The following is a 72,089-nucleotide window of genomic DNA, read 5'->3' as shown; positions in this document are numbered from 1 at the left end:
AAATATCGATGAAGTGTCGATGAGGAATGTGGAATTCGAGGGAAAAGCCTCCCTTACAATGGTATGAAAATACTACTCTTCAACCTTTGTACTACTTTATTTCTTGTTTTCCTTACACTAATATACATAAATATGCATTGTTTCTTGTTTCCTCGCTTTAGGAGAAAATTGTCAACAAGGAGGCTCATGTAGTGCTCTCTAAAAAAAGTAAGAAACGGAAGAAGGTAAGGGGTGGAAGATGTCTCTTTGTACACAATTTAAGAGTAGGCTTTATTTTACATACCTTGGCTCCTTATGTCAACTCTTGTTTGTTTGAACTTGAAGGGGATGGCTTGCAATGTAAATGCATCTTATGTTGATATTAGCTCTCCGAGTGAGAGTAAGTCTTCAAATGTAATAATAACAATATCCACTAGTGAGATTAAGACGCATAATGTCTTGGGCAAGGTAAAAGATCTAAGTGCGGTCTATGAAAGGTATACTTTATTTAACTCTATGGCTTGAATATTGAATTATCTTAACATATGCATGGTTTCAATCTACGCAAGAATTGATTTTTTGGTTATGTAGACTTCAACACGGAGAGACTATTCACTTACACTCTACACGTTGGGGATTCATTGCCGAGGTAGATGTGCAACTAGCCAAGTCAATCATGCATGTGGAAGCGTCTACTCGTGTGCTTAACCTATTTGCCATGTCGGTAAATTTTTTAATTCTGAAATATAGCTTTTGGATTTGCAGCTCAAAGATGCTTAAAGCATGTTGATTTTGTAGGTGGATGGAAAAAACCCTACCTGTAGATGCTCTGGAGAAGGTTTCATTCGTGGATAGTTTGTGGTATGAATATGTGGCTTCACGGCGTCCAACGAGAAATACTTCATTGCAAAATTTCTTTGGACATATTGATATGAGCAAGCATGTAACTCAAATTTAGGAATTTTGGGAAATATGCACAATTTTGGGACAATTCTTTGTTAGATCCAATATAATGTTTACTGTGCGATATGCAAGATTTATTATTGGATGTTCTCAACAAGCATTCTTTGTTGTTAGATCCAATACAATGTTTACTGTACGATCTGCAAGATTCATTATTGGATGTTCTCAACAAGCATTTGAATAATGCGATATGATTTATATACTATTGTACATTTGTAACAAGTGTATATGATGTTGGTGGTGGGATGTAAATTTGCCTGCACACCAGGAATTAAGCTTGTTTATATCACATAGCCTCCAGTTGACCATCAAATACAGAAATTTTAACAAAGAAAGGATATTCAATGTAACTTTAAGTTGTAAGAAAGTCTAGGTGATAGAATTAAAAAGATCACCATCTGTATTGAATCAAAATTCTTGAACAATGGGTGCACCATAAATCTAAAAGCTTAAGAAAGCCTTACAATTCGAATAATGATCGAACTATGAGTTTGGTAGCTTCATACAACATTGCTAAAAGATTACGAAGCTAGTTGCCCATATGCTAACAAATTATTCTTGCTCAACTGCACTGACATGTTGATTCAATTGATTCTGTTTGGCCTTCAGTATTATAGCCTTTGGAATCTTGATTTTCTCTGGAAGTTGTCCACCCTTGGGCTTCCATGCCCAAATGATGCAGCTAGTATCTTCCCAGCGCTGAGGATCATTTCTGTTCTCTCGCCAATACTTGTTCCAGCAATCCTTATAAACCTCCACATCACTTGCATTCTTCTTCTTTGAAATTGGTGCCCAATATTGTATCTGAACTTGTAGGTAGTTTATTGAGTTGTTGTTTTGATCAACATCACTTGTTGTCACTCCCAACCATATTGGGTAATTTGCATCACAAGGTTGTACAAGCGCAAAATCTCCTTTAGACACATCAAGAGTCGGGTTGAACTCTTCAGCAGGTTTGTTGCGCATTGGACCACAATAATGGTCCTCATTTACATCAAACCCTTCATCTACATTATCCTCCACTTGAAGGTTAAGAGGCTCAGCTTTTTTGCATACACTCCTTGGCCAAAAGTCATAAAATCCAATGTCTTCCCTTGCACTAGGGGTTTGTATGTTTAGCATAAGATTCTCCCAATAGGCAAGGACCGGATTGATCCACTTAGCATAATCACTTTGGTCTCCTTTCTCTTGCAAGTGCTCTTTCCACCAATTGACATGTTTTTTTAAGCCCTCCACAACCTTCTCATTTTCCTTAACATACTCAAAGGGTGGCAATACTTTTGGAAAACCTTCAGGAAGCTTGGGTCCTCCCTGGTCATTTCTCTTCCATAACTCTATACCGCTTTCTGGTAACCAATCAACATTTTTGGGGTGTACTTTGTATTGCATCAAAGGTATTCCATCACTCATATAAAACCTGAATTGCAATGGCTTTGAATGTCCAATCAAGCTATCGGCTCCATCATGTAAGCATCCCTTGACAAAGCCTTTGAAGTCTGCCACCTTTTGTAGGAGAAAGGGTGCTGGATGCATGCTAACACACTCATTAAAGATCTTCATCAAATGTGGAAATGTGAAAATGGTTTGTTTCCTTAACTTCTCAGAGAAGCGACTGAACAATGCATCAATATCTTCATGAGTATGACCAACCATAAGAAAACCAAGCTGTACCATGTCAAACACTCCTCGTGCAACCAATAGGGATAGATAGGCAAATACATAACGGTTCTTATTTTCAGAACCACAATTGTCAAGTTGCAACAACAACGTCCTTGGCAATCTCTTAAAAAATGTCCTTGAATTTGATGGCATTAAACTTGACGCATTTCCATTGCCCCTATCTTGCACATGTGTGTTAGTATGAAAGACTGACTGCATATGTGAAGAACAATTTCCCTCTATATCCACATTTGTTTCTGTCTCTGCATCTGCATCCTCAATGCTCTGCTTGCAATATGCATTTCTCTCCTTCAGTACTTCCATATGCTGATACAGGGCCATAGTAGACAAAACACAATCAAAAAGATCTGTTCGTGGTTCAGCATCTGAGTTTTGTGAGCTCAAGTCACCATACATGTGTTGCTCTCCTCTTTCTAAGTTTCTTAAACATTTTGAGAGAGATGAAATTGTGAAGTTGGGATCACTTGGCCATAACCCCAAGGCAAAGTGACCATAAGCTGTTTGTCCATGTCCATGAGTGAGCATTCCTGTTAAGGATACTGGAAGCCTCTCAACCCCATTGAGAGATTTAGGAACTGGTTTAATTTTTGGTATGGCAGTCTTGCTCTGGTCCATCTTATCATGTATAATACACAAATACCTGTTTGGGTTCATTTTGGAAGAGCTCCTCCAAGCATAGTATAGATTTCTACAACTCATTTGTTTCAACATGTGTGCCCTTCTTTGTGCCATGTATCTGGCACGCTCCTCTTGATTTTTTGTTGATTCCAACTTGACCTTGATTGCCGTACAAATGTCGCATTTTGAGAAGGTGCTGGTTTTTGATAAACTAACTGTCTTGAACTCTGTGTTCCACAATCTTGAGAATGATGGTTGTGACAGTGGTGGCCGGTATTCGAACGAGACAAGTGTGTCATTCACTTCACGCAATATGTCCACCTGTTTGTACATTGTTGGTAGAACACGTTGGGTCTCGCGAGCTCCATGCATAGTTGTCCTTGACCTATGTGGCATTTGATCGGCATTATTATCTATGAAGCCCTGTATGATTGATTTTGCCATCTCAACATGTGTCATGCCCTTCCGTATTATCCCACTGTTGCCATGACTGACATTACATGCACCATTCAAGAACCCTTTCTGAGCCTATAGAACGTTGACTTACCGATGCCATGCATTACATACCATGCTTTACTACAAACCTTCTTCCCATAAAAAATGTGAACTCAAAGCACTCGTCATCTTGACCTTGTCTATAGGCCATGCCCATGCAATCTAGTACAAATGTGTATCGTGTACTATAGCTCTGTCCCCAAAAGTGTACCCTAGCTTGCATGATTTTGGATCTATCTCCAATTTGACAACATCGGTTCTCACAACAATCAATGGTTGTGACGTTGTGAATGTTTGCAACATCACATTTTTTGCCAGCTCCATGGGTTTTATCGTAATTTTTCATTACTCTTACCCTATGGACATAGCTCCTTTTCTTATTTGTCCCTTCAATGATATCATAGTCAGTGATCATGGCATCATGGTGTTTGTCATCAGAACTATCGCCATCATTCCCCTCTACATCATCATCCTCTTTTTCATCACTTGAAGTGTTTAGACTGTCAATATTTTTTTGCATGAAGTGATCTTGAATACCCTCATCAATAGAAGAAGATTCTGTGTCCTTCACTAATGGTTCACCATTCTCAAATGTGAGTTGCCTGATCGGCCAACTAACCAAATTCAAACCTGAAACACAAGTTGAACTTGGATGCAAAGATCCTTCTATAATGACACCCAAGCTACTCTCCCCTAGTTCTCTACAATTTATAGCCTCATATGGGTGGACCAGCAATACTACTCCATTGCCAAGTTTTGTAGATCTGTTGTCATCCCAGAGGATGACACTTTTCTCTTTCCAGCTCTCCCTATCTATAAAGTGATCTTCTTGATCAACAAGAAGTTTCGCAAAATTATCCTCTTTGGTATTAGTAATGTCTCTGTCCATAACAAGGTTGACCAATGGCCATTTGATGATGCTTCCAACTGCTTGAGACATTGTTCGTGCATCCATTGTGGCAAATGGAATGAGAAATGTGTCATTAAAGCTTTGTTGAACATGTATTGCTGCACATGTCTCACCAATGAATTGAAAACCACATGTTTGAGATGCATCAATGGAATGAATAACCCCGCGTGCCTTCCTTGCAGAACCATCAATGAGAAACACTGAAGCACCTTGTTTTAGACCCTCCAATCCCTGAAAAAATCAAAATCTCAACAAGAAAGACTGAAGCGATGTTTTTGCGGTAGTACACAAAACTATAAATGTAATTCAATCTCAACATGAGTTCAGGCTCCAACCAAAGTTTGAATCTCACCTATCAATGCTAATTTGCTAAGAGGCTAGGCTCCATCTAAAGCTTGAGCCTTTGCCTGCATATACTTTGTAGGAGGCTCCATGAGGCTCACCATCATATGTTAGTTTGCTACTAGGAGGCTCCAGTTAAAGTTATCATCCTCACTTGCATCATATATTAGTTTGCATATGTTAGCTAGAATGGTAGGCTCCTCCAACAAAAGTTAAAGCCTCACCTGCGGATGCTAGTTCGCTTCTAGGAAGCTGCAAGTAAAGTTTGAACCTGACCCACAGATGCTAGTTTGCTTGGAGGCTCCAACCAAAGTTTGAGCCTCACCTTCATATGCTAGTTTGCTATTAAGAGGTCCCAATTGAAGTGATAATCCTTACCTCATGTATATGCTAGTTTCCCAAGAGGTAGGCTTCATCACCCTCTGCATCTGGCCACACCGTTTCATTTTGGGATATTGAGTCAAGATATGGTATCAATTAGCCATCAATGTTTCATAGCTACAAAAGGCAAAGGTGAGTGGTTACAACAGCAGCAAAGGCAAAGAGAAAGCAATAGAGAGAAACGATATGCTAGTGAAGAGAATGTGACATGGAAATGAGCAAATGGACATTGGATTTGAGACTCTTCTCCTTCGTGAAACTCAAACTCAAGTTTGAGCCATTGTGCATTATATAGATTTTAGTTGAATTTTTAATCGCATAGTTCATAAGTATATTTGGGTGTATGGGGAAAGAGGGAAGAAAACAAGAAATCTCAAGCTCAAGGCTCGAACTTGAGTTTGAGCCTTGTCTATTACACAAGTAAGTAGGAATAGAGAGGGAAGCTAGGATAATCCAATAGAACAAGTGGGGTGTGGGTGAAGATGGGTATATAACCAAAAGTGAAAGTAACTATAATCAAAAGACCTGGGACCTGGGACCTGGGCCTGGGCTTGGGCTTGGGCTTGGGCTTGGGGAATGAGCCATTGTGCATTATATAGATTTTAGTTGAATTTTTAATCGCATAGTTTATAAGTATATTTGGGTGTATGAGAAAAATAGGAAAGAAAACAAGAAATCTCAAGTTCAAGGTCAAGCTCAAGGCTCGAACTTGAGTTTGAGCCTTGTCTATTACACAAGTGGGGAAACTAGCCTAATCCCATAGAACAAGTGGGGTGTGGATGAAGATGAGTATATAAGTATATTGGGTGTATGGGAAAAATAGGAAAGAAAACAAGAAATCTCAAGCTCAAGGCTCGAACTTGAGTTTGAGCCTTGTCTATTACACAAGTGGGGAAACTAGCCTAATCCCATAGAACAAGTGGGGTGTGGATGAAGATGAGTATATAAGTATATTGGGTGTATGGGAAAAATAGGGAAGAAAACAAGAAATCTCAAGCTCAAGGCTCGAACTTGAGTTCGAGCCTTGTCTATTACACAAGTGGGGAAACTAGCCTAATCCCATAGAACAAGTGGGGTGTGGATGAAGATGAGTATATAAGTATATTGGGTGTATGAGAAAAATAGGGAAAAAAACAAGAAATCTCAAGCTCAAGGCTCGAACTTGAGTTCGAGCCTTGTCTATTACACAAGTGGGGAAACTAGCCTAATCCCATAGAACAAGTGGGGTGTGGATGAAGATGAGTATATAAGTATATTGGGTGTATGGGAAAAATAGGGAAGAAAACAAGAAATCTCAAGCTCAAGGCTCGAACTTGAGTTCGAGCCTTGTCTATTACACAAGTAGCCTAATCCCATAGAACTAGTGGGGTGTGGATGAAGATGAGTATATAAGTTTATTGGGTGTATGGGAAAAATAGGGAAGAAAACAAGAAATCTCAAGCTCAAGGCTCGAACTTGAGTTCGAGCCTTGTCTATTACACAAGTGGGGAAACTAGCCTAATCCCATAGAACAAGTGGGGTGTGGATGAAGATGAGTATATAACCAAAAGTGAAAGTAACTATTATCAAAAGACCTGGGGCCTGGGCCTGGGCCTGGGCCTGGGCTTGGGCTTGGGCTTGGGCTTGGGCTTGGGGAATGAAACCGAAACCCAGCTTTCTGCCGGACCGACCCGGCGCTCCTCCGTCTTCCTCTCGCAAATCGATTCTCCTCGCATCCGGAACGGAGCCGAGTCCGCGCAAATCGAATTCGAAGAATCCTCCTCGGCGGTGAGCAGCTCCCCCCCTCTCGGCGCGCGCAGAACCCCCCCTTCCTCGGCGCAGCTCCCTCTCTCCCCCCTTCCTCCGTCGGTGCGCGTAGAACCCCCCCCCTCCGCTCTGCAGCCGCCCTCTCTCCCCGCGCAGAACCCCCCCTTCCTCGGCGCAGCTCCCCCCCTTCGCTCTGCAGCCGCCCTCTCTCCCCGCGCAGAACCCCCCCCTCTCCCGGCGGCGAGCATCCCCCTCCCTTCCTCCGCTGTGCAGCCACCCCTCTCCCGGCGGCGAGCAGAACCCCCCCTTCCTCCTCCGTCGGCGCGGCCGAAAATTCAAATTCAAAAATCCCCCCCCCAAAATTCAAATTCAAAAATCCCCCCCCCCAAAATTCAAATTCAAAAATTCCCCCCCAACGGAAATCCGCCCGCACCCCGAAATTCCCTGCCGACCCCTAAAAAATTTTTTCGCCTTTGGCCTTCTCTCTCTCGAAAAAAAATCGCCTTCCGACCTCGCCAAAAAAACCTGCGCACTCGCCTTCCCCTTCCCTCGCAAACAACCAGAATCGTCCGACCTCGCCAAAAAAAACCTGCGCACCCGCCTTCGCCTTCCCTCGCAAAAAAAAACCGGCCGACCTCCCGTTTCACCCATACAAAAACTACGCGCCTTAGAGCAGATATCTCGCAGCAAAAACTCTCCGCTCCCTGCGTTTCCAGCGCGCCCTTTGTTTCAGGCGCACCTTGGAGCAGATCCAGCCCTGCGTTTCAAGCGCACTTTCATTCAGATCAAGCCCTGCGTTTCAAGCGCACCCTGGAGCATATCTCCCTACAGCCCTGCGTTTCTAGCGGTTTCTTTTCCTCGGATACCTCAAGCATCCGTCAAGATCAAGACTGTGCAACATCGGAGACTTCAGAAAGTAAGTCCTTCTTTAAATGATTGTCTACACTAATATAAACGCTTACTTGATTGCACGCTAAGTGTGTCATTTGTCGATCGCGTTGCTCGTCGTAGATTGTTTGCACCACTTGCTGCTCTCTTTTGTATCTTCACATACGTCGAGAACCTGTAAAATTGATCCAAGATAGACTCCACAACTTGGATATAGACTCCACCTTAAGGCTCGAACTTGAGTTGGAGCCTTGGCTCTCGATGCTAGTGTACACCGGCCTTAAGGCTCGAACTTGAGTTGGAGCCTTTGTTCTCCAATCTACACCGGGCCTTAAGGCTCGAACTTGAGTTGGAGCCTTTGTTCTTCAATCTAGTGTACACCGCGGCCTTAAGGCTCGATGTACACTAGATTGGAGAACAAAGGCTCCAACTCAAGTTCGAGCCTTAAGGTTGGCGAGAGCCAAGGCTCCAACTCAAGTTCGAGCCTTAAGGTTGGCGAGAGCCAAGGCTCCAACTCAAGTTCGAGAGCCAAGGCTCCAACTCAAGTTCGAGCCTTAAGGTTGGCGAGAGCCAAGGCTCCAACTCAAGTTCGAGAGCCAAGGCTCGAACTTGAGTTGGAGCCTTTGTTCTCCAATCTAGTGTACACCGGGCCTTAACGCTCGAACTTGAGTTGGAGCCTTTGTTCTTCAATCTAGTGTACACCGGCCTTAAGGCTCGATGTACACTAGATTGGAGAACAAAGGCTCCAACTCAAGTTCGAGCCTTAAGGTTGGCGAGAGCCAAGGCTCCAACTCAAGTTCGAGCCTTAAGGTTGGCGAGAGCCAAGGCTCCAACTCAAGTTCGAGAGCCAAGGCTCCAACTCAAGTTCGAGCCTTAAGGTTGGCGAGAGCCAAGGCTCCAACTCAAGTTCGAGAGCCAAGGCTCCAACTCAAGTTCGAGCCTTAAGGCCGGTGTATACTAGCATCGAGAGCCAAGGCTCCAACTCAAGTTCGAGCCTTAAGGCCGGTGTACACTAGCATCGAGAGCCAAGGCTCTAACTCAAGTTCGAGCCTTAAGGCCGTAGATTGGAGAACAAAGGCTCCAACTCAAGTTCGAGCCTTAAGGCCGGTGTACACTAGCATCGAGAGCCAAGGCTCCAACTCAAGTTCGAGCCTTAAGGTTGGCGAGAGCCAAGGCTCCAACTCAAGTTCGAGAGCCTTAAGGCTCGAACTTGAGTTGGAGCCTTGGCTCTCGATGCTAGTGTACACCGGCCTTAAGGCTCAAACTTGAGTTGGAGCCTTGGCTCTCGATGCTAGTGTACACCGGCCTTAAGGCTCGAACTTGAGTTGGAGCCTTTGTTCTTCAATCTAGTGTACACCGGCCTTAAGGCTCGAACTTGAGTTGGAGCCTTTGTTCTCCAATCTAGTGTACACCGGCCTTAAGGCTCGAACTTGAGTTGGAGCCTTTGTTCTTCAATCTAGTGTACACCGGCCTTAAGGCTTGATGTACACTAGATTAGAGAACAAAGGCTCCAACTCAAGTTCGAGCCTTAAGGTTGGCGAGAGCCAAGGCTCCAACTCAAGTTCGAGCCTTAAGGTTGGCGAGAGCCAAGGCTCCAACTCAAGTTCGAGAGCCAAGGCTCCAACTCAAGTTCGAGCCTTAAGGTTGGCGAGAGCCAAGGCTCCAACTCAAGTTCGAGCCTTAAGGCCGGTGTACACTAGCATCGAGAGCCAAGGCTCCAACTCAAGTTCGAGAGCCAAGGCTCCAACTCAAGTTCGAGCCTTAAGGTTGGCGAGAGCCAAGGCTCCAACTCAAGTTCGAGAGCCAAGGCTCCAACTCAAGTTCGAGCCTTAAGGCCGGTGTACACTAGCATCGAGAGCCAAGGCTCCAACTCAAGTTCGAGCCTTAAGGCCGGTGTACACTAGCATCGAGAGCCAAGGCTCCAACTCAAGTTTGAGCCTTAAGGCCGGTGTACACTAGATTGGAGAACAAAGGCTCCAACTCAAGTTCGAGCCTTAAGGCCGGTGTACACTAGCATCGAGAGCCAAGGCTCCAACTCAAGTTCGAGCCTTAAGGTTGGCGAGAGCCAAGGCTCCAACTCAAGTTCGAGAGCCTTAAGGCTCGAACTTGAGTTGGAGCCTTGGCTCTCGATGCTAGTGTACACCGGCCTTAAGGCTCGAACTTGAGTTGGAGCCTTGGCTCTCGATGCTAGTGTACACCGGCCTTAAGGCTCGAACTTGAGTTGGAGCCTTTGTTCTTCAATCTAGTGTACACCGGCCTTAAGGCTCGAACTTGAGTTGGAGCCTTGGCTCTCGAACTTGAGTTGGAGCCTTGGCTCTCGCCAACCTTAAGGCTCGAACTTGAGTTGGAGCCTTGGCTCTCGATGCTAGTGTACACCGGCCTTAAGGCTCGAACTTGAGTTGGAGCCTTTGTTCTCCAATCTAGTGTACACCGGCCTTAAGGCTCAAACTTGAGTTGGAGCCTTGGCTCTCGCCAGCCTTAAGGCTCGAACTTGAGTTGGAGCCTTGGCTCTCGATGCTAGTGTACACCGGCCTTAAGGCTCGAACTTGAGTTGGCTCTCGCCAGCCTTAAGGCTCGAACTTGAGTTGGAGCCTTGGCTCTCGATGCTAGTGTACACTGGCCTTAAGGCTTGAACTTCAGATTAAGCCTTTGTTCTCCATGCTAGTGTACTCTGGCTTTAAGGCTCGAACTTGAGTTTGAGCCTTTGCTCTCCATGCTAGTGCACCCCGGCCCCTTAAGGCTCGAACTTCAGATTGAGTCTTTGCTCTCCATGCTAGTGCACCCTGGCCCCTTAAGGCTCGAACTTCAGATTGAGCCTTTGCTCTCCATGCTAGTGCATCCCGGTCCCTTAAGGCTCGAACTCCAGTTTGAGCCTTTGCTCTCCATGATAGTGCATCCCGGTCCCTTAAGGCTCGAACTTCAGATTGAGCCTTTGATCTCCATGCTAGTGCACCCCGGCTCCTTAAGGCTCGAACTCCAGTTTGAGCCTTTGCTCTCCATGCTAGTGCATCTCGGTCCCTTAAGGCTCGAACTTCAGATTGAGTCTTTGCTCTCCATGCTAATGCACCCCGGCCCCTTAAGGCTTGAACTTAAGTTTGAGCCTTTGCTCTCCATGCTAGTGCACCTCGGCCTTAAGGCTCGAACTTGAGTTGGAGCCTTTGTTCTCCATGCTAGTGTACACTGGCCTTAAGGCTCGAACTAGAGTTGGAGCCTTGGCTCTCGATGCTAGTGTACACTGGCCTTAAGGCTCGAACTTCAGATTGAGCCTTTGTTCTCCATGCTAGTGTACTCTGGCCTCTTAAGACTCCAACTTAAGTTCAAGCCTCCCATACATGGAACTTCGCCTTAAGGCTCACACTTGAGTTTGAGCCTTGTCTCTCTATGCTAGCGTACCCCTAGCATATGAGTGCACAACTTGGATCTAGGCTCCACCTTAAGTCGAGCTTCTGTATAGATTAAGTAAATGCAAGTGAGGCTCTTGCTATTCAAGAAAACTTTTTGTAGCATGCATTAAGTTTCTTAAGTTTGATAGTTTTTGATTTGATATGTAGCATTTAAATCCATTTTTTTCTAAGGTTTTGAAACTTTTTTTTGCTTCACAGGAATGGAAGCTAGCAGAGCGCCCGCTACCTCGCAACCACATGGTGCACCAATCTTTACTCTGGATGCTCTCGAAACAACAACTCAAGCTAAAAGTGTCACTCCTAGAATTAAGGTGGATAAAACCTTCGAATTGAGTAACAAAGAAGGAGTAAAATGGTTTGTGGATAGCTACGATGCTAGTGCAAACTTCAAAGGAGTCCTCCATTTGTTTTTGTCTCAAGGTGATACATCATATGGAGATATGGGGATTGTGGTAGGCGCTAAGGATGATGTGGATGCAAGAGCAAACCCATGCTTCACATGCACTGTATTGCCAGAAGGAGAAACTACAAAAGCAAATAAGTTTTGCTTATCATTGGAAACTTTTCACCCAGCAGACATGACTGGCAGTAAACTAGGAAAGGACAATTGTATTGTAAAGTTAGGATTGAAGATCATTGACTTTTCCAATCAAGAAGACTCAGGGGTGGATAATGTGGAGGACCTGGTGAAAGCAGTGAGGCATGCAAAGAAGGCTTTGGATTCACGAAAAAAGTCCATACCTGAAAAGGAGACAACCACTCAAGTTAGGAAAATTGTGGAGAAAAAAGGCAGGGCCATAGTGAAGAGTGCACTTGAAGCATCTACAAATGCTGGTGCAACTTCTTCAAAACATAAAAAGGAGGGTGACAAAATAAAAGCCCTTGATGCAAGCACAATAGCAGCTGAAGACATGGCAGGCTCTCAAGTGCAAGAAGAGGAGCAAGCACTTGCAAAGAAGAGAAAGACAAAGCACTCTACAAAGGTTCAAGAAATCTCTTTAAAGAGGCAAAGGACAAAACCAGCAAGTGGTTCAAAGGAGATAGATGTGTCCGATTGACGAGCTAATGGAGGTTGAGACTCTAAACAAGGGCAGCAAAGCAATTATCTCATTAGAAATAAAGAAGGGATATTATCCCTTTGGTCTAAATGAGGTCTTCAGCATTGATGTGATGAAATGTTATCCTGCTCCTTCAAACTATGTGTATAGAAGGTTAAATAAGGATTGGGTTCGTATTTTGACCCAAGACTTTATTGAGGACCCAAAGCAAGAGGAGATACTTGCAATTTTGATGCCCTGTAATCGTGCTACAAAACAACCCCTTGATAAACTCGCAAAAGAAGATATTCATAAAGTTGAATATTGGATTATCTCTGGTCAACACTCCATTAGTGCTGCAAAAAGCTTGCAAGCTCTAAATATGGCTAAAGTGACCCCTCCACTGCGTCAGCAATTTAGGTTCAGGAGATCTAAGATAATTGTAAATTGCCCGCCCAAGATTTCTCGTGACATTTCCAAGGATGCGAATTTATCTGTTGCAAAGTCAATGCAAAAGGAGCCATTCCTCGATCAACTTCTACAAGCTCGAGCACAATGGCATGCAAACGGTCGTCCTAGTAAACCTTTGCCTGGTGTCAATCAACCCAAGATGGACGAGTCTTGGAAGGTACTCTTTTGATTCTTTGCTATATCTTGGTAAATCATAGACCTACATTACTTCTTCTTTACTTCTTCATAGATCTATAGTTTTAAGTATAGCAGTAGCATAAGAAAGATGCATGTAAGGCTTCTTCTCAAACTACATAAACTTAATAGTTTGGTTTGAAATTGAACTTCAAGCCTCACCTCTCTGTGATGGTGTAGCACTTGCATATCTAATTATGGCTCGAACTTAAGTTGGAGCCTCACTTGCAAGTGCTAGATTTGCATACGAAGGTGATGCTCAAACCTAAGATCGAGCATCACCATTATATACTAGTTTAGCACTGCAAGTGAGGCTCAAACTCAAGTTTGAGCATAAGCTTCAAATGATTGAAAACCCATAGATGCATAATTCCTCCTAATATTTTGTGATATCTATAGTGAGGGGGCTAACTTCTTACTTTGCAACTTTGCAGGCCTTTGTGGAGACCACGGAGCACACATTACATAAGAACTTTGTCAAAAATGATTTACACTTGCTTCTATGTGATGATGATGTATGGCAGAACTGGGTTAAGATCATGAGGCTTTATGCAAAAGGCTTGCTACCAAATACAAAGGGAGAAACCCAAACTAAAGGTCTTGATCAAAATCCCAGACTTCCAACTTTGAAGAGTGGGCAAATTCAGCAGGCACCAGGAACAGTCCAACTAGGCCCAACGTTGTTTAGGTGCATTTTAGGCCTTCAGAAGAGTGAAGTTTTGGACATTCAAACATCACTTCTTGACAAGAGAATATTGCTTAAAAAGGGAAAGCAAACCCATCAAAGAATGGATATGGAGGAGATGGCTTGGAAGCTAAAAACAGATCGAGTTCTCAAAGATGCAATAACCGCCTTCTATTTTGATCTGACAAGGGAAAAGATGACTTGGGAACAGGTGTGTGAGACATATAAGCTAGGGGAGTATGAGTATAATCAATTGAGGAGTTACAGCCAGTCCTTTGTTAGGGATGCTCTCAATCCTTCAAAAAAAAATCCTTCACTTCCAAAAAATGTAGTAACTTTACTGAATCACATATATAGAGCATCTATGGGTATTGTATCTCAACAAGAGTCTATTCCTTGGAAAATTAGGGGGGTGGGTTTTGATATGACAAAGATTATAGCCTTTTGTAGTGAAGAGCATGTACCATTTCAGCTGGCAATCATGGACCTACATGGTACAAAGGAGCAGCTCTCGTCAGAATTTTTCTCCAAGTTGGCACTTGCTTTGAACACACTAAACTCACAATATGAATATATTCTTGTGTGTTTTGTTGATTTCATCACCATTGGAATGCTTATCGAAGGGATTTCTAGCCAGTCAACAAAGGTGCACTATGAATTTGGTGTGATCCACACACAAAAAGATGATGCTTGGACATCTGGAACAGTTGAGATTGCAACTGTTATTCTTTTCATCAGCAAGGTTGACAAGTTTGAGGCCATTGATAAGGTTCTCACAAAAAATGTATTCATCTCAGGATCTAGTGGCCAAAATAGAGAATTCATCGACAAAGGCTTTATTGATGGTCTCATCACAGGGTTTTGTCCTGAACAGAGCTATGTTGTAGAGATATATTGTGGTGGAGTTGTGCTAGAGGAGAGCTTGCTAAAGAAGAGACGATGTATTGCTTTGTGCAAAGATGATTTGGAAGCGATGGCATTAGAATCAAAGTGCTCTGCTCTTTTAGATGGTCACCCGTCCTTGCAAGAGTGGTGTGGTGCAAGTGGCGGCACAAAAAAGCAAACACTAGATGATGCAGAAAAAGAGAACCTTCAAAATCTTCACATTGATGACCCACCAAGTACAGAGGACGAAGAGGAAGGTGATGATATTGACAACAAAAATGACACAGATGATGATAAAGAAGTTGGGGATGCTGCAGACTTTGAAGATGCAGGGCAAAGGAATGAAGAGGACCAAGGGAATGATGCTCTATTCAATGAGGATGCCGAAGACAATTTTGAAGATATTGGAAGGCATGAAAATGATGATGAAGGTGGGAATGGTGATGATATATTGGATTCTGCAAAAGCCATGGAAGCTACAAATGTTGGGGTTGCTATGGCCGTTGAGAAGATTGGGGATACAGATGTCAACAAGGCTTTCCATGCTCATAGCCCATCAAGCTCTCAACCAAAGAAAGGTAGAAAAGTGCATTGATAGTGCTTATTATGAATGTACAACGAATGGTGATCATTGAAAGGAGCTTATCAACAACTAATATTAGCATAGGTTTTGTTCAAAGTGTGGATTTGTTGAAATAATTATTTGTCTTTTGATTAATACATTGGCTTTTTATCCTTTATTTCATGCCAACATCTAGTACAAATGATGATGCACACTTACTATTAAGAAATTACTCTATATCCTAGTGTAGCAGTGAGGCTCAAAATTAAGTTTGAGCCTAATACAAATGATGACGCACACTTACTATTAAGAAATTACACTTACTCCATATCCTAGTGTAGCGGTGAGGCTCAAACTTAAGTTTCAACCGTACCTCCACTTATGTCCCCAACCTTGGGGATATCTTCCAACACAAGGCACAATCTCAAGTTGAGCGATCTTTACGTTGCCCTTGTAAGTGAGGCTCAAACTCAAGTTTGACTCTTATGTTATGGTTCCTAATTCATTATGGTACATCAGTCGAAGTTTAGTAATCTAAGTTTGGATACAAAGTATATGTGTAGATATAAAAATGACTAGTATTGTATTAGCCTTGGTGTATTATTTAAATCCTAAAAGTAATAGCATTTTATTTTAATCTTACAGATATATACAAAGAAGGGAAAGACGAAGATAACATTGCTCAACTAGAACATCATCATGAAAGCCCTACTAGAGAGATCAACTCTCATGATTTAAATGCTACAAATAATGAAGACAACATGGTGGAGGTAGATCACATCGATGATTCAGCTTTGCAAACATCTTCAAGGCCTTCAAGTGATAGGACTAAAGAGACTAAGGACATTCCTAATTTGCAAGTTAATGTTGAGGTTAGTGAGAATAAAGATAAAGTTAATGAAGAGCTTCAAGAGACTTCTGCAACCAAGGAGAGACAAGAAGAGATTGTTGAACAAATGGATGAGGCTACATATGCTACAAATAAAGGGAAAATAGTTGAAATCAAGGACTCTGTGGCAGAGGGTGTTGAAGAAATTGATGAGGCTACATATGCTACGAATAAAGAGAGAATAGTTGAAATCAAGGACTCTGTGGTGGCAGAGGGTGCCAAGAAACCTAAAGGTATATCTTTTTCAATAGGATGTTATTTAAGATGATTTATTCAGCAATTTTGTGTGTTAAAAAGTATGTTTCTCAGCGAGAGTTGTTTTTGCAGGTATAGCTACTTCTAACAATCACAAGTTAAGTACGCAAGAAATAGAGCAACGTGTTGAGGAGCTACGTTCCGATACACAAAAGAGTAGGCCTCTAGGAAGTTTATATTCTTTTGAGAGAGATGGAGATAGATTAGTATTTCAATCTTCACCAATCAATAGGGAAATGCAATCAAGTCTAGGAGCCATCGTCATAGATGAGTATGGGAGCATGAAACGAAAGTAAACTTGTGGATGTTTTGTTGTAATTAGCTCTCATTGATAATATAGGATCACTTGTTTTAATATTGTTAAGTATGTAAACACATTAAAGTGTTATCATTCTTCTGTATTGTATGCAGAAAATATTCCTCGTGCAATCACCATAAAGAAACATGCACTTATACTTGATCTTAATGGAGTTTTACTCAACAAGGAAGAGAAGAGGCATCCACAAACAAATTGTTTTCGAATTGATATTGGTCGCACCACAGTTGTTATTCGCCCCGGGTGTTTTGAATTTTTGGATGAGATTTGCCAGTACTTTCATGTTGGTATTTGGTCCACCATGCTACACAAGAATGTTTGTGCCTATGTAAACACTCTTGAACAGTATGCACATAAGAAATATCATTTCTTTATGGTGTGGGGACAAGAAGAATGTTATATCCATAATCTTCGAAAAGTGTATAGGCCAGATAAGCCTACTGTTGAGGCTATGTTTAAACCTTTACTCAAGGTTTGGAATCAGTTCCAAGATATTTGCAATAACTGAAAGTTTTCAAGGAGGGCATGACTACGTACTGTGCAATGACCTTCTACCCTACCTTTTAAATCTAAATAATACAAATGACATTAGGTCTATTATTTTGCTTAATCGGCTAGGTCAATCTCCTATCACATGGCCATAATTTATTTATCGATTTTCAAGATGTATTGGAAGAATGGCTCCAATTCACCTCCCTATTTTTGCGAGAAGAAGTGGAAAACTCATCTTCTACATCTTCACACTTACCATTATATGGTGATAAGCTAAAGTATGTCCAATCAAGAGGGGAAAAAAGAGAAGTAGAATCTATAAGCAAGGATCTAGCAATGTTGGCATCCAAAGCTGGAGTACCATTACTATCCAAAGACCAACTAAGCTTGTTAAAAGTGTGTTACAAAAGAAGGATTTTGAGTGATCAACATGCTATTGCTTATGCTACTCGCTTGGGATATGATCGTGGTCATCTCATAAGTGGAGTTGCAGCAAAAGCATACATATCAAGGCTACAAAAGGCTTACTTGAGCTTATGGGTAGGATAATGTCTGGTTTCATTAAACATTGAGTGACAGTATAATCAGATTCCAACCTAACCCAAACTAGTTGTTGCTGCAGGTCGAAGGAAACCATTTCTGAGGTCTAAACGTGCAGTTTGAAGTATGGGATCTGCACAAATATCAAGACTTGTTGGGTGCAGAATGTTTGGAGCCATTTTGTACCTAAAAGCCCATAAGATAGACTTAGGCTTTGGCCAAAACAATGTGCTTAGATGGGTTTAATTTTTGGATTGTACGAGCCAAATCTTTACACTATTGTATTAAGAAATCAAATGCCTTCAAACTGACTGTCATTTGATTATCTCTTTTGTCAATATTTGCAATTCGATTGCAATAAAGATGTGTTTGTTTTTTATTGAATATATTGCCTTGTCAAGGTGTAAGGCTATGAATATCATAATAATTTAATTTGGATAGACTCAATTATCTCAATAGTGAAAATCTTTTATACATCATATTCAATAAATTTGATGAAATTTAGCATTGACAATATACTCGCTCTTTTATTTTTTTGGTTGAACTAATGAGGTATTGGAGCATTTGTCTATGAAGGTTTAAGACCATCCATATCATGGATGAATTTATGTTGTTGGCACATAATATATTTATTCAAAATTTTGAATGTACATTAACCAAACATTTTGTTTTCAACAGGATATGTTGAAGCATATAGCTTTGATTTCAAGTGTACAGAAAACTTACTATTGAGGTGGCACCAATCATTGGTGACTTATGTACCTAGAGGCAAAAGAGTTCCACCACCCCCAGATACAATAAGGAAACAAAGAAGAGTATTGATACTTGAACTCAATGGTGTTTTACTTAAGACCATTGAGATGCAACATGGTGATGTATGTCCAGACTGGGCCAAACATATGCATCTTGTGGAAGAGAATACAAGTGTTTGGCATTTGATTCGCAAAGATGCATTCACTTTCCTTGATTTTTGTATGCAATGGTTTGAGGTATGGATCTGGAGTACTAATAGACTACAAAGGACTCGATGCATTCTTGAGTTGTGCTTTCCTCGGCACCATCAAAAGTTTAAGGTCGTAGCAGGGCATGCAGCATGTCAAAAGACGGATCTTCTTATTGGATATCGATTTGTATACCACAAAAACTTAGATGTAGCATGGAGAATTTTTCATGACCTGGATGGAAATAACACACTAATTTTTGATGATACCCTCTACAATGTAATGTGGAATATGCCCGGAACCTACTTGATTTTTCCAAAGATGTGGAATCAAAATATAGAGGAGCTTCAAAGTTTTTTGGAGACAACAATCAGCGCATGGTTACTTGGTTGGATTTATGCAAAGAACAAACGGGAGTATACTTGCAACACTTTAGTAAATGAAGCAGCTTATGATAGAGAAACTTTGTATGTATTGGAGCAATACATGAGAAAACGCTATGTTTGAGATACAATTTGTACTCAATTATTATCTTGACGAAGGGTTTTTGTCTTCGGATAAATTGTAAACTTGAATGTAACAATCTCATTGAATGTAACAAGTGTTCTTTGGCATTATCATCCCATGTTTTTACTTCAATGTCCCTCAAATTTGAGCATATATATCATGATTTATAATCTTGATATAGTGTCTAAGATGGGTTTTTATCTGTGGATCAATCGTAAACTTAGCATATTGTTACTGTCATTGAGATTTACTTTTTGTTTTGTTGTTTCTAACACCACACCCTTTAGAGATCTCTCCTTTCTAAGGTTCCTTTTTATAATGATATTTAGAATTCTTTTGGCAAATTAAATAAACCCCATGTTTAATGTCTCAAAGTGGAGATAGTATTTAACATTATCTTCTTCATATGAAAGGTGTTGTATAATCTCAATTAAGTTTAGTGTCACGTATGTATCTATACAACTACAAACAAATACGCCAAATAGTTGTGTCAAGATATAATCTATTGGCACAAAGAGTGCACCAACAAATAGATGTTAGCTCAAACTACACAAAAATACCGAGTTTCCAACCAATCCTATAAGAAATGGGACTCGAATAATTCCCAAAATTCCTAAATTTGTCTTATGTGTTCTTGTTTCTACCTCTAGTACATAGGTAAAGTCAATAGTTTACTCATATTACCAAGGACAGATCATACACACATCCAAACGCTTACCGATGAGAGATCATACACACTTACCAATGAGAGAGATCATACATACATCCAATGCCACATAAATACTGAAAAATAAGATAGTACTTGCCACCATTTCACAACATTAGTTTCCTCATATATATATCACCAAAGCATTTCAACCACTCTATTTCACATGATTGATATCAAGTGTACAGTACCTTAAGAAAAGCGTCTCTCCTCATCCTTACAATCACCATATAAAAAAGACATGATCTTACATTGCAAGCTTATACTTCCATTTGTACTTTGGCTTGTCCTAGTTTTTGCACAGTCCTAGTTTATGTGGAAAGGCTTACCAATGAGAGAGATCATACATACATCCAATGCCACACAAATACTAAAAAATAAGACAGTACTTGCCACCATTTCACAACATTTTTACTTTGGCTTGTCCTAGTTTTTGCACAGTCCTAGTTTACTGCACAGTCCTAGTTTATGTGGAAAGGCTTACCAATGAGAGAGATCATACATACATCCAATGCCACACAAATACTGAAAAATAACACAGTACTTGCCACCATCCTCATATAGCTTTCACCAAAATATTTCAACCATTCCATTCCACATGATATATATCAAGTTTACAATAGCATAAGTTTAACGCGCGATGCGTATATCTTTTCGAGGACTTGTCCACTTGGAAGAGTCAAAGAAAAGTGTCTCTCCTCATCCTTACAATCACCATACAAACAAGACATGATCTTACATTGCAAGCTTTGTAATCCATCGCATAATAGCACATCCTTGTTTATGAGGATGCCTTCAACACCGATGGGAGCATGTCTTTCAGTTAAGGGCAATAAACCATGGCAAGTGTGACAAGAGAGGGTAGAAAGGGGGTCTACCATCAATGTTTTTGTGCAGCAATGTGGGCACCAAATACGTGGTCTTTTATCAAAGTGAATACGATGTCTACCACGTTGATGTTTTCTTCTCAATACACCGGTTACATGAGCTCGTTTGTTGGGGGGACACAATTCAGCTTCCTGAAATGAAGTTGGAATGGTATTGAAAGGCTCTCTTGGCCTTCCATGGCCAAGCCTAGTTGTCGTCACATGTGCTTGAATTTGACGAACACTCCCTCTTGTAGGCATGTCAATCTCCTTTGGCTTGATAAGATTTGTAAGGTAATCCTTTGAGGTTTGTAGCTGTGTCAAGCATAATTCTTTTTCTGTAGAGTCCTTTGTGTCCAATTCTTCCTCTATTTGACTTAAAATTCTTCTAAATTCCTCAATGCAGAGATGAATGTCTTCACTTGTGTTGGCCTCTTTCATGTCCATCTGATTACAAGGGCTTGCAGAAGTCTCACAAATCTCATGATCCATAGAAACCATTCCCAAGGTGCGTGCATTGTCAATAATGGGAAGAAAGTTGTATAACTCAGGAAAGTGATGCCTCATTATCAATCTTATGCCATATAAGTGCTTGCAGTCACTTGTCCAATCGGGGCAATCACAATAATTAGATTGCATACTCACATGATACCATTGGCTTGAAGAAGAGGTGCTTTGAATCTTGAACGACAAGGCCATTTCATTGATAACTTTCAACGATGAGGGGTCACTTTCAAATCGTTGTAATATTCTCTCCCCTGCATACAACCTTGAACCTTGAAGTGTGCATCTTTGATGATCCACGAATACTAAAGCGCCCAGAATCGGCTAGATCAAGAAGTACAAATGTCAAGAAGAGGATTTAAGATACTTTAAATGAATACAACAAAAATGTTAAAAGAACTAGTGATATTACCTATTTCTTGCTTTTGCTTGAAGAACTCAAGCATAGTTCCACCCATGCGCCTGCCAGTCTTGGAATCGCCCACAAGAGCATGTATAAGTTCAAGCATGGACCGGTTGATTTGTGCATCCAAGAGAGTGTATTTTATGTACTGCCATAGGCGCTCCACCAAGTTAGTAGTATCAACATTCCCATAAGAGAACAATCGGCCAAATTTTGGCCATCGCCTTCGCCATACACAAGTAGACCCACACCAACCATTTGTTACATATCGAATGATATTGTCATGTGCATTGTAACATTGTAAGAAATGTTGATACTTCTGTTCAAATTCCATTTCTGTAAACCGAGTGCATGAGATTTGACATTGTAAGAAATGTTGATACTTCTGTTCAAATTCCATTTCTGTAACCGAGTGCATGAGATTTGACATTGATGTGTAGATCTCATCTTGTAGTTCTTTGGGAACCTACATTTTTCACATTTTTGTTAGAGGTTAAATTATAACCCAAAACTCATATTAAATCAAATATCCTAAGCTACTCTCAATTACGCTGTCCTAGGTTACTGCACAGTCCTAGTTAATGCACAGTCCTAGTTTACTATCCAGTCCTAGTTAATGCACAGTCCTAGTTTACTATCCAGTCCTAGTTTAGTGTATACCCACAGTCCATAGCCTTGAAATATTGCAATCTCTTACTTGTGGTAACAAATTCTCAACCCAAGCTTTCTTAGCATGGAACCAACATAGGATGACATGGCATGCAACTTGTTGGCGAGTTTCTTGCTCTTGTTGAACCCAACAATGGGGATCTTCGTCAACCACCTTAAGCAATGGCTGTAGTTCTTGTGGACACTTGTCAATGACTAGAGCTGTAGGACGAATATCTCCCATTCTTGAAAAAACCATTTTCATAGTAATCTCCAAGGCAATGCTCTCTTGATGAGAGCCTGGGTCATTAGTGCACATCATACACCACACTGGAATGCCAACTCCAAGTTGGTTTGGTAGTATAGCTGCATATAATGGTTTGGTAGTATAGCTGCATATAATGGTAGGCCAAATTTATTTGTCTTGAAAGTACTATCAATAGCCCATGAGTTATGCAAGGAGAATCAAAGTGCCATTTGTAACATCCACGTATCTTGAATAATAAGAATGAATGGTTTGTCTTTGTCTTCCTTTGCTTGAGGATTGTAGGGCTGACAATATAGCACCTATATCCACAAAACATGCAATTAAGAATGTATGGTAAGAAATAAAGGAACTCCAATGATGTCAAGAAAAACCACCAAACTTACCTTGTTTTGTGTCTTTAGTTTCAAGCATTCCATGTACATCAATGCCCAATCATCTTCTGTAGCTTTGTCTGCAATAACATGAATGTCAAGAATATCTATTCACATAGAAAAGAAACCAAGAATGTCAATGAGTATTAGAATGCTACCTTGATTGTGTACTTGGTATGACAACATGGAGACCTCTTTTGGAATCATGAAAAACCTAAAGATCGTGCGATCTAGGTCTGAAGATTTCTCCATATGCAATCTCTCTTTTGAGAGTGACATCCTTGCGACATGGCGAGAGCTACCAATGTCAAACAAATCCTCTATACAACGCTCAATGACAATAGGATGGACTGGCAAATGATATAGATCATTTCGAGTGCCAGGAACATGTCCCTTATGAGAAGCATATAATGAAATAATTGCTTTGTCTTTTGTATTCAAATACTCCACTTGTACCTTAAATGGACAGTGACACTTCTTTGAGGTCCTCAATCTCCTTAGTGTCCCCTTTTGACTAGGTTCTCCACCTCTATGGCAAAAGTAATCAACAACCCTCTTTGATGGCCCTTGGTTTTTTGTTGAGCGAACTTTCACAAGCCTCACTTTGTGCTCTATCATTATCTCTATCAAATGCCTCTCCACATTAGAGCTATCAATATTCAAAATGGTCGTGGGTTCTCTTTTTGGGTTCTTTTGAAGCCAACGTGGAATAGAATATCCATCAACTCCTTTTACCATGTTTCTGCAAGCACAAGAATTAATGAAGTCCTTTACATAAGAAATAGGGATTCCATGTTGATGAATGTCAACACACCATGTTTCTTTAATGGTTTCAAGGGTTTCCTTTATTCCTCTATGATCTCCACACTCCAATATATTATGACATGTTATGACAATATTTTCCCATTCCTCTATGCATGATATCCTTAAATTTGGAAATGACTTTAAGCAAAGCACAAGGGAGCCATCTTGATTTTGATCCAAGCAAAGGTTTTCCTTCATTCGCCTCCATTTCTTCAGATCAAGTATTCCTCTAGAATCGAAAGTCTTAAGACTCTCAATGGTCATCGACAAATTCCCTTGAATAACACTGACCATCACATCATAACTTCTCCTATCAAAGGAGAAATATATAGGCGATAGATAAAGCAGTGGATTAAGTGACTCTTTGGCACTTTCTTCAATTTCTTTGCTTTCAACCCTTTGTGCAAAGAAACCATCCTCTTCTTGACTCCAACTAGATTCTTGGCTACTTGTATCAGGCACCAAGTATTCTTCGATCGTAGTTTGCTCACTTGGGCCATCTTCAATCCCAGGATCTTCAATCCACAAGCTCATCCTACACACACATGGACATATTTAGAAAGTTATCATGTTTCAAAAAGGAAAAAAATTTTCTTAATATAATGCTATTCATCTATCCCTTTGACCGTCGTAGTTTGCTCACAGTCCTAGTTTACTACACAGTCCTACTTTCCCTACTTTTCCTAGTTTACTGCGCAGACCTTGTTTTTTGATTTTCCTACCACATATCAAATAGACTGTGTGATTTAGAGACAAGGGAGAGAGAGAGAGAGAGAGAGAGAGAGAGAGAGCAAATCACCTTCAATGTTTAGTCAATAGCAAGCTTCTTTGAGTAAAAGGGATCAAAAGGGATGGTGGAAGGAGGAACATATGACAAGGTGGAAGCGTGTCCTAGTTTACTTTTTTTCCTACTTTACCTTGGAAAGACGCTCAAACCTTATTACTTGACCACTACATGCAACCAATAGATTTCTTAAGAAGAAAATCTTGAAAAATGATTAAGATTCAAAAATCTCTGAACCCAATTGCGTTTGGTTGTTTTGGCACCTACAATGTTTATCTACATATGTCTCAATTGATCCAATCCAAAAAATGCCATATATCATGCTATATAAAGGACACAATATTGAAAGCCAAAATTAATTTTCACATACCTCTATACACTACAACTCAAACCCAGTGGATGTTCCGCCGGGGGTCCAACGTCGTCGTTCCGCGTGGGCAGGAACGGGTGGAGGCGAGCCAGTCCGTCGTTCTGCCAAATCCCTCAGACGGGAGCACCGCCAAATCCCACGTCTCCAAATCGTACGTCCGTCAAATCCCTCACCAGCTAGGTTTTAGCGGTGTTATCCGACGGCCACGTTTCGCGCGCTCATCTCAGACGTACGATCCTCGATTCCCAGTTTAGCTTCGCTTGTCCTAGTTTACTTTTGCACGCATGTGATCCGACGACTGAGATCGATTCCCAGTTTAGCTTCGCTTGTCCTTGTTTACTTTTGCGCGCATGTGATCCGACGGCTGAGATCCGCGCGCTCATCTCAGCCGTCGATCCCACTTGAGGCGCCTCTTAAAGACACCGTGTGATATAGCGACGAGGCTGCCCCACCCGTGCATAGTCTGCCCCACCCTTACACTTATGTCACGAGAGGAGCTACAGGTTTTTGTCATGTGGTTGTAGCTCCAAAAATAGTGTGAATAATAGAGTAAAGATTAAGTTTGAGTTCATCGGGCATTATAACTCCAAAAATAGTGTGAATAATACAGCCCCACAACCTTAGCAGGCCAAATGCCATGCAGAATTTGTGCACCAACAAGAATTGAATCCGATTGAGCACTCTAAGACATAGACATAAGCTTGGACACATAAGAAAAAATGCAAGAGACAAGCATTGGGTGCAATTTCGTCCCCCATGGGCTTCCTCACATTCTGATGGAGGCAGCCCCTATACCATATCCTACACAGAGATGGATTTTGAAGATGAAGAATAAGAGCATGATGTGTCATAAAAGGATAATGGTACAGAATGGTCCATTCTCTAAGTGATACATGAGCATAACCTCTGGTCTATCAAGGATACGTCTTAAGATATTCACAAATTTAGAAGGTTAGAGAAGTATAATAGGGCTCAGAAGAATCTTATGAATTTTACTCTCATGGATGTGATCACTATGAGTTTACTCCTTATACAACCTGTTATGAGGAGTTACTTTATGAAATTTTATATTCCCATGTTTCCCTCTATTTAAGAATTCTTGTAGATAGGTTTAGATTGAGAATCTGAACGATCGTAGCTTACTATAAGAATATGGCACATCAGAAAGAGATAGCAAGACAAACCACAATAGACAATGCAATAGATACACAATGGAGAGAATTTAAAATTCTGATTATACTGAAGAGGTACAAGTGATGATGTTGTCCACCCGTGCGCTCTCAAATAGAGCTTAGATGGCAATCTAGACAAACTCTGGATGGACTATGTACTGGATACCTTAGCTCATGGCAATCGTGTCCATATATAGTATTGTAAGCGGTGTGGTAGATGCGTATACAACGAGGGCGGTTACACTGCATAGACATGATCACCGCCCGCGTATCAAGAACGCGGCCCACCGACCAACGCTCACTAATAATGGACCTGGTATCCGAGGGAATATTCCTCATACCTCCCACCCCCGAACCCCAGCTAGGGGGGCTGGTAGCCCCCCTAGGACCCCCCAGTCGGGGCGATGCCTCAGACCCCAGCTAACACTCGTACCCCTTACCATCTCCTAACCATCATCAATGGTCACAATAATGACCCCATTGGCATCTAAGCCAAGGCTCCCACTAAAGACATATTCCTCATACCTCCCACCCCCGACCCCAGCTAGGGGGCTGGTAGCCCCTCTAGGACCCCCCAGTCGGGCGATGCCTCAGACCCCAGCTAACACTCGTACCCCTTATCATCTCCTAACCATCATCAATGGTCACAATAATGACCCCATTGGCATCTAAGTCGAGGCTCCCACTAAAGACATATGCACCATAGCTACTCCTCATAATGGGGGCCTAACAAATGTGCATTATACATCAAAGCGAGATACATGCTGAGAGGTAGGCATTGAGTGTATACTAACACTTACTTTACGTATACACGAGTGATTGCGTACATGCGTGAGAGTATGGGTTGCATCGTCTTTATGAGTTTCGTATGGTTATTTATATTTTAATCAATCAATTTATTAATTAATTGGCATAGTTGATATAAGTGCAGATTCTTGGGTTTGAGTTGGGGGTGGTCAGGAAGATTTTGAGACACTCCATTTTGGGTGTAGTAGAATACTATTCGATTTTGTGACGTGCCATTTATTCCATTTTAGGCAGAGTCCATATTTATTGTCAATGTATATATTTATTGGGACATGTGAAAGCTCCCTTAGGCATATTTGATTTTACAAGAGATGTACACATTTATAAGGTTTAAGTTTTACACCTATCATGAGTAGTTTGGGTTACACATCCAATAAAGAAAACTATTTTTATAGAAGTCGATATATTTGTAAAAGTGGACATGTTTTGAGCCCCACAAGTTATTTCAAGCAATATGATTAGAATACACCAAAAGGAAGCGTGGGCTCACTCTTTGGGAGCAAATTGGACCCAATCTTATGTTATGTGCAAATTTTATTCTATGTTTTTTTTTTGTTGATTATTGCTTTGCAATTTATTATTGGGTCATTTTTCTCCAAGAGTGATATCAGAGATAAGATTAAATGCAAAGCTTGAAGTTGATGAAGAACCAGAAGATAAGTAACATTTGGAATTCAAGGGAAGGTAATTTTTCACTTACCATCTACAAGGGAATTCAAAGGTTCAAAAGAAAGCTTGTTTTTACCTATTGGATAACCACAATCCATAAATCTTTTACCCACAATGTAACCAAAGATGGAAAACCATTTTTTAAAACCACTCAAAACCCAAAAGTGGGTTTTTCCATATCTTTCCTTATTGCAAATCAGCCACCCACAGATGATTGTTTCTCAGTCCATAGCCTCCACTTCCACTATTCCAGTGGCTTTCTACTTAATTTCATCTCCCTCTCCCATGGGGAGAAATCATTTGTATAAACATAGAAGCTAACCATTCGGGTCCTCCCTGGCTTTTGCAACCTTGGCAGCACTAGAATTATCAGATTCATCATCTTGTATATGATCATTTCCCTTCTTTGAAAACTTAATCTAGGCCTAGGCTTGACCTTTGTTCTTGAAATCCTTGGCCAAATGACCTTGCTTTCCACAAAAGTAGCAGTAACACCATCTTGTCTTTTGCACTGTAGCAAGTGTGTGATCATGTCCACTAGGAGGGAACCTTGCCTTCTCTGTAGTAGAAATTGGCTGGACAATAGCAAAACAGTCCCAAAAATCCTCCAAAAAATAAACACCGGGAGGGGAGGGAAGATGGGGAAGAAGATGAACAGAAAGAGCCACTTGTTGGGTTGCACAACAAGCAAGAAACATACCTTCGGCTGCAATCCAGGCTGTAAAAATAGCCCACTGACCACCAACAAAGCCCCCCTCTATGTTGAACCTTGAAATCCACAAGGAAAACACAAAGCAAGAGAGCACCAAAAGAGAAAAAATTGACTGAGAAGGGGCATCACTACAGAAACATACCTTCAGCTGCAATCCAGGCTGTAAAAATAGCCCACTGACCACCAACAAAGCCCCCCTCTATGTTGAACCTTGAAATCCACAAGGAAAACACAAAGCAAGAGAGCACCAAAAGAGAAAAAATTGACTGAGAAGGGGCATCACTGCAGAAAACATTGATTCAGCAGTGTGAATAAAATGTAGCCACCTTCAAGCTCTAGAAACAAGGTGCCACGAGGTCGAAAAACGCACATATGGGTAGCTGGGTACCTAGGTGTCAGATACAACCACGAAGATAAAAGCACCCGAAAACACACTAAAGAAGGAGGCCATAAACTTGCAAAAACACTGCTCTAAACACAGCAACCTGCCACTTCGCCTACTCCAAAATCCACCAGAAAATGCAAAACTCCACAAAAAAATGCACAAGTGCTGGACAGCCACTTGAAGCCTTCAAGGTGGGCCAATTTACAGAAAACACAGATGGAGGAGAGAGGACAGCAACAAGGCATCAACAAGAAGCAAGAGAAGGAGGGCCGTATCACAGCAGGGAACCTAGGCAATGATACCATGATAAAGGTGCACAATGTGGAAGCAAAACATGGGAGATAGGGAGAGAGGCAGAGAGAAAGAGATATTAGGCAATGAGAATCATCTTATTATAGCATGAAGCTTTACAATGGCAATACTAGCCAGCAGGTGGGTGTAGTATAAGTGCATGTGAATTAGTGTTGGATAACAAGTGAGTGGAGAAGAGTTCCTTATATAGGGAGGCAAGGAATTGGCCGACTGCCAGTTCCTTGATGGCCGACTGCCATCAAGGATTTGGCCGACTGCCATCAAGGATTTGGCCGACTGGGAGTGATCCATCGGAGAGGGAGGGTGCTAGGAGGGGCTCACTGGGGATTCAATGGGGCCATCTAGCCTCATTGGAAACTAAGAAGTGGAGGAGGAGTCTCGGTGGGGTAGCACCTGCCAAACCAAAGGGGCCAAAGGGACCCTCGTAGAGGGCACATCACCAACAGGTGAGTGCAGTGGTGGATAAATGCTCGAAATGGTTCTCTGATAGAACCAAAACCTCCTGTACTCTACCAATGGGGCTGCCACTTGGTGCACAAGTGGTGGCACTTAGCTATGATAGTCCGATGACGGCCCCCTTGGTGTGGGCCAATAGTTTGCCACTCTCCGATTAGCAAAGTTGTTCGCAGTTGGGTAGTATTGTTGCTCGGTTGCCTGAGGGCTTGCCTCTCTCTCTACCCCTTGGTGTGGATTTGAATGAGGACCAGGGAGGGACCACCAGCAGATGTGGTCTCCTGGACTGGCGTCAAGGGGGGCAAGCTCTGGTGGCCCATCTGCCTGCATGGAATACTAGCTAAGAAGGTCGGAGTACTCCACTCGCTAAATGATGGGGTCTCCTCGAAGCCAAGGAATGGATATGACATGGGGCATTATCTCTGGCAAGGCAATACAAATGTGTACGGATGGAATCCCTATGCATGGATGGAATCCTAGCCACTCATGCGAGGGACGAAGTGGCTATGGGGGGGATTCCCTCCATACACTTAACCATTGCTCAAAGAAACTAGTTGGGCTTTCTCCTAACTCATTAGGGCACAAGCACATCAAAGGAATTAACAAATTTTGAACCAGGTTTGCCCGGTAGTAACATGATTAATTGGCGCCATTTTTTGAAAGGGAAATCTAGATCTACAAGTAACTTGTGCAAATCTCTCTAGTTCCTCTTAGCCTTGAGGGGTTTTTTGGGGTGCTCTACAAGCTGGTAACTTCAATATTTTCATCTGATGCCTCCAACATAGATGTCTTCACCCTGTGTGCTTCACAAAAAGTTACTTTAGTGAAAGTACTATTAGTCCATGATTATCTCATCAAATCTCATGCTACTTGGCTTGAATCATAACTAGATATATTGCTATACTGCATCCAAAATAGTGATTAATTTTTTTAATCAGGGATTAATCGACCCTAATCCCAACCATTGGGCACAATTGATGCTTGAATCTTGCCATTAGGGACCTGCACAGCTCCCTATCACTTCATATTATAAAAGCCCCTTGTTTATTTCATTTCATTTCATTTCTCTCTCTCTCTCTCTCACACACACACACACATCCCTCTCTCAGTCTCACACACGCACATAGACCTCACCTCACCTCACCTCTCTCTCTCTCTCTCTCTCTCTCTCTCTCTCTCTCTCTCTCTCTCTCTCTCTCTCTCTCTCTCTCTCTCTCTCTCTCTCTCTCTTTGTGCATGTAGGAAGGCAATGTGGATGGGATGAGGAAAGGGTGCGGATATGTTTTTGGGCTGGGGCTACGATCAATGGCTCCTGCGATCTTGCAAGAGCCATCTGTTTTGGGTTTTTTTTAAATACCCAAGAGCATCACTTAAGCGACGCTTTCTTAAGCAACATCATTTAAGCAATGCCCTGTAGTTTGCAAGTGTTGTTAGCAACGTCATATAAGCGACACTTACTTAAGCAACATCATTTAAGTAATGCCTTATAGTTTGCAAGTGTTGCTAGCAATGTCGCATAAGTGACGTCTAAACATGTGTCGCATATGTGGCAGCTCATGCAACGGTTCATACGACATAGTGTTTTCAACTCGAAAAATCATCGTTTATATGACATTCATCATTGTGTAAAAAACGCATTTGTAAAAACCTGTCATTTCAGGGCTATCACTAAGGGGGGGGTTTGTGTTGTAGTGTTACATTATAGAAAGAAGCCCTTCCTCATAAACCTCCTCTTAAAATTACACTCTTGCTGCACAAGAAGGAGTGAGAGTGGGGATCAAAGAGGTGGTAGCCCTTTATTCCGTGAGGCTCATTGTAGCCTACATAAAGTGTGTGAGGCTCATTGTAGCCTACATAAAGTGTGTGTCAGGCTCTAGAGTAGGGACTCTGCTTGTCCCAAAGGGGTAAAGAGTCCCTCGTTTAGCATAAGCTATGTTCAAATAGGCTCCATATTATAATCATTGCCTAATGACATATTGATTTTAATATAATTCTATGACTACTCCATTAGCAGAGTATCTATAGTACATGGAGTAAATCCTTAGTTAACCTTGGGATAAGATACACTTTATGTAAATGGATATATTCATTGTCACGAAGTTGAATAGTGACTGTGCCATGCCTAGTTACATACTTGAGGCTGTTGTCCCCAAATTGGAGGGGATAAAGGTTTGAAAATTAGAGAACCATTCTCTATTGTATGTCATGTGGTTGGTAGCACACCGATGTCAAAGTACCAATTAATGTTACATCCCAAAAGAGAGTTTCTCAAGGATGTGGCATAGGCTTGCTTCAGTAGGGGCATAAGGTGTAATTGGCTTGAGCCCGCCGGGGACGATAAAATTGAGATTGTGCACGTCTTTTTGTGTGACAATCTTTTTCAACGTGTCCAATGCATTGACATGTTGACAATCTTTTTCAACGCATCCAATGCATTGAAAGGTTGACAATCTTTTTCAACATGTCCAATGCATTGACACATTGATGATGAAATTGAGATTGTGCTCGTCTTTATTTGCGACAATCTTTTTCAACGTCATCCAATGCGTACACAAAAGGAGCATGTGACAAAATTTTAAAAATTCAAGGGCCCATTTGAGTTGCTCAAATGGGTCCATATATGGTTATTGGAAGAAGAGCCGTAAGATTTGGTCCAATTTGCCCCCACACAAGATTGAGCCCACACTTTCTCTTGGTGTATTTTAATCATATTGCTTGAAATAACTTGTGGGACTCAAAATAGTGTCCACTTTTACAAATATGTCGACTTTTATAAAAATAGCTTACTTTATTGGACATGCAAGCCAAACTACTCAAAATAGGTGTAAACCTTATGAATGTGTAAACCTCTTATAAAATCAAATATGTAAACCTTATGAATGTGTAAACCTCTTATAAAATCAAATATGCACAAGGGAGCTTTCACACATCCTAATAAATATATACATCGATAATGAATATGGATTTTGCCCACCAAAATGGAATAAATGGCACGTTATTGTTACAAAATCAAAATAGTGTTCCATCGACACCCAAAATTGAGTGTCTCAAAATCATCCTGACCACCCAACCCTTTGAGATGGTTGCAAGTTGGTAACCGGGTGGAGAGGCTTTAGACCAGACACTAACCCTTCTGCTACACCTCCTCAATAGACCTAAAAAGAATGAAACTTTGCATATTTTTTCCTTGACTTGTATAAGACCCACATATCAAGTTTCATGCCCAACTTCAAAGGAGAAGGCCCCTAACAGCCTGTAAGTCTCTCGAGTTCTTATGTAGTCTTGACTGCATCAGCTATCAGATAGGTACTTTTCACACCTGCAAACACCTTCCTCCTTTGTGTAAAAATCTCATGAGATTGGGTATTCTGCAAGTACAGTGTATGGAAATAATCCACACAAGACCTTCAACCCTAGTTCTCTTCTAGCATGGAGAAAACAGGGTTGGAACATGGCACTTTGACTAGTTTGGATTTTTGGAACAAAGCAACACTGCTAGTCCCAATCTACTGCCTTCCACACTCCCACCAACTTCAAAACTTGTACTGTAAGGATTCCACTCTGCAAACCTTGTTCCCTACTATCTCTCACCTCAATCTCCCCTCTTGGCTACAAAACCCTATTCCACGTAGCCCTTAGAATTGCCTGCTCTGCAGACAGCCTACAACCCACAAGAAAACACCACAAGATAGAGATAGGAAGAAACACTAAGATTCAAGATTGATGCATATAAGGAAAACCTATCATTCATTTAGATCATCACTCCTCCATATAGAACATAGCCAGCATAAGAATTAGGGCTTACATCAGCATTGGACTAGATCATCATGGGCACTTATTTGAATATGTGTGTGTGTGTGTGTGTGTGTGTGTGTGTGTGAGAGAGAGAGAGAGAGAGAGAGAGAGAGAGAGAGAGAGAGAGAGAGAGAGAGAGAGCTTATTCATAGAGCATTGGAAGAAGGTAAGGTTCTTTGCTTGCTCATAGTAACTTGGAGGAGTCGATAAAACAAAAACCCATGGGCTCTCTTTTCATGGTAGCATCTCTACATCTATATCGTGTACAAAACCAACGAACCTTCAAAATGACCTATAATAAACATGCTCTCGAATTAGCACCACCAAATACACCAACATGTGAGAGACTGAATCAAATTCTAGTTGATCTATACCAATTTCATAAAACGATAATTAACTTCATATAGTCTCTCTAGATCCCCAATGTAGCCTAGCTCGTCTCATCGACAAGGTTCATGTCACGAGCACTTGCATGCAATTTGTAAGATTCTTCCCCAGCTCTCAAGATGTCCAGTATCTTCCCCCTGTAATCAATTCCCTCTTCAGAATAATAAAAGATCTTGTTTCTACCTATTTTGACTTAGAGAGAGAAAATGCTCTAGAGAGAGGTTATTCAGATTTTAGATATTTTTGGATGGAAAAATATCTCTTCTTATTAAAATAAATTCCCCCGAAACAGAAGTTCAAAAAGATTTTCAGAAGGTGCATTAGAAATAAATTATAATCTGTTCAAAAGGCCTTATCCTAAGGGTCCAGATTTTTTGAAAATTTTAAATTAAGGTTCTGAGGAGCCAATCAGATTAATCCAAATGTATAGAGGAGATAAATTAAAGAAATAAAGAAAACCAACCCAAAAATGAGTAAATACTCACATAAAATGAAGAGTGGACTAAGGACCAAAGGAAATACTAAAAAAATGAATTTTTGACACCTCAGAGTGGGGATTCCCCCTCATGAAGGAGGCGCCTATTTCACATGTGTGGTGGAGTTTTAAATTCTCAAATATTGAGATATTTCATCTCTCCTCTCTCCTAATTCAAGTCTAGTTCCAAAAAGTAAGCTAAACTGACCAAAAAATGGTAAAAAATTGACCAAAATGATTTGGAAAATTCTAGAATCAGCTTGCTTGGTTAGAAGCTCACTTTTTCCTATAAATAGAAGCCTACCCCTTTGTAGAAGCTTAATAGTGTTTTATGCACTGTTACTCTACTCCTCCCCAGAGCCAAAAATAGTGAATTTATTGATAATTCATTAGTTTTTGACCTTTCCCGCCACTCTTGTTGCAAACAAGAGTAGATCCCTCAAACCATCAAGCCAAAGGAAAGCTCACAGAAATTTAAGTAAGCTAGAAATCCTACTTTTTCTTTATTCCTTTTAATGGTTTTCTAATTTTTATTTTCTTTAAAATGAAAAAATGATGTTATGCCTTGTTGGAAAGGCTTTCCCCCTCTCTTCATTCTTAAATTCAGCCTTTCTTTATCCTAGATAAGTAATCAAATTATTAGAATTAAAATTTTCATATTGTTTCTCTTTTAAAAGTGGAATTTGATTAGTTTAGAATGCTTTAAACCATTTGGGATAATTTTTAAACAAGTAACTTGAGGATAGAAAAAAATTGAAAAATGGTCAGCCATACAAAGGAGGTTATGGCAAAATTTTCTTAAATTTTATGAAATAAGTTTTATCTTTTATTATTCAAAAAGAGTAATCCCCACCATTTGTGTATTCTAAAAGTGTTATTTTCATTCTAGGCATAGAAAAATGCATAGTAGAAATATTTTTATTATAAAAGTGTTATTTCAATTAAAATATATTTTCTATGCATAGAAAGCTGCATATTGGTTATTTTTTTATTATAAAAGAGTGATTTTTATTAGATTTAAATTCTATGCATAGAAAGATGCATATTGGTTATTTTTTTATTATAAAAGAGTGATCTTCATAAGATTTAGATTCTATGCATAGAAAGATGCATATTGGTTATTTTTTTATTATGAAAGAGTGATTTTCATTAGATTTAAATTCTATGCATAGAAAGATGTATATTGGTTATTTTTTTATTATAAAAGAGTGATTTTCATTAGATTTAAATTTTATGCATAGAAAGATGCATATTGGTTATTTTTATTATTATAAAAGAGTGATTTTCATTAGATTTAAATTCTGTGCATAGAAAGATGCATATTGGGAATATTTTTTATTATTATAAAAGTGTTACTTTCATCAATATTGATTTTTATGCATAAAATGATGCATAAAAGAAAATTTTTATTATAGAAGTGTTACTTTCACCAATATTGATTTTTATGCATAAATATATGCATAAAAGATTTTTTTAATTATAAAAGTGTTACTTTCACCAATATTGATTTTTATGCATAAAAGAAATTTTTTATTATTATAAAAGTGTTACTTTCATCAAAATTGTTTTTTTATGCATAAATAGATGCATAAAAGGATTTTCTTTTATATAAAAGTGTTATTTCCATAGAAGTTGGATTTTATGCATAGATAGATGCATACAGAATTTTTATATCAAAATAAGAGTTCTCTTTAATCCTATGTTTAAATCCCATGAATATTGGTAAATGAATAAGTAAATACTCTGTGAGAGAAAATTCTACCGTTTCATTTCTCTAGGATAGTAATGAGAAAATTCAGAAAAACTATCCAAGTCAGAATTTTAGATAAATGATTAATTTATTCCTCATAGGAATTCATGATTAGTTTTAAATTCAGTTAAGCAAAATACTCAATGAATGAAATTCAGTAAAGTAGTAATTGAAATATTACCCTTCGAGAAAGTTAGCTCAGGGAGAACCTTTCCAGACTCAAACCCTGAATCAGACTATGACCAAGACTTAATCTCCTTCGTCAGTTTCAAGAAAAGAGGATGTGACCAGTTCAGGAAAATTTCACTTAAATCACCCACCGTCTGAAATCAAGTTAAGACCGTTGATTCTGATCTGAGGATGAAGGTTGCAGAATTCAGGAAATTTTGTTGGAATTTTAGACCTGCGATCTAGAAGTATTGGGATACGGATTTAAGATATACCCATTGTATTCAAAAGAAAATCAAAACTGAAAAACTTGCATAGAAATCCTGTTTTCTTAAAGGATTGTCTTACGCCAGAATGCTGGAGGGAGCATTTGGTATATGTGTTTTTCTAAGGGAAGTTTGGTTGTAATAGCTAGTGGGGAGTGTTCAAAGGACGGCTCACGTGGCAAAAACCTGCCCAGGTCTTGACCAGCCTGGGTATGGTGAAAAATGGTGTGCTTCCGGTACGATGGGCGAGGGCCGATGAAGCGGTCCCTGAGTGAAGTGCCAGGACACCTAAGGAGGATCCTGGAGGGTTTTGACTACGTGATGCACGGGCTCGCGGTGCTTAGGACACCCATGCCTATGTCGTGGAAGATATATATATGTATGATGATGAGAAAATTATTGTAATCTGTTACTGGATCTCGTTTGCTGACCTGCTGGTCTCAACGGAGAGTCCAGAGTGATACTGTTTTGTAAGAAATAAGGATTGAATGGAAATTTTGAGTTATGACATATAATTGTTTGTCAATGGATTGTTTTATAAGTTAAAGTTTAAAGAGGAGTGTGTGCATATCTGTATTCTAAAGCAAAAGTTAAGAAAGGCATTCAATTATGGGTGGGTGAGTATTTGTCTAGTTCTACTAATTCTAGTGGTTGGGCGGTGGTGGCTAACCCATGGGCCAGATGGGGTTAGGCTGGAATCAGTAGGAGTTTTAATAATAAAATTGATTAATAGGAATACGCTTAGAACTCGAGTAGTTAAATAAAAGCCTGAAGACTTAGATCAACGGCTATGCCTGATTCAATTACGAAAAAAGCGTTGATTCCTTCAAGTTAAGTCTGTAATAGTTTCCCTTCTATCTGATTTAATCAGATAGAAGGTTAGTTCAGTATCTTGACGTCGTTAGAAAAATTCGTTAAGAAAATAAAAATGGTGGAATCGTCCCCGTTTTTTGGGCATGGGAAATTTTCCCGGTTTCGGTTTTCGGAATGACCACCAGCTTAGTCTCATGCCCAGACATTCGAGGGTGAGGCCCCGAGTGGGAAACCCTGCCCCACGCATGAGGGAGCTGCTTCCGCCTGCTAGCTACTGGGAATCCGGTGTGCGGAGGGGACAGTGGGATCCCACACAATTGTTGTTGAAATGATGCAATAATACACGAGTCTTGAGTAAGATGCATATCATCAATCCTTTTGACTCGAAGATGTTGTCCATAGGTCCACATGCTATTGTATGCCCAAACCTAAAATCACAAGCATAAAGAATGTTATCATAAAATCATGCACATAGAATACTGGAAGTGTGGGCCATGCCATGTGTTACCTCCTTGTCACATCCGAGACTGAGCTCGAACTCCTCATGCATATATCATTGACATGGTGGGGGTCACCCGTTGCCTCTTGGATATTCTTTGTATATTTTGTTGCCATTATTTGTCGTACTCTTTGATCCATTTTTGCATACATTCTAAATTTTTTTGCATATTCTAAATTATAGATCATGAAAATACTTAAATTCTCTCGCTCATCATGATCAAGACATACTGGGAGTCTCTTTCCATATAAAACATCTTTTGATGATTTACTTGATTCTTCTGTCGTCCAAAAAGGGGGAGCCTACATCAAGAAGCTGCAAGTACTTGAAGAGATAGTACATGCACTCATGATGCCCTCTGTCGCCATAGATCCTTCGGGCCTGGCCCTCTAATACGTAAAACCCTTTAACACTCCCATGAATCTTTCAACCCAAAACATCCATCATGTGCTTACAACTCCAAAAAACTCTACCTCCTCAACAAGGTGGATAAGCACATGGACTTGGATGTCAAAAAAGGACGTAGGAAATTCTTTTTCCATCAAGCATAGGAGATCTATGCAATCTAACTTTTTTTGTGGAACCTCCCAAGTGTCTATTTCCTTTGACACTTGGCAAATGATAAAACACCAATCTATAACTAACTTGAATTGCAAAGAAGAACCCTAGACACTTTTTTGAAGGAGTAGTACCTTGCAAGCGACCCCAAATGGCATACAAGATCTCGGATGCCCTCGGTTATGCATCCATCAATTACAAGTGGCATTTGATAACTCCAGCTCCGAAATAGGTACTCTATTTGTGGAGATAATGAAAAATATATTAGAACCTTATGAGAGGAATAAGCATTGCTCCCTCCTTAAAATGTGAAGCACCGTGCTTTTGAGACAGAGAACAGAGTTTTGATGCTCTCCTCGATACAAAATGCAATCATTGATGCATGCATGGATCGTTTTGTAGTCAAGTCCAAGACTCGTCAATCATCTTTCATACCTCATTCCTTGTTTGTGGGATTGTGTTATCAGGCGGTAGAATCTTACTAGAAAGTAATCTGACAATAAAAATAGTTTCTTAGGAAAATAAACATACCCTATCACTTGGCATCCATGTATATGATCCACTTACGTTAGTAATGCTGAAACTAATACATTGCTCTAGGAGTAGTGAGCTTGGAGGTTTAGGATGAGGAAGGTCACATATAATCTTGTCATAGAAGAACCCTCATAGATCTTTGTGAGTGCTTCTTCTCAGATATATTTTTCATGAGGATCATTGTTATCTGCATTACTCTGAAACTAGTCATCAAGAAATCTAGTCATGCCATCAGCATCATGCTCTGCATCATCAAGTTGCTCTATTTAACATGCCTATTGCTCTCTCAACCTTTGAAAAGTACTAGGATCTTGTGCTCTAAGAGCTCACATACACTCTACTCACAATCGAGAGTGACCTTGATATATAAGGGTACATCCTTTGCAATATCATAATCTGGAACCTGTGATCCAATACAAATTAGATAATCGTAAAGACAGAATAATTCATAATAAGACAAGTGATAACAAAGCACGAGTAAACACATTTGCAAAATCTCATCAAATTTTGACATCATGTACACATGCTATTTCAAATAAACTTAAATTAATAGGACCTTGAGCGCCACAAGATATAATAAGTGAAAAATGTAAATATACTACTATAATGTCATGGATCAAAGCCCGTTATAAAAGACATGTGCACTAAAAATGTTATGAATATATCTATTCTTTATGTGGAGCTGGCGATCACATACGCCAACCATAATTCACTAGCAACTCCTCACTAGCATAATGTAACAATCTAACTACATTGACTGCAATGTATCTAGGCACATCTCTACTCATGTGCACTAGCTCATGACCATTTTCACACTCCAAAAATTTATAATTAGTGCTTTCATACCTCCCTATGCTACTGTTGATCCGCAATATATTTCCTTGAGTGTAAGGTCTGCCATCGATATACAATCTCTATGATTCATTATGGGTAATGCCTCTTCTAGCGAGAGAGGTAGCATTAGCACGTAGCCCATATGTGGTCATATTCTTGATTGTTGAGATGGGGGTGCATGTGTGTTGCTAGATTTCTATTAGGGGTCCTTCGCATGCAGTACCATGGACTACCCGACATGATCAGATCATGCATCACCTTTGTTGACTTTATGTATACATTTGGGACATCTAGACTCCATCCATTGGATCCTTCATCATCTACCTTGAGGAGATAGTCCATTGAGGCCATAGATGGATGATAGAGTTGCAAAGTTTATTGACTACACATGTTTACCATCTCTGGGATGAGAGAGATTGACACATTTGGCAATCCCTTGCCTGTTGGTCATTGAGACACTTCCTAGAGGAGACAGATGGGTCATTTTTTCTCAATTGGGATGATTACTATCATCTCTTATTTGAGTGTCCTACATCCTTGTGTAATTGTGATTATATTATTGATGATGTATATACCATATCAGCATAGATGATGATGATGATGTATATACCATATCAGCATAGATGATGATGATGATGATGATGTATCTACACGTTGAGAGATTTTTAAATTCCCACGAGCTATAGCTAGCTAGCACTGCAAGAAGTCTAGATGAAATCAGGTATACAAGACACCACCCCCAAACACCCAACAAAAAACACTCACACTAGAGGTCTTGGCTTGCCTCTCTTTAACTCAATGGTCTTGGCTTGCCTCTCTTCAACTCAATGGTCTTTGCTTAAATGCAGCTTCGGACACCTCTTGATCCTAACAGCTTTTGATTTGAACACCTTTCTGTTTCAAGTAGCTCCTTAAACCCCTTAGAGCTTTTTCCTGACTCTGACAGCCCCTACTTTGGATGTTTTTAGATCTTAACACTTCTTGCTTCAATCAATTCTAATTGTATCTCCTAATTCAGTTAGTAGAATCATCAACCTTAAAGACTTGGCTTGCCTCTCTTCATCTCAATAGTCCTCGCTTCCTTAGCTCTCATTTGATTGTATTTTCCTGCTCCGAATAGTCTTGTTCCACACAGCCTTGATCTGACTAATTCCTAATCTGACAACTCTTTGACCTGACCGACTAATATGAGACAGCTCCTTGTCTAACAATTCTTCATCAGACAGCTTCTCATATGACTACTCGGATCCAGATAGCTCTTAATCTGACACTTCCATCTTCAATCAGCTCTAGACCAGTTAGCTTTGTTCCTTCACTTCCTCCAGTTAGTTGTGGTTTAGACATCACTGATCTAGTCAGTACTATTTTAGTCACACTGTTTAGACATTGCTATTTCAGTCACACTTATTCAAATGCTTCCTACCTCTGATCTGACGACTTCGGACCTGTACAGGTTCTAATATGTCTACTTCTAGTTCCATACCATAAACTCACAAAGCATATATATATATGTTTTTTACAAAGCCAGAACTCATAGTTCCACACTCACCCACTCTCACTGACTATCAGCATCTCTCCGTGTGTGTGTGTGTGTCCCCCTACCACGACCCTTAGCTAAAGACCCTTTATAGAAAACTCCAAAGAGATGACTTTTTCCTACCTTTCTTCCTTTAGAAAAGGATTTGCTGCACGATTTCTTTGAGCTCCCTACCTTCTCTTTATTTTTTCATTGTCTTTGTTCTTCTGGATCTCTCCGTGTGCATCTTGATGAATAGCTTTCCCTTTTTAGTAGGTGTATGGTCTTGTATGACTACCTACCTTCCCTGGTTGATTAGATAGATTTCAAACTACGTTGACCATCTTAGCCAACAAAAGTTGAGTGTACGAGCGACATTCTAAACCATCATTATCTATGGTTTGACCACTACTCCTAGATTCCATAGTGTACCTAGTAGAGTTGTTTGGATATAGTTCATGTGTTTAAGCAGTCAAGCATGGTGCATGAAGGTAGTGATGGCTTTATTGAGGTGAGACTTCATAGAGGCAAGGCATGATTATGCACACATATCACATGGATTTTGAGAGCTTTTCATTTGACGTAGGCATTTTCATAGATCTAGTGATTATGGAGGCACCATTGATGGAGGCTACCATACCTATGATGATGCATCAGTTTTTGGTCCAGGCCTTGACTTGGATTATGAGGCATTCTTTTGTGATTCTCATGTGATGCTTATACATTGATGCGGATACAATTTATTAGGAATTCACCTTTGGTCATATTGGAGATTATCTTGAGAGCCTTGTGCTTATTGATGCGGCATGCCATCATGACACATTCATCTTCGTCCTTGGTGGATATCTAGACCATGATCTTGGTGGCATATTACATTGTTTTCTATTAGCTCAGGGCATCCTTGGTGACCACCTTTCAATAGTGGGGTAGTGTTACTTCATATAAAATCCAGGTGGCACATGCTCGTGACTTGGGGTGATATGACTTACCCTTTTGATCTAGGTGGCATGAGATCTATGGCTATGATCGGGCAATTCCTTGGCTTCACATTCAACTCAAGAGGATGCATTATTATCTTCATCATCATCGGCATTGTGCCAATTCCTTTTCATTTTATTTAGGAGGGGTCATATGCCCTTGATGATGATATTGAGACGACAAAGAGAATATTAAGGTGTCCGGGAAAACCCTAATTCCCATCTTGTGAGATAAAAAAGATGGGGGCATGCAAACAAACAATGAGTCTAAATATAGATTAAAACTAGAGATAATACTTACTAGGTTTATATGAGTAAAGAACTCTAAAAAAATTGAACATTCTATGAATACTTTCACTACAAACTCATACATAACCAAATTTAACGAGTACTCTAACTTTTCTTTTGTTCCAATGGCAAACAGGTTCCTACTCATCCTTCGGTACACCGCCTCCTTCAGCACTCCTACAAACTCCTATGACAGGGCAAGGAGGTGTGTCCTCATCTCTTCATCAACATATTTTGCAACATCCTCTAGATCTATGCAACATGAAGCTGATCAGGCATAGACATACTACGAGCAGAGAGTTCCATGTTAGTGTGTGAATTGTCGAGGCTGGCACAGACAGGACAACAATGCCGTATCTAATGACCTAGATATTGGAAGATGTCATGATGCACCGGTACACTAGAGAGACAAGATCAGCCCCTATGATAAGTGATATTTCTTTTTTCTAAGACTTCTACATTGACTCATTCAAATTCTATATAATCTTGATAGACAAAGTGATATATAACATGCATCTAGGTAGTACAATCATCATAGACAAATCTAGTTGTGCATCTTTCTGATGATGATGATGATGGTTTTCATGGGGGCTTGATCGATCTATGCTTCCTCGCATGCGACACAGTCAAGCTATTCTTCAATTATATAGATGGAGACATGTACTCACTAATTACCTCCTGGTTCTCAGTCCGAGATGTCTTGGCGATCATCCCTTACCCAGTCACCCTAGTAGCTCTGATATAGACATATAATCGTAAACATTATGGCAGCTGGTTGGGAGCATCACTCTCCCAGTCACCCTAGTAGCTCTGATATAGACATATAATCGTAAACATTATGGCAGCTGGTTGGGAGCATCACTCTCCCAGCTGATGTAGAGGTTTTCAGCTTTTGGGATACTTGCTATATGATTGCGCCATCTACTATTTTTGAAGGGGGTCGAGCTCTTTTTTTTGCATTGGATTTTTATGTCCCAGTTCACTTTGATTTCACTCTTATGACATTTTGTGGACCTATCTATTTATGGGGTCCGTGGCATCAACTTGCCCACTACATTAGTGAAAAGATGCAGGGGAGAAGAGAGGTTGAGCTCTTGCAAGCACACACACACTCACACAAACCCTAGAAGAGAACACACAAGGTGAGAGGCTAAAAATTCTTCTTCTTCTTCACACAACAAAAGAGGCCTACAATACAGATAAAGTGACTAACACACATAATAGAGTATATACAAGCGGTCCATAATGTGAACATGCTAAGAGGAGTGTGGGTAGATGTGGACTAGTTGGTGTAGTCCAGTTGTAGAATCTTTGGCGAAGATATGTCGGTGTGCCAGCTACCAAACCCACCAGTGATGTAAATGTTGAATAGTCATGCAGGCGCCTTGTGAGTGTCAGCTCGTGTTGAGCTTGACATCTCAACACTCCCGCTCAAGCTCAACTCTAGCTCATGAACTCCAAGGATATCTCAAAATGTGTGGAGCTTCTTAGCTCCGAAGGCCTTCGTGAAGATGTCAACGACCTGATCCTATGTTCTCACGTAGGCCAAGTCGATGTCGCCTGCCAAGACTCTCTCCCTGATGAAGTGGTAATGTACCTCAATGTGTTTCATCCACGCATGAAGAACTGGGTTCCTGGCCAACTGTATACTGCTTAGATTGTCACAATATATGATAACCTTTCTCTCCACATGCAACCCCAAATCAACAAGTAGATTGCGTAACGAAGCTACCTCACATGCTTCCAATACAGCTCCTCTGTACTCTGCCTCTATACTCGACAAGACAACTATGGGCTACTTCTTGCTGCACCATGTCATAGCAACGCTCCAATGAAAACATAAATCCACTGGTAGATCTCTTTGAGATGCTACCTGCCCAATCTACATCTGTGTACCCATATAGCTCTGATGGTACACCTGCGCTGCATAAAACAATGTATAGTCAACAGTGGCCCTCAAATACCAAAGTGTGCATCGTACATTGTCAAGTTGTGGTTTGCGCAAAACCTACATAAATTGGCTCTTTAAGCCAACAGTGTAACTCAACAGTGGCCCTCAAATACCAAAGTGTGCATCGTACATTGTCAAGTTGTGGTTTGCGCAAAACCTGCATAAATTGGCTCTTTAAGCCAACAGTGTAACTCAAATCTGGCCTGTTGATAGTGACATAGATCAAACTCCCCACAATCTTCCTGTACACATAGTGGGATCCTCCAACACATAGTGGGATCCTCCAACACATAACCTGCATCCGCACTAAGCTAGCCATTTTGATCTAATGGCACCGAGATTGGCTTACAATCAGCCATCCCATACTTGACAACATGTCCAATGCATACTTGGACAACATGTCCAATGCATACTTTCTCTGTTATAGCCAAATACCCTCAGGTGTGCGAATGACCTCAATTCCCAAAAAGTAGCGCATATCTCCCAAATCCTTCATCTCAAACTTCCTTTTGAGAAGATTTTTCACATGCTTAATCTCATCCAAATTGTCACCCCCAACAATAAGATCATCTACATAAATGGGGATGATCACAATACCCTTATCACTCTTGCGCACATACAAGGAGTGATGTGCATCTGCCATATGAAAACCAATAGTGATAAGATACTCAGCAATCTTGTCATGCCATGCTTATGGAGCTTGCTCCAGCCCATACAAAGCCTTACGAAGCTTACATACATACTCTGGGTAATCTATATCCTCAAAACCTGGTGACTGATCCATTTACACCTCTTCTTGCAAGTCACCATGCAAGAACGCATTTTTTACATCCATCTGATGTAAAAACTAGCCTTTAGTTGTAGCCATCACAATCACAGCTCTCACAGTCGCCATCTTTGCAACTAGGTCAAATGTCTCCTCATAATCAATCCCATGTGTCTGTGCATATCCTTTGGCTACCAATCTAGCCTTGTACCTGCTTATGCTACCATCACTATTATGTTTCACCTTATACACCCACTTACAGCCAATAGCTTTCTTGCCTTCAGGCAATGGCACCAAATCCCAATCATTAAGAGTGATGAAATGATGTCAATGCCGAAGAGAGAGGACCGTGGTGGGTAGCAAAAGGATAAGGAATAAACCATGGTCGGATGTGTGAACAACACCAACAATGCTCAAAGCATGTGAACACACTCAACGTGCTCAAATCAAATGCTAACCCACCCGAAATGTGAAGCACATGTGAAAATCCTCCACAAAATACAAAGCGTGTAAGCACCTTTCACAAACACAAAGTGTGAAAAACACCAACCAATTCTCAACACAGACCCCACGTCACAAAATACCATCATGTGTATACCCAAGTCAAAATGCTTTTGAATTACTAGAGCCACAAAACAAATACCACCACTACATGCGAGCAGTCTTCTCTAGGGTAAATGAGGGTATAAGGTAGGCCAATATCTTGGGTAAATGAAGTGGCCAAAATGGTGTAAAAGGTCCCAAGCAATGTGAATGGCCAAAGATAGAGAAGTGTGAAAAGATAAAGTAAACCCCAAGGTTTGATGGAAACAGACACTCTTATCTTCTTCTCTTTCTTTTGCTCAAGGAAAAAAAAATCCTTCTCCTCCTCATGTTGGTGGCCAACTAAACTTCACCTGAGAGCTCCTTTTGAGCTTAATGAAGGTCTTATCCTATTGACCTTTGCTCAACTATGCAACTTGAAGGAAGGGAACATTTTGTTCACGTATCTTCTAGGCTTCAACTACACTCTAGATGATGTGGAGCTCATTTCGCCCCATCTCTATGTGGATGAAAAAAATATGGTACATGGGATTGATGGGGTTTTCCACTACATAGTTTATGGTAAGGGCGTAGTGATGCACGAGCCAGCGAGACAGATCCGATAGTGCCGCACAAATATTTCTGGCAAAGGGCTAATCGTCGTACCAAGATTTTTGATTTTTTGTTTAGGTTGATGAACCAAAATATGTGTATCCTTTCAAGGCCCACTCTCGCTCTACTGCCTATGTGGTTAACGTGTTTTTTGTGTGTTTCTTACAACTCTAGTATCTCTTATAAACTTTGATACATCCAAAGTAAACATTCTGCCATTTTTGTTACCCTTTGCAACCAAGCGGCATTGATTTTTGAAGTCTTCCACAAAACATCCTTGAGGATTAAACCTCACTTTTGCAGACCTTGCTCAACCATTTTCCCAACAAAACCAGGCTCTTTGTAATATTTGGGACATGAAGTACACCTACTAGGTACTTCATTTTTCCATCCTATATAGACAACGGCACCTTACCAACGTGTGCAATAGGATGCAAAATATCATCACACATGTTTCCACATACCCTAGTTTTTCCATTTTTCATATATCTCTAAACCACTCACCATGGTCATGTGGTTAATAGCACCGAAATCCACATACCTCCCGTACCCTTTCTTCTTTCAAGGCAGAGAGAGATCTCATTGGTAAATAACACCCCAAGCTTTCTATGAAGATTGCCTAATTGAGAGCCAATCCTTGACTATTCGATATACGAATACATTCGTGGTCTTGGGGGTCTTACCTAATATTTACCTATATTCGATATACGAATACATTCGTGGTCTTGGGGGTCTTACCTAATATTTACCTATATTTTGCTTGGAAAGTACCCGACTAATTGGATCCACCCTACCACCCCACGAATACATTCATAGCCTTGGGGGTCTTACCTAACATTTACCTATATTTTGCTTGGAAAGTACCCGACTAATCGAATCCACCTTGTTGCCCACTTTTCAGATTTGGAATACGGTCATCTATGAGGTTCTTTAATTACTAAGCACATTGTTGATACAAACGCATCACATAATAAGGTTCTTGTGCAGTAAGATTCTCTTTATGATGAGCTCCCAATATCCTCTTCTCATAAGGAAATTTGTCATCCAAAACTTCCATGCTTAGAAGTTGTTCTTGTCTAGCTTCTCACTAACAATCTGAGATAAGGATAAGCTGTCAAACATATTGACCTACAATAACCTTCACACCTGCACAAAATTTGGTATTGTGTATATCACATAGAACTTATAATAACTTTTGTAATCCTAATGAATTTACAATTTATAGTAATCTATCTCTCAAAGATACATACACAATAACCAATGATTTAATAAATCTATTTATGTAACCACTTAATGTAAACCAATTACATAGACACACATCTACAATACATGTGCACATCCCAAAAAATACTATGTAGGCACTTTATGTTCACTAAATGCACACAACAAAGTGTGCAAAACATGTATAGAAACATTGCACAACCAGAAAAAGCACACTATAAGGTACTCTTCCTTCACCCAAGAGGATAATTCAATTTGAGACATCGACTTCCTTGTTGTTATGTCTATTGGCATTGCCCTAACTAGCAACTGTCTACAAAGTTTCGCTTCCAAATCACAAAGAAAGAGATGAATTACCCTTACATGTGTACCGCTTCCTTTGCTTGCCTCTTGAGCTCTCTTTGCAAACTGTTGCTCTGATACCATGTGCAAGATGCCAAGAAAAGGGTGAGCTTGAGCTTCTTACAAACTTCTTCTTCAAACACACACACACACACACATACACATACACACACACATGTGCACGTGCACGTGCACGTGCACAAGAGTAGACAAGCAAGAGAGAGAGAGAGAGAGAGAGAGAGAGAGAGAGAGAGAGATTGATGGCTGATTTTTTTTCTATTTGATTATTCTGTCAACGCACATAATACATAAAAGATAAGAGTACAATATATTTAAAAGTACTCAACTAAAATATAATAGGGTTCTATCGTGTAAATCCGTCTATATGAGCTGGCTCTATAACTATGTCATACTCTAGTAGTCTAAATGTGGTTGTTGTCACATAACCTGTCATCCATTGGCACATATCAACCATAATCTCCACCAACCAAGCCTGGCATAAGTGCAGAGCTATCACCCAGATGGGCTATCAATGTCAGAAGCATTAGTTGAGCTCGATATCTCAACACCCCACCCTTGAGAGAATTGATATGAAGTTCATGCCAATTCAAAGGATCTGGCAATTCAAAGATCTCTAAGCAAACACATATCTTGTCAACTTCCCACCACAGCACCCACTATCCCCACCAAGTGAAGTACCCATAGAGAAATAGATGCTCCACGTGATGCATAATTTTAACGGCCAATACATGATGTTATCCGGAACTTCTCCATCCCCTCGCTCACAGTTTCATAATTTTTTAATCGCTTCGGAGGATGGAAGTGGCCTACGCAAGGAGAGTGTTAATTTCGGTCCGTTCCACCGCTCCATTGTAATCATACATTTATAAAGAAATATAATTTTCCATCCAAGTAGTACCGTTGGCCGAAAAATTTCCCTTTTGAGTCTAGGACATGTAGAATGTTTGTAATACCCTAGCTAGTGTGAGAAAGGGCCACCAAGGCTAGCTCTTGGGTGGGTGGGCACTACACTATGTATATAAGGAAACTCCTTGGATGTGAATTTCACTTTTTTACCTATGTAATAGTGAAACTTGCAGCTCTATCTTATCTTCTATGTTGAGAATTTGTGTTGTGATTTCATGGCTAGCTTGCTTGCATGCATGCTTGAAGTGAGTGTGGATGTGTATATGCATGAGGTTGGAGTGCTTGCTTGCTTGAGATCTAGTGCTTGTGTGAAGCTAGGGATTGAGAGAAAGATAGAGAGTAAGAAAGAAGGGTCAGGAGGGAGCTATCTATAGCTATCCCATTGCTTGGACTTGGTAGGAGTCATCCAAGCATTGGCCATGTTGGAACTTAAGGATTGACAACAATTGAGGTTTCCTAGCCTCCCATAAACACATGCTTTCTAGGCCTTAGCCAAGCAATACTTTCTGTATTATGACATTGTGGCTAAAACCACTCTCCAGATGCCAAAAACAAGCCAACAAGATGGTAACATGTGGAATGGTAAATGAAACATCATACACATCAATAGAGAGAACAGAAGAACCAGAACAAGACAAAGAAAGACAATAGCAGACAGACCAACTAAAAAATAAGCAATACAAAATCCAAACTTTTACTAGAAGTGGCAAACTATTCACCCAAACCAAATCTCTACATACCACTGCATCCTAGTGCCCAAAAAAAGCAAGGAAACCAAAGCATTTCCAGTATTCGAATATAGTAGGATCACCAAAAGTATCAATGGATTAGCTGACACTGGGATAATTATCTAGAATAACAATACTTAATAGCATTGATCAAAGAAACATAACAGAGACAATGCTCAAGATGAAAAAGAGACTTGTATTGATTCATCTACTATTTGCAAGGCTCTTACATGTGGACTATATACACATACAAAATATAACTGCCGTCGCAATTGCTAGGTTGAGCTTAGCGAGCATCGTACTTTATTGATGCTTACAAAAGAAAGATATTACTAAGGCTAATATTACTAAGGGTGGTTCCATCCGCTAATAACTTACTCCCATGTGACCTCGTGTGAGAAATGACTACTTATGTAGTATATAAGTCAATTTCTCCATTGTGTAACCATACTTCCCATTTGTGCAATAGATTGAGTGTTCCCAATACTCTCATTCCCCCTTGCAATCCACTTGTGTGTGTGTGGGCTTGCTAATGCGTAGGGTTTGGGAAGGCAATGTCCTCTCTTAGCTCCCAAGACTTCTTTGTCTTGTTCTCTACTCTTTCCTTGTGGGACTATGCATTGCAACCAAGTAGATTGGAGCTTAGGGTCACCACACAAGCATTGGCTTCATCAGTTTGCAACACCTACAATACAAGCAACCACTACAGTGTGACAGCAAGGGCGAAAACCATTTGACGCATGTGCTTCTCACACGAGGAGGTGAAGCTATGGAGTTTGACTCTAGCTTGGTTTTGAGGTAAGCCCCCTAACGACCCTTGCATCATTGAGACTAAACATGAATTGGTGCCGGTTTCAGGGAGCACCTTTTTGCTTTACAAATCTTTCAATTGTTTCTAGAGTCTCGTCTGAATTTGAGGTATTTGGATGGTATGGGAGTACTCGAGGATGTTAAATTCTTGGCATTATAAAGACTTTTTCTTTTTAATACATTTTACACATTCCATTTTTAAAAAAGACGTCGTGAAAGAAAAAGGTGCAACTTTGTGACCCCAAGAGGATAGAATGCTCGTGGTTCTTGGTAGAGGTGCCGACTTTGAGTCACACCAGGCATTCATGATGTTTTCTGTGCATTTAATGCCTTGCACCACCACATGCTATGGTTGATGATGTTCACATGTCCCAGGTACACATACAAAGATTAGACATAAATTGACATTTGATTTTGTGCCCTGAATTAAAGTACTACAATACAGTAAGTTGTTGGTTTTGTCATCTCAGCCCCATTACTCTTGAAATGGTTAAGAGTCGCTCAGTTGTAGCAGCTAGTAGGAGTCCTGCCTGCAGTTTAAATGTTACAAGTTAGATGATGTGTCCAATGAAATGATCATTTTGACCAAGTCATGACAAGTGTCGCCAATTGCCGTCTTGCAGGATAAAGTCCAATCTTACCCCATCTGAATACAGTGGCATGCAATGAGTGTTCTAAGATAGAGGGAAGTCCACTCTTCTAATGATATTCAAAGCCGCAGTGTGAACATTGCAACAACATTTGGAGTGAAATAAAGAGAAGTCTAGGCAGTTGCACTACCATCACCAATATTCTGTGAATGCAGTTTGCTTCTTTGACCTGAATTTTGTGCTGCTCCACTTTTGATATAAGTGATGTAGCAAAATGGCAGTCACCACAAACCTGCATGTTCTTCCTAACACATATAGATGAGGTGTATAGTGGTGTCCCTTGAGGTGTATTGATGAGCATATGCCATGGCCAACTTCTAACTATGGCTGCATAGCGCATCTTCTTTTGCATCATCTGAAATGTCTTGTGACACCCAATGCAAACCTGGGGAATACCCTTCATGCAATTTTTTTTGACCAATGTCTTTTAGATTCCCATAGATATTTTGCCTTGGGGATGACTATCATCCCCGACAATAAACGAGTGTACATTTCCACTTGCATCAGTCCACCAACAACGTCCTGGCATCTTCCATGCTCCATTTTCCATTCTCATAGCTTCAACCTTCTCCGCTTCCTCTCGCATGTCATCAGCTGCATATATATTACTCATGCAGACATATGCTGCAGCATCCTTTTCATCCAATCGTACTGCATGTTCAAAGGCCAATCTTCCAAGCTTCACATTTCCCAATTTTCGACAAGCACCTAACAGAGCAGCCCAAAGCGGAAGACAATCAGAAGGTGGTACCTTCTCAATCACTCCTATTGCCTTGTCGAAGTGCCCTGCACGGCTGAAAAGATCAACCATGCAAGTGTGGTGCTCTAAAGTTGGGATGATGCTATGGACTGTGCTCATAGTCTCAAAGTACATTTGCCCCTCATCTACTAGACCTGTGTGACTGCATGCAGTAAGCAAAACAACAAACGTGACCAGATCTGGCTCTATACCTTCTTCTATCATTTTGTTGAATGAGTCAAAAACAGTTTCAACCTTTCCAAGCTGGGCATATCCTGCGACTAGCGCATTCCACGTAAATACAGCCCGAACTGGAAGCTCGTCAAATACTTCTTGTGCTTTTGCAAGTGCACCACATTTGGCATACATATCCACCAACGCAGTGCCAAGCACAATATCTTTTTCCAATAAGCCCTGCCTGACAACCTCAGCATGTACCTCTTTGCCTTTCTCAGCTGCTCCTATGCTGCCACAGGCTTTTAAGATGCAAATAAAGGTGACTGCATTTGGGGAGAGACCCTCCTCTCGCATCCGTCCAAAGCATTTCAGAGCCTCATCACCATGCCCATGTTCGGCATATCCTGCAACTAGCACATTCCAGGAGACTACATCCCGAACTGGAAGCTCATCAAATACTTTTTGCGCTTTTGCAAGTGCACCACATTTGGCATACATATCTACCAATGCAGTGCCAAGCACAACATCTTTTTCCAATAAGCCCTGCCTGACAACCTCAGCATGTACCTCTTTACCCTTCTCAGCTGCTCCTATGCTGCCGCAGGCTTTCAAGATGCAAATAAAGGTGACTGCATTTGGAGAGAGACCCTCCTCTCTCATCCGTCCAAAGCAGTTCAGAGCCTCATCACCATGCCCATGTTGGGCATATCCTGTGACTAGCGCATTCCAGGAGACGACATCCCGAACTGGAAGCTCGTCAAATACTTCTTGCGCTTTTGCAAGTGCACCACATTTGGCGTACATATCCACCAACGCAGTGCCAAGCACAATATCTTTTTCCAATAAGCCCTGCCTGACAATCTCAGCATGTACCTCTTTGCCCTTCTCAGATGCTCCTATGCTGCCGCAGGCTTTTAAGATGCAAATAAAGGTGACTGCATTTGGGGAGAGACCCTCCTCTCGCATCCGTCCAAGGCAGTTCAGAGCCTCATCACCATCCCCGTGTTGGGCATATCCTGCGATTAGGGCATTCCAGGAGACTACACCCCGAACTGGAAGCTCGTCAAATACTTCTTGGGCTTTTGCAAGTACACCACATTTGGCATACATATTGAGAAGGGCAGTGCCTACATAAATGTTCTTTTCAAGCAACCCCCTTTTGAGAATATCAGCATGTATTCTGCTGCCTTTGCAAAGGTCCTTTTGCTTGGCACAAGCCTTTAGTAAGGCTACAAGGGCATCCTCTTGAAACTCCTGGTGGTTGCTGTTGCTATCTCCTTGTCGTGCTTTGTGGTGGATTTCCTTGGCCTTCGTCATCCTCTTATCCTTCCGCAGTCCTCTTCTTCTGAGCTCCTCTTGGACCCAAGATGGATTGTACCAGCCATCTATCCACAGCGACTCCTTTGTCATTTTATGTTTAAAGTCTGGGAATTTTGGGTTTCTCTGTGATGCAAAACAATACTCAGGAAAGCCAATAGGTTTTCCGGTACTCTCATGTAATTGTAAAACAGTGCTTACCTTGCTGCTTCGATTGTCCCACCATTGGGAGGGATCCCTGAAGTACTCCTTCCATAAGGAGTCTATGTCTCTACATGCCATAGGGAGGGACCCAAGACGAAGTCCTTCTTTTCTGTGAGCTCTGCAGAGAAGTGGATCGCGATGAAAATGCAAATTTGTATTACTCTTACATATAATTGTTTTAAGAAAAGTTTACTTTTTTATATCATCACTAGGTTCAGGCTACCCCCGTTTGCCTGTGTGATAAGTGTGGGGACACTTGTACCCATTAAGAGCCTCAAAGAACTCCACACATGACGAAACCTACTCGCAACTCAACCTCCTAAGTATGCAACGTTACCTAATTAGACGATGGTTCCCTCGAACATGCTCACATGCTTGTAAGGTAAAGTGAAAAAAGCTGCAAAAAAAGGTTATATAGGCTTTGACCTTGAAGTTGGGTGAAAGAACATGTATTGCAAAAAAAGGTTATATAGGCTTTGACCTTGAAGTTGGGTGAAACAACATGTATTGGGATCAAAGGAGGCTAAAGCTCAGTAGCCTTCAGTGGCCAAGGGACCAAAGGACAAACAACCTGTTGATGCTAGAAAAAATGATGGACATAGACAAATTGCCAAAGAAAGAAGTTGGAAGCTACAAAAGATGCTAAAGCATCAACATCCAAAGTTGTCAGAAGGAAACAAGTGCACACAAACAAAAAACCCGCTATTATTGGCAAAAAGAAAGTCTGCTTTCATCGCATTGGCGAGGGCGATGACAAAGTGGCAATCATACACACCAATGATTCTTCACAATTGGTGTGGAGGCCCAAAGCCAACCAAGAAACAAAGGTGAACATAAAGCCACACAACCACAATCTAAATCCTTGAGCATACCCTGGTAGAAGACTCTAACAATGAGTCCATTAACACTGAGGATCTATGGCATCAAAAGATTAAAGATCTAGTAACATCTCCATATAAAGATAGTGTTGCCATACCCTATAAGATAGTAAGCCCTACTCCATTAACACTCATACTAACATATGAGTGTTGTCCCTCTTGAGGGGAGTGGTTATAGAGTGAGCACAAACTAGGGAGCAGGGGGGGCGGGGTCCTATAATCTATCTTTTCCATGAGAGCTGCAAATAGGGAGCACGTGCCAGTTTTTTTGTGGTACATTGCGAGCAAACGATAGAGAGAGAGAGAGAGAGAGAGAGAGAGAGAGGGGGGGGGGGGGGAGGGAGCTAATCCACTTGTGCTCGTAACAAAAGAATGCAATCATGACAGAAAGGAATACATGAGAAGAGAATTATGATATACTTAAATGTGAACTTGAATGAATTATGATATACTTAAATGTGAACTTGAATGAAGCTTTAGAGAAACAATCTTCTTTATAGGTTAACAAATTCTCATTTCTCTTTTTCTCAAAAAGTCCAAAAGCCAAATCAATCACCAAGGCATCCTAAAGACTATCCAAAATAGACCAAGAAAATGGGAAGTACAATCTTCTTTCCAAGCAATTGAACTCCTAAATAAGGTGGAAAAAAAAAAGAGTAACCAAGCTATGAAGTACTAACACAAAAGGCTCTCTATGTAGACAACAAATGTAAATATAATGCGGACATAATGGATCATAGGTGGAAAAAAGGAACCCAGTGCACTGCAACATTTTTTATGAGTTTACTAATATACTCGTCATGAATGAGATCAAGCTCAACGTCAAACTCATCCCCAAGTTCCATTTGTCTCACTTGATTAGAATGAAGCTCAAGGTCTCTCTTAGGAGCAGAAGAACGTACAAATGCAATTGAGAAGAGACATGTCATCTGCCCCAATCAACATACCAAACTTGTGAGGTCTATGATTTGTTCACAGTGAGAAAAGGGGAGACATCACATACATTAATTACCTTTGTTGCCATTTTTCCTTTCTTCCGTCCAATGGCAGGTGTGCACTAGACCACCTGCCGGTAGAAGAGCATGAATCCCTTATGTCCAGCACAAGACTCAACCTTATGTGCCTCTTCCATTGTGTACAAGCACACAAAGAATCCAGTATCAGACATGCAAAAGTTTCCTAAATTGAATGCTGCGGCATGCAAGTCCGCATGCAAGTCCACATGAGGTCCACATCAACCCGATTCCACTTGGGCATCTTTGTTTGAGAGCAGCCCTCCACCATGGTATTTGAAGGAAAATCAGCAAACACCATGTCCGCACAATAGTCTACCATCTTTCCCCTTACCTTTCAAATGATATTCAATCCTTCCAAAAAAATTTGCCATCATATCCGATGGCACTTCAAGGCTCTATATGTCACGAGCGAGGTCAATAGCATTCATACAATATGTCAGCATTGTGCCTGCACACAACAGTATACAATATGTCAGCATTGTGCCTGCACACAACAGTATACAATCAACCAACGAAGCAATCTATTTAGGAATCAAAGTCAAACAACCACCGATGCAGTCTCTAGGATCTTACCTAAAGGTACTAGGTCGGTCTTGAGTGCTCTATCTACTTTGTCTTCACCCACAACCAGCAGTGGAGCTGCTACTAACCCCCCTTTGTGTAGAATGGGCTCGCTTTGTTGCCTCCACCACCTCTTGAACTATATCTCTACCCAAGTTCATAGTTGGTGTGACAAATGTACTACTTGAGTGGCTAGTCTACGCATGCAAGGTGGAAGGCTGGTTCTCCAGAATAAAAGCCACATCATTAAAAGCCTCGCCACACCTTTAGAAACAAAAACTTGCTTGTGTGATGGGTTCACAACATACCTCAGCAGTGGTCTCATGGACTTGCCGAATCACCACTAAAGTCATTTGTCTCCTGTACAAGTCAATTTCTTCCTCAGGAGCCTCATTACAGTCAAGGTCTAGCCACTATGGGTAATGTTCCCTTTCTATGGCAGAAAGTGCCTGAAAGCATGACACTAATAATAAGCACACACACACAAACACTTAAATGTCCCAACTTTAAATAAGAAATGTCAAAATTTACTCGGCCCAATCGCAGATCTTCGTACATGTAAGTTGGAGTATCAGCTGATGTCCAAACCGTTGCCAGGGGAGGCATTGACTCAAGACCACTAGAGCCAAGCTCCTTTTGTAGCCACCACCATTGATACACCACATGGTGTGTAGCAGACTTCAAGGTAGGTTGCTCATCAATAGGCAGATTGTGGCGGAACCCTCCCTGGTGTGTCTTGAATGCCTTCTTGAAGAGCTTTCTCCTACATGTCACTACATATTCCTTAAACTCCTTTTTAGAGGGGAGGCGGACTTGGTCAATCGTTTTGATTTCAACTAGCAAAGCCTGACCGAATTCTACAATTTGCAGCCAGAAAAAAAACACATGGAGCCAATCTTTCATCTTCCTCTTGTCAGTTGGGAGATACTCTAAGGCGCGAACATTGGACTGCTCATTGCTTAGCATCCCAACCAAATATGATTTTGCAGCATCCTTCACACATTCCATGCCAATAAGGTATAGCTTCTCCTTTGTGGCTATGTGCTTGGCTGGTTCATGCCATGGTACGGAGAGCAAAGCTTGCCAGTAAGCCTCTCCATTGCGTGGGTCAGCCAAGCACATCATTTTGTGTGCCTTGTTTTGGTACAAAACCTCCACTTGTTCTATAACCTTTCAATTACTAGCATCATCCATGTCCTTTGCTTTCTCCTCAATGTGTTGCTCCATCTCATCTATGAAAACAAGCTGCATCAAGATTTGAATTGGGATTTTGTACCACCCCTTTTTCCCACGCATATCAACATTGCGAGTGAGTTCCTCCTTAATAAATGCACGGTCCTCGTCATCAACCTCTGCCAACAAAGTGCTTAAGTCTAACTCATCAAGCTGCCTCAATTGAAACACCCTGTCTCCAAATGTGCTCGGTACATAGCCAAACTCATTGACCCTGAATATTCATATGGAATAGTCAGCGTGTATAAAGTAATGAATCTTGAAAAAGAAATTACAAATATCATGGGCACATATTCTTACTTGTTCAGTCTTGTCAGACAAAATAGCAACTCCCCGACATCACCTTTGTTGAAACTCACAAAATCACATTTCACAGAGCAATGCCAAGATATGTCTGTAGGATGATCTTCAACATGTACCAAAATAGTGAAGACCAAGCATTGTTACAAAATAATTCCAAAACTTTGAAATTATAGCACTGAATAATACCTTGATTGATGCACTCCATGAAGGCCTTCCATCTATTGTTGCCATCCAAGATATGCACCACCTTTCCACTCAAGAATGGGTCCCATTCATTGTCAATACATAGGAGTGCCTCAAACTGGTCATTCCACTGCCCTCCAAGCATCCAGCCAAGACTGAATATGAGCTGATGTGACAGGTGATTCCCCTTCTAGGTCGATCATAGACACAATAAAGGATCCTCTAATAGGCATGTAGCCACCCATCTTCTTGAATGACCGAGAAATTGTTCGGTTGAGCTTTCTTACTGCCTCTGTTGGGCACCATCCTGCAGAGCGGTATCAATGGGGGATCGATGGTGAAATCAACTTTGATCCTTGAAAGGAATCCTTGTGGGCTTCTAGTTCTCATAATCTTACTCAAAAATCTCTATTTTTTTGACCTATTTGGAGGTGTCCTTTGTGCTTGTGCCCTCTCTTTGGCTACTTTGTGTCTCATCTACGCCTTCCCTTTCAAGACCCTCATCCCTTTGCATAGCATCCTCCAACTCCTTCCCTTCATTCTCCTCCTCATGAGTGGTCCCATGGCCGCTATCATCCTCATAAAGGCTAATGTCAATGTCTCCCTCCACTGGTTTCCCCAGAGGTCCCATTCCATGGGCTGCAACATAGGTAGTCTCAGCATGATCGGCCCCTTCTTCATCTCTTTCTAAAATCACATTTCGAGGCTCTTCAAAAAGACCCCTCCAAGCTGGAGCTGAGGTTACGGGTCTCTCACTTTTGGTTCCATGATTGTCGACCTACACAACATATTTACGTTTTTTACATCTTGGAAGAAGTTGAGATTCTCCATTTCACACACACTTGAAGACTGGGAGCAGAGAGTTAAGGAGTGGATATCTAGAGGATTTTTTGTCAATATTGCTTCCAGATGCAAGGCTCAAGATAATAACGCTGTGCATTCATTCATAAATGGATAAAATAAACACAAAAGAATATTCCCTCATTGACACGCGAGGCCAGCAGCCGCCACCAACTACCAAAATTTTTAGAAAAAGAACATCCCTTAGTGGCACTCACCAAATTCAATCCTATTGAACAACGGATCAACTACATATCTTCCATCATTTAATATCGGGCACCTCCCCAAATGAATGAAGTCAGATGGCCACCACAAGTGGCACTCACCAAATTCAATCCTATTGAACAACGGATCAACTACATATCTTCCATCATTTTTCAAAATAACAAATCTCATAGAGTGCAAGGGGATTTCAATCAGCTACATTGTGTGCATCTAAATGTAAGTATCAAGCTCAAAAATTGTCTTCTTTACTGTGCATGCTAGAAGTTCATTTTTTAATTCCTATTTTTGGTGGGTTTTTGACCAATCCAGATATCTTGATTTTCTAGTGGGTTTTTTCTGCTAGATTTTATGGTCAAGGAAAAGCCCATATTGCCGACTCACAACCCAATCTAGATCACCTCACAGGCCAACTATAGGTCGACATCTTTCTTTCGTGCTCAGCATGAAAGAAAGATGTCGACCTTTTTTTCTGCTCACAGGCCGATTATAGGTTGACATCTTTCTTTCATGCTGAGAGTGAAAGAAAGACGCTGACCTTTATTTCTCCTCACTAGCCAACTATAGGTTTGCATCTTTCTTTCACACTCAGCGTGAAAGAAAGATGTTGATCTTTATTTCTCCAAGGAGGCCGACTTTGGAGACGCCAAAGGCTGCCACTAGCAATTTGGGGATGTCAGAGGCTGCACCAGTGATTTGGGGACGTCAGAGACTGCCACCAGTGATTTGGGGTAGACATCTTTCGCTTAGCGTGAAAGAAAATTGCCTCCCGAATGAGCCCCTCCCAATAATTTTCAGAGGCCTGTCCGTTAATATTTACATTTTTTAGAGGTGTATGGTTCCTACACAACAAGACCTTACTGTATGATTAAAAATGCAAACTATTCACCGAGTTCTTTGGAGCCAAAAATTTTCGTTAGCAAACTATCCACGGAATTTGAGAGATGTACCTTTCATTTGCGTGGAGTCACTTGCCTGTGGAATGGAGACTACTTCGCTTTCTATGGGGGACTTCATGGATAAGCTCATGTTCAGGAATCCCTAATTCAGCAGAGGTCGCCCTAAAAGGAAAAAGTTGCGTTCAAAAATCAGGAACCAGGACAATACACCTAATATAGCAATTGAGGCGGTAAAAAAGTAGACGTGGAAAATTCCTAAATAGGAAAAATGGAATAATAAGTTAGTGCTTAAAATATAAGTCGACTCTTGATTTTCAGTGGGGATGCAATGTGATAATCACGATGCACAAAAGAATTTGTCCAAATTGTTGGGAACTATAACTAAACTATCTTATTTTCAACCTTGAAAATTAATAGCCATATATAACGATAACTGAGATTTCCAAATCTTAGTAGAGATATTTACATAACTAAATTTGCAAATCTTTGATCATAGGACCTTATTTCCAAATCACGTAAGAATACTCAAAAACTGAGAAACATAAGCCCCTTTGTATTGCTTGGATAACATAGCAGAAAAGAAGTTACACAATCCTAATCACTATTATCATCATCAGAGTCATCCATATCTTCATCTTCCTCAGCATCTGCCTTAGCAGCATCGTTGTCTGATAGTGATGTGGAGTCATTGGGAGTGCGGGGGTGGTTGGGATCATCACCAGAGGTGAGGTCATCATCAGCCATGGGCGGCTGTTCTTCCTCCTCCTCCTCTTCATCTTCAGACTCATTCTCCTCTTGTGCAGACTTTGAGAAGCCCGGTGTTGCTTCTCTCTTTTTGACCTCCTCCTCTGATCATCATCGGAGTTGAGGTCTGATGATGATGAAGAAGAAGAAGATGACATGAATAAGAGCCAAAATGCATAAAAGAAAAGAGAAATGATAACGTTTAAGACAATAGGTGCTTTATGTAGAAATGAGTCCACATTCTTCTTGTGAAAATTTTAGGATAGACAAATGTAAGAATATTAAAGACTTTTTTAATGGGTTGATTTTTAAATATTCATCTAGATTTTAATAAAATTAATGAGTCCTTGAAAATGGGTGGGAAGATAAGTTGTCCTTTTCTAGATTTGAAGAGGAGGATGAGTGATGATTCCTTGAACATTGACTTTGTGCATATTATACATTTTTTCTTTTTATTCCCAATGAGAATGAGTGATATAGATTAAAAAATTAAATTTGACATTTACTTTTAGCTTTCATTAAGAATAGGTTACATTGCACCAAGAGTTGTTAGCTCTTATGTTAGTTTAATTTATTCTATATTAATTTCTATTGACACAATCCTAAATGTTCAAGCATATTAATTTTAAACCAACTTTTCTACATAGGGATGTGACTAATGCAACCATTTTTTTGGGTGAGACTGGAGGTGCTTCCTTGGAGGTTCCTTTCCTAGGGGGGCGAACAGGAGAAGTCATTGCAACCTATCTTAGGTGTCTGATCAAACATCACTATGGAAGCTCTTTTCAAAACACAAAATGGTTTTGAGATATTGGGTCCCATAGTTCCCACAACCACAGTGGCCGAAATCGAGGGGAACAAGTACTTTGTTCTTGAACAAAGTCTATCCAACTTCTACCTAGCACGTGGTGACGAGGTTTTTACAGGGTCAACATCAAAGGCTTCGGGGAGTTTAGCATCACCCATGTATGTTTTTTAAATTATGTTATTATTGCAAGTCTGTGCTATTGCTAACTTGTGGTCCTATGCTATGGATTGGGTGGGTACTAGTGTAGTAGAAGATGAAGAGATGCAAACCACTTGCAAGTTCTTAAACCAAGATGTCATTGATATTGATATGGATCCATCATTTCTAGAACCGATGTCTACATTCCAAATCATAACGGTCCTTCCACCCAATGACGTGCTACACACTTTCATGAGAGACTGTGAATACAAAGGGAAGCTAGAGTTCCTACCCAAAGAATATAATGGAAATTGTATTTTTGAGCTTTACGAATGGAATAAAGTATATGGAGATGGAGCAAAAATATGAAGGAATTGTTTGGACAAAGCCTCAAACATAGGCTAGGTCAAATAAGTCCTTTGTATTGAGAAAGTCAGTTTGTGGTGGCACTTTTCAGTGCATGAAAGAGACATGTGTGTTCTTGCTACGATCCTCTAGGCTGAATAAGCTTTACTGGAAAGGACAATTGATAAAGGCACCACCTCAAGGATCTCTAGCAATGGGTAGTTATGGGGAGATAAAATGTTTTTTTTGCAAGCATGTACCTATATGTTAAATTTGCAGCAATGTGATGAGCTATGGTAGATCAAATGCTAGAATCAACATCAGTTAATAAAGAGATTAGATCATAATTAAGACATGGTTAGTGAGCAATTAATTGATAGCTTAATGTAGACATGGATAATCAAAAACTAGCAAATTCTCATTAGGCTAATGCCTCAATTTATAGAGTTTACATCCAAGTATCTAATCCCACTGATCTCTCCTTGATTCACTCCACCTCTTTTGCTTGATTCTCTCCACCTCTTCCTAGAATATCTCCACATATCCTAAATCTTCTCATGCTACCCTTTATTCTCTCCCAGTAGATACTTCTCACTTTTTCACAGCTTCTCTCTCATTTACAGACTCTCTTTTACAGCCTCTTGCTAAGGGTTGTTCCCGTACACACCCTATTCACTTGTATATTTCAACAGCTCCCTTCAAGTGAATACTCCTAGCACACTTGGACCCTATATTAAGTTTTCCTCTTACTTGGTAGTCCGCGACCAGTGCCTCAAGTCCCTAAACTCATAGTCCTTGACACTCTCTCTCTCTCTCTGTCCAAGGCTTACTACAAGTGCCCATGACCTTGACTAAAGTGCTCACACATACATCTACCACATGGCCTACATTATCGGTGGTGGCTCAGAGGTGGTTTTACTCTGTTGGGGCATGTTACATTGGGTTGTGGGGTTTCTCTCTCTCTCTCTCTCTCTCTCTCTCTCTCTCTCTCTCTCTCTCTCTCAGAAAAGATGATCTGACTCCACTTCCTTATTGGGAGCCTCCATGAAGTTTGCCGATGTCTTCCTTCTCCACTGGGTTCGTTGTTAGCAGTCTCTTGCCATGTGTCCTGGCTTTCCACAGTTGTGGCAAGTGAAGGTCCTTCCTCCTACTCTGTCTCTTCCTCGTCCTCATCCTCGAGAGAATCCTCCTCGGGTGAAGAATGCTTTTTCCTCTCCAGTTGTTGACCTTGGTCTCTTGCTCTAGTAGAGCTCCTTCTATCTCGTGCAGCTTCAATTCGCGTACATTCTTTAATGTTGCTACAATGTTTTCATATTCACCTTTGTCCACACTCTTCAGAAGCACTACTAGTGTCTCATCATCTGACCATCTGACTAACTAGCCCCCCCACAGATTTTTCCTCATGAGCAAATACATGGTTTTTGTTTGCCATGTATAAAACTGCTCCCCATTAAATTTGGCTATCTCTTGTGACGTGCTCATGATGATGTGAAGGGGGTCTTACCTCTTGATCCAATTTCAAGATTCAAGGGTAGTGTCTACCCTTTTACAACTCAATCTGGTGTTTAGGTGATGACCATCTGATACTTAGAGATGCCACATACATTGTACATGGTTTTGTCTCATAGGCCAGTTCTCTTTGGCCTGAGAGAGACGTTAATACTGAATGGTTGGAGTATCAACCATCTCTGAATTGCAATCTGAAGTTATAGGGATCTGTATCAGATACCCAATGGTTAATTTGAACCCTCAATTATACCAAAATACAGTGATTAGTATTGATTAATCACTGATTAGCAAAATAATGAGCTCATAAATTTGATGGATTCTAAGCTATGCTCTGATACCATGTTAAATTTACAGCAATGTGATGATCTATGGTGGATCAAATGCTAGAATCAACACCATTAGCAAAGAGATTAGATGATAATTAAGATGTGATTAGTGAGTAATTAATTGATAGCTTAATGTAGGCATGGATAATAAAAAACCAGCAAATTCTCATTAGGCCAATGCCTCAATTTATAGAGTTTACATCCAAGCATCTAATCCCACTGATCTCTCCTTGATTCACTCCACCTCTTTTGCTTGATTCACTCCACCTCTTTTGCTTGATTTTCTCCATCTCTTCCCAAAATATAACAGGACTGCCAAAATTTAAAGTGGAAGGTATGCAGAAAATATGTGAAGCATGCCAATTTGGGAAGCAAACAAAGCATGTGTTTCCACATAACAGATATGTGAGCAGAAATGCACTAGATGTTGTGCATTCAGATGTACGGGACCATATCTATGGGAGGCTGCAGGTATTATGTGACTTTCATTGATGACCACACAAGGAACGTGTGGGTATATTTCATGAAGGAGAAGAGTGAGGTGTTCACTCACTTTCAGAATTTCAGAGTTTTGGTTGAAAAGCAAACAGGGAAATATGTAAAGTGCCTAAGGTCAGATGGAGGGGGAGAGTACTTCTCCAATGAGTTCTCTGAATTTTTGAAGAAGAATGGTATTCGGAGACAGTTTACATGTAGATACACTCCGCAGCAAAATGGAGTTGCTGTGAGCGAAAAAACAGGCACATTGCTGAGATTGCACAAGCATTGATGGAAGAGAAAAATATGCCGCATAGCTATTGGGATGAGGATGTTTCTACAGCAGTATACATCATGAACAGGACTCCAAGTGCAGCCATACATGATGTAACTCCAGAGGAGAGGTTTACTGGCAGAAAACCAAATTTGTCTCATCTGAAAGTCTTTGGGTGCATTGCATATGTGCATGTGCAGATGAGCTGAGAACTAAGCTGGATCCAAAAGCTGAAAAATGTGTGTTTATTGGATATTCCCTTGAGCAAAAGGGATACAGGTGTTATAACCCTGCTACACGTGAGTTGAGGGTAAGCAGGGATGTTGTTTTTGATGAGATGAGCAGCTGGTATGCTGCTGAAAAAGAAGCTGTTGGGGTTGATGTGAGTGGAAGTGTGGTTGCACAGAATGCAGGTCAGCAATCACAGTCTTTGAGTGGACCAGGAGAGTCCTCATCTAGTGGGTCTGTTGATAGACCATGGAGTGGCAGGCTGCGTCATAATAGTAGTCCTGCAAATGTGATTAGTACATCACGTAAAGGGAAAGAGAAAGTGGTTGAGCCCCTTGGTATGCCTGACATTTCTGCAGGGCATTCTCATGTTGATGGAGAGTCTAGTGGCTCAGATATGAGCCTTGATGAGGAGCTTGGGATCCCTATGAGAACACCTGGTGTAAAGAAGGCTATGGAAGCCATGAATGAAAAGCTGCGAAGATCTAGGAGAGTGAAAAATCTTGTGCAGAGATTTACTTATGATGGTTATGTGGCACATCACTATGCATATATGGCAAAAGTTGTGCAGGTTGTTGAGCCCACATGCACTGATGAGGCTGTTGGAAATGTGTGTTGGGAGAAAGCTATGGATGAGGAGATGAATGCACTATATGGAAATGAGACTTGGGATTTAGTGCAATTGCCTGAAGGCAAGAAAGCCATTAGATACAAGTGGGTGTACAAAGTAAAACATAACAGTGATGGAAGCATAAACAAGTACAAGGCTAGATTGGTAGCCAAAGGGTATGCGCAGACATATGGCATTGATTATGAGGAAACTTTCAGCCCAGTTGCCAAGATGGCAACAGTGAGAGTTGTGATAGCAGTGGCTGCGTCAAAGCAATGGTCTTTACATCAGATGGATGTAAAGAATGCAGCAGTTGGCTGCGTCAAAGCAATGGTCTTTACATCAGATGGATGTAAAGAATGCATTCTTGCATGGGGATTTGCAAGAAGAGGTGTATATGTTGCAGCCACCTGGTTATGAGGATGTGAGTCACCCCGAGCATGTTTGCAGGTTGAAGAAAGCCTTGTATGGCTTAAAGCAAGCACCAAGAGCATGGTCTGACAAGATTTCTGAATATCTTGTCACTATTGGCTTTCATGTAGCCAATGCAGATTTCTCGCTGTATGTGAGACATGGTGATAGAGGGGTTGTGCTTGTTGTCATCTATGTAGATGACTTGATCATTACGGGGGGGACCATGATGCAGAGATCTTTGATGTAAAGATCTTGCTTAGACAGAAGTTCGAGATGAAGGATCTGGGGGAGCTCAGATATTTCTTGGGCATTGAGGTGATTAGGTCACCACATGGTATTGGATTACTGCAGAGACAGTATGGCTTGGACATGTTGTCCAAGTATGGTATGACAGGCTGTAAGCCTATCTCAGTGCCATTGGATCAGAATGGCAAGTTGAGTGCAGATTCAGGAGATATTTTGGAGGACCCTACTATGTATAGGCACATAGTAGGAAGCTTGATATACATGACGATCACCAGACCAGATTTGAGCTATGCTGTTGGGTTGGTGAGTCAGTTTATGCAGGTTCCACGGAAACCGCATTTGGATGCAGTGAGACGCATAGTGAGGTATGTGAGGTCTACTTTGCATTGTGGACTATTCTATGAGACTGGGACAGAGATATGTGTACATGGGTACACAGATGCTGATTGGGCTGGTAGTATCTCAGATAGAAGATCTACCAGTGGATTCATGTTTTCTTTGGGGAGTGCTGCTGTGACTTGGAGCAGCAAGAAGCAGCCTACGGTTGCTTTATCCAGTACAGAGGCCGAGTACAGAGGAGATGCTATGGCAGCATGTGAGGTAGCTTGGTTGAGAAAGCTACTTGCAGATTTGGGTCTATCAGTGGATAGACAAGTTGTCATTTTCTATGACAACATTAGCAGTATACAGTTCAGGAACCCAGTATTTCATGCTCGTACGAAGCATATAGAGGTCCACTACCATTTCGTCAGAGAGAAGGTCTTGGCAGGAGACCTTGACCTACGGTTTATGTCAGCACAGAGGATCAGGTAGCTGACATCTTCACCAAAGCATTGGGTACAGAGAAGCTCCGCAGATTCAGGGCTTCGCTTGGTGTACATGAGATGGAGTTGAGCTCGAGGGGGAGTGTTGAGATATCGAGCTCGTCTAGTGAGGCGGTGGACACTGATGACCCGCCTGGGGGATAGGCCCCACACTTACACCACTGGCATGGTTGGTGAGATCTTGGGTGATATGCGGCCAGTGGGATGACAGGCTGTGTGATAGCCATTCTAGAGACTGGCATAGTTATAGCGCTAGCTCATTTAGTTGGGTTCATACTATAGAGAACCCGTGTATGTATTGGTTGAGTACCTTTCATATTATGTGTACTCTTATCTTTGTATATGGAGTGTTGAGTGTTGAGTGAAGAAGATATTCAGCCTCTCACCTTGTGTGTTCTCTATTAGGGTTTTGTGAGTGTGTGTGTGCTTGCAAGAGCTCAAGCTCTCTTCCCCCCTGCATCTTTTCACAAATGTTCTCTAGTGCATGAGTATTGATATGTCATCATGGAGTAGCTGCTACATTAACATAGCCAAAGAATAGTAAGCTATAAGCTTAGTAAATATATAATGGCTATTGAAGATTGTCTGGAAGGTGTTAATGCGTGAGGTGGCTTGATCCCTGATATGGCTTAAATCATGAAAGTGAAGGTTCTTAAGCCATGAGACTGTAATTTGTGAGAAACCTGAATTCGTGAGATTGCAGGTTTTTTGGCCTTGAAGGGATATTTCATGAAATGGCCTAAACCCGTGAAATTTAATCCCATGAAATGGTAATTCCGTGAAATTGCAGGCCGTGAATTGCAATTCTGTGAAGGGTAATTCCGTGAGATGGAATTTCGTGAAGTGTAATTCCATGAGATGGAATTCTGTGAAGGGTAATTCCATGAAATTGCAGGTTTTGACCCCGTGAAGTTGCAGGTTTTGACCTCGATGGTGTTTTATTTTAATTGATTTTATGGGTCAGCTAGGGCATGACTTGCAAGCAACAGGTTCTTATGCACTTATTTTTCACATCTAGAGGGGTGACAAGAGCATTGTTATTTTATCCTTGATATGCTCATAAGTCTCCATTGCAGAAGTGGGTATTGATTCTTGAATTTGTTGCTCAATTGTTGTCGAGGCAGTAGGTAAGACTGCTGGTTGTTTGCTTGAACACACAAGCTCTTGTGTAGGTGTGCTGAATGCACGAGAGTGGTTGAGTGATTTGCTTGTTGTTTCCTCCATTCTTGTCAAACTTTAGGTGAAGATTTTGGGGGTTGAAGTCGGTGGTGAGGCTTTCTTCACATTGTTCGATTTTGGCAACCATATGATGGGATTACCATCATAGTATCCTTCTTGTTGAAGAACATGCACAGGCACCCATCTTTGATGAACATTATAAATAGGTGGTGGATGTGCTTGGTGTTGAGGCTTCCTTCTTTGTGCAAGCTTAGGGGACTTTGTGATGCGCTTGGGAATCCAAGCTTTGTTAGTACTTTGGTAGTACCCTTGTGCTTGTAGTAATCTTTTTGGTACCCACACTTGCTGACTTGGTAGAGTTCTTTGAGGAACTCGCATAGGCTTTTGTGGACGGTGTTGTGGAGCACTTTTCTTTTTCCTTGGCCTCTGGGTGCTGTGTTGAGGAAGAGGCTTTGACTGTCGAGGCACCCAAATTTGATTGGCACCTTCATAGTAGCCTTGAGCTACAAGTAGTTGCTTCTCCACACCCACATCTTGATACTATTAAGATACCTTGATTTTTGCTTTCTTGGTGGAGTTTTTTTTTTGGTTGATGTGGAAGGTTTGGGACCCTCCTTCACATTATTTGGCACTGAGGCTACAGGTTTGAGACTCATGGGCATTGTTGACGATGATGAGGCTAGAGTCTCCTGTAGAGTGGTTGTCGATGATGAGGCTTTTGAGCATGTAGTTGTCTCCTTTAGTGAGGTTTGTCGATGAAGAGGCATAGGCTCCGAGGCTTTTCCTTTGAGTTCCTTGTTAGAGATAGATGGTTGAGCTATGGGAGCTTCTTCAGGAATAGCTGTTGATTGCGAGGTTTTGTCATTGAAATTCATTGGTGAGAGGATGGGGTTGAAGGAGTAGATGCTTTATCGGAGTCGGACGTTGATGCAGATGGGGTTGAAGGAGTAGATGCTTTATCGGAGTCGGACGTTGATGCAGATGTGGTAGGTCATTGTGTAGAGGGGCTTTTGTGGAAGAGGCTTGTAACCTTTTGCATTCAGCATCATAGAAATCTATTAAAGTTGGATCCTCTTTCTTGCAGTATGGTATTGTCAACTTTTTATCTTTGACCATCATGATGACTCTATCGCTAGTACCCCAAACATGGTATGTTTAAGTCTTGTGTAAAGGAAATTCTTTCAGGATATTCTGTGAGTGTTGGTTGACCTAACAAATCCCATAGCTTGAGAGGGTCATGAGATTGTGTTCTCATGTTGGATAAAGCTGTGGTGATTTTATTTGAAATTTTCAATCCAACCAGAGTCCTAGGGATCTTTTCAGTAAGATATATTGGAAGTTCCAGCTCCTCTATAGTCTTGCTCTACCATAAAAGCAATTGTACAATGTCTACAAGAGTGTTCAAGGTGACTGTTTGCATGGATTCATCTATTGAATACAACAATTCACCTATCCAAGTTCCACTACGGATGACATCATACTCAAGGGAATATAGGGTGACATGGAATGTAAATTCCATATCTCCACCGATTGTTTAAGTAGTGTAGCTAAAGAAACCTGGAACTTCAATGTTTTGTCCATTGGCTCCTCTTGCAAGACTATTATTTGTAGGGATGAGTTTAGGTTGTCCCAATGACACCCAAGTGTCTGTTGTCTCATGATGTTATGACTAGCTCGAGGGCTAATCAATGCACATTTGCGCTTAACATCATTGCTTGTAGGAAAATCCAACCATACTATGATAGAATCTTACAAAGGAACCATGGATGTTTCAATTTTTGTTTCAGCTTCAGATCCTGTCTCTGCTTCATATTCCCATTCACTTTCATCCTCATTTTGGCTCTCATCTTTTTCAAGAGTACCGAATGTGTACACTGGCACACTTGGCCCTCTGACAATTCTAAATGAGGTCTGTTTGAAAGCTTGCGAATCCTCACAGTCCTATTCTATTGGAGTTCTTTATATCTTGGTATAACTCATGTTGAGCCCTTAAAGGTGCAAGTGTTGATGTTATGTTGGCTTCACCATGAGAGAAGAGTATTCCTCCAAATGTTGAGCCCTTAAAGGTGCAAGTGTTGATGTTATGTTTCACCATGAGAGAAGAGTATTCCTCCAAATGAGGTTTTGAGAGATTGATTTAATTTTGTAAGGGAATTATCAAATTCCTCACGTGCTTTCTCAAGCGTATAATTCGTGCAATCTGTCTCAAATGACTCTTCTGTAGAAAGTATGTCTTCCTCTTTGAAAGGGGAAGCGGTACTCCTATGGGCTTTGTATTTTGGTTGCTTTTTTAGGATTGGCATTATGAGGCTCAATCACAACAACTGATGATCCTGTAAGACATTCAACTAAGCTAAGCATGCTCTCCTGAGCTTGCTTTTTGCGTTTCGCATATGCCATGTGATCATTATTATCAATTTGGGGTGGTTGGGTGGGTTCTAGTTTCTTGATTGGTTTGTGAAGGGCACTGAGACGAATAAGAACTTGTCCTCACTAAGAGACATACTAGAACTTGTTTCATTTTTTGACTTCCTTTGGATTGTCAGTTTTTCATTATTTTTTCCCATGCACAGAGATCAAATTTTATTTTGGGCTTTCGTATCTTGTGTCACACATACGGGTTTTGTGGTTTGTGTGGTGGCCTTTGAGGTGGACGTTTCTGCATCATGTATAGTTTTTGGCCCTTTTGGGTTTATGTCCCCTTTTGGGTTTGTGCCCTCCATAGGCTCCTTTTCCCTATCTTTTAATTCAACCTTGGTTTCGATAGTTTACTGTCCCTTGTTTTTCTTGGGTTTAGAAGGTTTTGCTTTTTCTTTTGGGTTCTACTTTAAAGCATGTTCTTCTACCCATGTTGAGGTATTATCTCTTGCATTCTTTTTTACCGTCTCTCGTGTCTTGGCTTGTAAGCGTGTAAGCACATTCAAGGGTACCGTGGACAATTGCCCATTTTGTATACTTAAGATGTTAATTATACATATATATATGTGTATACACACACACACACACACACACATACACACATATATATGTATATATACATACACACACACACACACATATATATATGTGTATATATATACATATATATATATATGTGTGTGTGTATATATACATATATATATGTGTGTGTGTGTGTGTGTGTGTGTGTATATATATATATATATACGTACGTATAATTATATGCATTTGTATATATACACATATATGTATATAGATGCATATATGAATATATGTAGATATACATATTTATGTATATATGTATGTATATATTTGTGTGTGTGTGTGTGTGTGTGTGTGTGTGTGTGTGTGTGTGTACGTATATATGTGTAACAAAGCTTAAAAGAGCTGAAGTCAAGTTGGGTCCAATGCCAAGGGTTTAAGTGTGTGTGAATGGAGCAAGGGCTAGGTAGAATGGTGGGCATGCCCATTGACACTTTTAAGTGTAGTGTGGAAAGGGCGGCCATGCATATACGTAAAAATAAGGCTAATTGGTCACTAATCAATATACTAATCATAATTACAGTTCTCTCTAAGCTTGGCTATGGTGGCTTCTCCCACTTGAGAAGAAGAGTGTTGCCTCCTCTATTGATTGCAACTGTGCAAATTCATGAGTGTTGCCTCCTCTATTGATTGCAACTGTGCAAATTCATGAGTGTTCGACTTTCTTTCCCTGGTATCAACGAACGGTTCTTGATCCATGTTTGATCTATTTTACACATAAAAATTGAATTTTTTAATTTTTAGATTTCTCCTTAATTTCTGAGAATTTTCTTGAACCATTTGCTAGCTGTAGCTCTCCACAATCATTTGAAAGCTTAGTAGAGGCTTCTCTTGAGCTTATTTGAGCCTAATTCTGACTTAGATTACTCAAAATAAGCCTAAAAATGAATTCTCTGTTTTTTCCAAATTTTTGAAAATTGATTCTCTTCAGTTTATTTGAGCCTAATTTTGACTTAGATTACTCAAAATAAGCCTAAAAACGAATTCTCTATTTTTCCCCAAATTGTTGAAAATTGCTTCAATGTTTTTGGCCATTTTCACTTACCCTAGCCTCTCCCAAGATTCACTAAGTCTACTTAGGCTTATGAGGGGCTAATTCAAGCTTTTTGGACTCTCATCTTGGCACAAGATCTAACCTAATGTGAGGAGGCAAAATCAAGAAATGGATATAGGCACATTTTCAAAGTCAATAGGTGCATAATGATGGCCATGATGCTCTCTAGGCTTCAATAGCTTGTGTGCAACCTTTGGTGGTGAGTGATTTTTGCTATTTCTTGGCTTTTTTGACCTAGATTTTGGTTATTTGGTGCTTCTTGTTGTTTCTTGAAACCTTAGCCTCCATAGCTATAGAGTTCCAAGTTTCTTCCATAAAGAAAAGCTTCTTCTTGCATGTGATGCTCTCAAAACCATTTGGACATTCTTCTTAGTTCTTGGAGCCTTTGCAAGTATTTCATCAAATATTGCAAGCTTTGTGGCTATGGTCATTTGGAGAACAAACCCTAATCCCAGGGTTGCCTAAGCAAGGGCTTTTGGAAGATTATTGGCTATCATGCTCATAATGGTGATTATAATGATGATAATCTTACAAGAATAAGCACCAATGGCTTGATTA

The 72,089-nt window shown here is 40.7% G+C and overlaps 2 protein-coding genes across 3 annotated transcripts; one reads left to right on the top strand and one right to left on the bottom strand.

Annotated features, from left to right (window-relative positions):
- Positions 1-16,131: 16,131 nt before the first annotated feature.
- On the top strand, positions 16,132-16,661 carry LOC147617154 (uncharacterized). The gene is made up of 2 exons (XM_086776359.1): positions 16,132-16,342; positions 16,437-16,661. The coding sequence occupies exons 1-2, from the start codon at positions 16,177-16,179 to the stop codon at positions 16,658-16,660; spliced, it is 390 nt and encodes a 129-aa protein (XP_086632485.1). The 5' UTR covers positions 16,132-16,176; the 3' UTR covers position 16,661.
- Positions 16,662-50,396: 33,735 nt separating this feature from the next.
- On the bottom strand, positions 50,397-53,604 carry LOC147617153 (pentatricopeptide repeat-containing protein At2g13600-like). 2 transcript variants are annotated; one of them, XM_086776752.1, is made up of 2 exons: positions 53,218-53,604; positions 50,397-53,142 (listed from the first exon to the last, which is right to left on the bottom strand). In XM_086776752.1, the coding sequence occupies exons 1-2, from the start codon at positions 53,296-53,298 to the stop codon at positions 51,211-51,213; spliced, it is 2,013 nt and encodes a 670-aa protein (XP_086632878.1). In that variant the 5' UTR covers positions 53,299-53,604; the 3' UTR covers positions 50,397-51,210. The 2 variants fall into 2 exon arrangements, with proteins under 2 accessions (XP_086632878.1, XP_086632879.1); XM_086776753.1 differs by having other exon boundaries at positions 50,397-53,084; positions 53,218-53,361.
- Between the last annotated feature and the right edge of the window lie 18,485 nt (positions 53,605-72,089).

This window comes from Cibotium barometz, chromosome 37 (genome assembly GCF_041138505.1).
Source record: "Cibotium barometz isolate CiBa-2024 chromosome 37, ASM4113850v1, whole genome shotgun sequence".
NCBI classification, from domain to species: domain Eukaryota; kingdom Viridiplantae; phylum Streptophyta; class Polypodiopsida; order Cyatheales; family Cibotiaceae; genus Cibotium; species Cibotium barometz.
This window is presented reverse-complemented; position numbering and strand designations above follow the sequence as displayed.

What these genes read in the sequence shown, in the direction of transcription:
- LOC147617154 (XM_086776359.1), top strand. Translation starts at nt 16,177, where the DNA reads ATGGATGAGGCTACATATGCTACAAATAAAGGGAAAATAGTTGAAATC. An exon ending in GGGTGCCAAGAAACCTAAAG is followed by an intron (nt 16,343 to 16,436) that starts GTATATCTTTTT and finishes TTGTTTTTGCAG; the next exon opens with GTATAGCTACTTCTAACAAT.
- LOC147617153 (XM_086776752.1), bottom strand. Translation starts at nt 53,298, where the DNA reads ATGGCATGTAGAGACATAGACTCCTTATGGAAGGAGTACTTCAGGGAT. An exon ending in GGGACAATCGAAGCAGCAAG is followed by an intron (nt 53,143 to 53,217) that starts GTAAGCACTGTT and finishes TTTGCATCACAG; the next exon opens with AGAAACCCAAAATTCCCAGA.